This window comes from Mandrillus leucophaeus, unplaced genomic scaffold, assembly GCF_000951045.1.
Source record: "Mandrillus leucophaeus isolate KB7577 unplaced genomic scaffold, Mleu.le_1.0 Scaffold381, whole genome shotgun sequence".
NCBI lineage: Eukaryota > Metazoa > Chordata > Mammalia > Primates > Cercopithecidae > Mandrillus > Mandrillus leucophaeus.
Genome location: NW_012104043.1, coordinates 994,589 through 1,058,917, shown reverse-complemented (window position 1 = coordinate 1,058,917; position 64,329 = coordinate 994,589). Strand labels below are relative to the sequence as shown.

The window sequence follows — 64,329 nt, the reverse complement described above, 5'->3', positions numbered from 1 at the left end:
TTGTTCATTTCTTTTTACTCTTTTTTCTCTAAATTTCTCTTCTCACTTCATTTCATTCATTTGATCTTCAATCACTGATATCCTTTCTTCCCCTTTATCAAATCGGCTACTGAAGCTTATGCATGCATCACGTAGTTCTCGTGCCATGGTTTTCAGCTCCATCAGGTCATTTAAGGACTTCTCTACACTGTTTATTCTAGTTAGCCATTTGTCTAATCTTTTTTAAGATTTTTAGCTTCTTTGTGATGGGTTTGAGAATCCACCTTTAGCTCGGAGAAGTTTGTTATTACCAATCGTCTGAAGCCTTCTTCTCTCAACTCGTCAAAGTCATTCTCCGTCCAGCTTTGTTCCATTGCTGATGAGGAGCTGCATTCCTTTGGAGGAGAAGAGGCACTCTGATTTTTAGAATTTTCAGCCTTTCTGCTCTGGTTTCTCCCCATCTTTGTGGTTTTACCTGCCTTTGGTCTTTGATGATGGTGATGCACAGATGGGGTTTTTGTGTGGATGTCTTTTCTGTTTATTAGTTTTCCTTCTAAGAGTCAGGACCCTCAGCTGCAGGTCTGTTGGAGTTTGCTGGAAGTCCATTCCAGACCCTGTTTGCCTGGGTATCAGCAGCAGAGCCTGCAGAACAGCAAATATTGCAGAACAACAGATGTTGCTGCCTGATCCTTCCTCTGGAAGCTTCTGCTCAGAGGGGCACCCAGCCGTATGAGGTGTCAGTCGGCCCCTACTGGGAGGTGTCTCCCGTTAGGCTACTCCAGGGTCAGGGACCCACTTAAGGAGGCAGTCTGTCCATTCTCAGATCTCAAACTCCATGCTGGGAGAACAACTACTCTCTTCAAAGCTGTCAGACAGGGACCTTTAAATCTGCAGAAGTTTCTGCTGCTTTTTGTTCAGCTATGCCCTGCCCACAGAGGTGGAGTCTACAAAGGCAGGCAGGCCTCCTTGAGCTGCGGTGGGTTCCACTCAGTTGGAGCTTCCCGGCCACTTTGTTTACCTACTCAAGCCTCAGCAATGGCGGACGCCCCTCCCCCAATCTCACTGCTGCCTTGCAGTTGGATCTCAGACTGCTGTGCTAGTAGTGAGTGAGGCTCCATGGGCACGGGACACTCTGAGCCAGGCGCAGGATATGATCTCCTGGTGTGCCATTTGCTAAGGCTATTGGAAAAGTGCAGTATTAGGGTGGGAGTGTCCCAATTTTCCAGGTACCATCTGTCACAGCTTCCCTTTGCTAGGAAAGGGAATTCCCCAACCCCTTGTGCTTCCCAGGTGAGAGGATCCCTGCCCTACTCCGTGGGCTGCACCCACTGTCTGACAAGCCCCAGTGAGATGAACCTGGTACCTCAGTTGGAAATACAGAGATCACCTGTCTTCTGCATTGCTCACACTGGGAGCTGCAGACTGGAGCTCTTGCTATTCAGCCATCTTTGAATCTCATTGATCTTTTGTATTTCAGTGGGGTCAGTTATAATACATCCTGTTTCATTTCTTGGTGAGGTTATTTGGATTTTCTCTCGTCTTTTCTTGGTTAATCTTGCTAATGGTCTATCAATTTTATTTATCTTTTCGAAGAACCAGCTTTTTGTTTCATTTATCTTTTGTATTTTTTGTTTTTTTGTTTCAACTTTGTCTAGTTCTGCTCTGATCTTAGTTATTTTCTTTCTTCTGCTGGGCTTGGGTTAGGTTTGTTCTTGTTTTTCTAGTTCCTTGAGGTGTGACCTCGGATTGTCCATTTGTGCTCTTTCAGACTTTTTGATGTAGACATATAGGGCTATGAACTTTCCTGTTAGCACTGCCTTTGCTGTGTCCCAAAGGTTTTGATAGGTTGTGTCATTATTGTTGTTCAGTTCAAATAATTTTTTAATTTCCATCTTGATTTCATTTTTGACCCAATGCTTTTTCAGGATCAGGTTATTTAATTTCCATGTATTTGCATGGTTTTGGGGGTTCCTTTTGGAGTTGCTTTCCAGTTTTATTCCACTGTGGTCTGAGAGAGTGCTTGATGTAATTTCAATTTTCTTAAATTTATTGAGGCATGTTTTATGGCCTATCATATGGTCTATCTTGGAGACATTTCCATGCACTGTTGAATAGAATGTGTATTCTGTGGTTGTTGGATGAAATGTTCTGTATGTATCTGTTAAGTTCATTTGTTCCATGGTATAGTTTAAATCCATTGTTTCTTTGTTGACTTTCTGCCTTAATGACCTGTCTAGTGCTATCAGTGGAGTATTGAAGTCCCCCACTATTATTGTTTTGTTGTCTATCTTATTTCTTAGGTCTATTAGTAATTATTTTATAAATTTGGGAGCTCCAGTGTTAAGTTCATATATGTTTAGGGTTGTGATATTTTCCTGTTAGACAAATCCTTTCACCATTATATAATGTCTCCCTTTGTCTCTTTTAACCACTGTCACTTTAAATTTGGTTTGTCTGATATAAGAATAGCTACCCCTGCTCACTTTTGGTGTTCATTTGCATGAAATGTCTTTTTCCACTCCTTTACTTTAAGTTTATGTGAGTCCTTGTGTGCTAGATGAGTCTCCTGAAGGTAGCAGATAGTTGGTTGGTGAGTTCTTATCCATTCCGCAGTTCTGTGTCTTTTAAGTGGAGCATTTAGGCCAGTTACATTCAATGTTAATATTGAAATGTGAGGTACCATTCCATTCATCATGCTCTTTGTTGCCTGTGTACTGATTGTTGTTTTATTTTGTTTTTTGCTTTTGCTTTTTAACTTGTTTTTGTCTTATAGATTCTGTGTGATTTATGCTTTAAAGAGGTTCTGTTTTGATGTGTTTCCAGGATTTGTTTCAAGATTTAGAGCTGAGCTCCTTTTAGCAGTTCTTGTAGTGGGGGCTTGGTAATGGCGAATTCTGCCAGCATTTGTTTGTCTGAAAACAACTGTATCTTTCCTTAATATACGATGCTTAGTTTTGCTGTATACAAAATTCTTGGCTCATAATTGTTTTCTTTGAGGAGGCTGAAGATAGGGCTCCAATCCCTTCTAGGCTGTAAGGTTTCTGCTGATAATTCTGCTGTTAATCTGATAGGTTTTCCTTTATAGGTTACCTGGTCCTTCTGACTCACAACTCTTAACATTCTTTCCTTCATCTTAACTTTGGATAACCTGATGACAATGGGCCTAGGTGAAGATTTTTTTGCAATGAATTTCCCAGGTATTCTTTGTGCTTCTTGTATTTGCAGTCTAGGTAACTAGCAAGACTGGGAAAGTTTTCCTGAATTATTCCCCCAGTTATGTTTTCCAAGCTTTTAGAATTCTCTTCTTCCTCAGGAACACCAATTATTCTTAGGTTGGGTCATTTAACATAATCCCAGACTTCTTGGAGTCTTTGTTTGTATTTTCTTATTCTTTTTTCTTTGTCTTTGTTGGACTGGGTTAATTCAAAGACCTTGTATTTGAGCTCTGAATTTCTTTCTTCTACTTGTTCAATTCTACTGCTGAGACTTTCCAGAGCACTTCACATTTCTAGAAATGTATTCAAAGTTTCCTGAATTTTTTATTGTTTTTTCTTTAAACTATCTATTTCCTTGAATATTTATCCCTTCACTTCTTCTATCATTTTTTGGATTTCCTTGCATTAGGTTTCACCTTTCTCTGGTCCTCCTAGCCCCCCTGCCCCCCACCCCCAACACACACACACACACACAATTAGCTTAACTAACCTCCTGAATTCGTTTTCAGGTAAATCAGGTATTTCTTCTCGGTTTGGATCCATTGCTGATGAACTAGTATGATTTTTGATGGTGCGGGGGCGGGGAGTGTTGAAGAGCCTTGTCTTGTCATATTACCAGGGTTGGTTTCCTGATTCCTTCTCATTTGGGTAGGCTCTGTCAGAGGGAAAGTCTAGGGTTGAAGACTGTTGTTCAGATTCTTTTGTCCCACAAAGTATTCCCTTGATGTAGTACCCTCTCCCTTTTCCTATGGATATGGTTTCCTGTGAGCCGAACTGCAGTGATTGTTGTCTCTCTTCCGGGTCTAGCTGTCTACTCGGCTCCGAACTGGTACTGTGGGGTGTCTGCACTGAGTCCTGTGATGTGAATCATCTATGGGTCTCAGCCATGGGTACCAGTGCCCGTTCCAGTGGAGGTGGCAGACAGTGCAATGACTCTGTGGGGGTCCTTAGCTTTGGTGGTTTAATGCTCTATTTTTGTGCTGGTTGGCCTCTGGCCAGCAGGTGGAACTTTCCAGAAAGCATCAGCTGTAGTAGTGTGGAGAGGGACTGGTGGTGGGCAGGGCCCTAGAACTCCCAAGATTATATGCCCTTTGTCTTCCACTACCTCGGTGGATAGGGAAGGACCATCAGGTGGGGGTGGTGCTAGGCATGTCTGAGCTCAGATTCTTCTTGGGCTGGTCTTGTTCCGGCTGCTGTGAGGGATGATGGATATGGCTGCCTGCAACGGTGCTCCATACAAAGAGAAGCAGGGGCAACCAGATTTCATAGTCCTGTAAGGATGGCCCAAGAAGAGAAATAAAAGACCTCTGAGCACCATAAAGCTGCAGAGGAGCCCTCATTCACACAGACGGCAGCTGGGCACCATAATCCCAGCGTGCACACCTCGTATATGCAGCACAAGACCACTTACTAAAGCAACCACAATTGGTCAACACAGCCCTTACCCGATGCCTAACCAACTAGCCCACACAGTGCTTGTCAAACCAACACCCAGCACTGTCTTTCTCCAATGTGGGACAAAGACTGTGAGTCTTGGCTTTAAAAAAATGTCTCACCCAACTTTCCCGCCAAGTCTTACCTCCCAAAGTCTATCCTCTCTTGGTTGAAATGGATTTCCTTTTTAGCAGTAAAACTTCCACTCATCACTCAGCACTTAGTCTCAGAGTCTTTTGGTTGGTGTATTATTTCACATTCTTAAGCTACTGGGAAGCCCAATCACCTGACTCATCATGCTTTCCAGGATAACCCATCTGGTTTTGAGTACCTTGGATAACTGGGGTGGGTTTTGTAATCTCCACTTCTACCCAAGTGCAGACTCCCAAGACTTTCCCACTCACAACCTGTCAAGCAATTAAGTGGTCCCCGAGCAGCAGTGTGGTTGGTAATAGGGCTACGAAGCTCCTGAATGCAACTGCTAGGTTCACACACCACACTTCCATAGATTCAGCCAGTAGGGAGACCATGAAGTCAAATACAGTCAGACAGTTTATTACTTACACAAAATGCATAAGAACCACCTGCATGGTGTCAGCTCCCTGCATCCCTAATTCCATAGAATGACACTGAACAAAAAGGCCAGATGACAGATGGCACAGGTGATCATTCTGCTACAGAGGAGTCAGCTCTAACCCTTAGCCAAATAGATAAACTCACAAAGAATTCTGCAGTTGAACCCTGAGGGAGCAAGGTCAAAAGTCCTGTGATCAACTGAAACTAAAGAGACGAATGAGAAATGTCCTTGTGGTCATCTCCCACAAGATAGGGGGGTGGGTGGGAACTGCTCATGGCATCTCTTTACCAGCTTGCTTATCCTTTCTTGCTCCAGGAGGAATCACAGGGTACTTTGCCAAGACTCAGGTTGTGCGGCAGTCAATTCTGGTCCCATATGTAATCCGTAAAGACATGGTCAGTATGGAGTTGTGCAAGGTTGTCAGGAAGTTGCAGCAGAGCAGCTCCCCTAAATACTTCTTTCAGATCTCAAAGTTTGGGAAGCATTGAGTATCCTGGATGGTTCAGAAGGAGGCTGGCCACACAGGAGTGTGGATTGGCTAAAAAAACGTTTTAATGCATCAAAGAGGGTGACTCCTACAAGATGATTCATGGCACACATGTGGGCTCTCGCCAGTCAGTGGTGTGCTCAATGGCTGCTCACCCACTGTGTGGGTGGATGGTCTGTAGGTATCAGTGTCGCCACAGTGTAACTGTTTCTCAAAGATGACTCTGCCCTTTTCCCAGGATCACCCCATATCTTGATCTCTCATTTCAAGTCCTTCTTACCTCCTTCAACACAATGACTCAATCAATATCCTCTGCAGCTGGTAGCAGACAGGATAGCAGAGGGGACCCATCTTTAATCTGTGAAGGTAACTAAATATCCCTCTCCTTTTTAGTTTATTATTGTGACATAAATTCTATACCCTGCATCCTTCATAGTTGGCCATGTTAATTTTCTACCGTGCTTTCTTTAACCAAAAAGGTAAAACAAACAATAGTTTCTCAAAACTAAAGCTTTAACTTTCAACATGATTATTTCTGATGTGGGTTTCAAGAGTCTATTTCAGCAGTAAGAAAACAAATGTTGACTTTCTTTTCATTTGGATCCTTTCTGTCAAAAACTCCAATCCTTCTCCAGGCAAAGTAAATCTCTTTGAATGATGAGGAGAACAAATAGTGGAAGTGTAAGAAAGGCAGAAAAGCATACACACTTTTCTCCTTTTCTTTTGAAAAGGAAAATCTAAAGTAAAGAAACATGAATCTCAGTTTAAAAAAAGAATCAACATCAATTGAAAGTAAACCATGACGCAATGACTTGGACATTTTGTTTATCCATGTACAGTGGAGCAAACATTTTCTGCCCTAGGTCTTTAAAATATTTAGTGGGTTAGAAACTCATTAACTTGATTTGTTGGTTGAAGAATAAAGGTTCTCATGCAAATTACACTCTGTTATATCCTGGTCTTTCTCAGGAGGTTTTTCCCTTGTATTTCTTGGCTCCCAGGGCCCAGGAAGATCAGACCACCATTAATATGTACAGAATTCATCTTATCTCTTTATAAAATACAAATTCTACCCTCGATATTTTAGTAAGGGGTCAGCAAACTTTCACTAAAAAGCAAAAGTCAGCAAGCTTCTTTTTTGAAAGACCAGGTAGAAAGTATTCTTGACTTTGTAGGCCATACAGTTTTTGTCACAATTACTCAACTCTAACACTGTAGTGAAAGTAGCCATAGACAATTTGTAAACAAATGAACATGATTGTGTTCCAATAAAACTTTATCTGCCAAAACAGGTGATGAGTCAGATTTGGCCCACAGGCCATAGTTCACTGATCCCTTTTTAGATGATTGTATAAACTATGATCATTTTTAAAATGTTGTTGTCATTAATCACTTAAGAGATAAACTATATCTTTTTCTCTTTTCTTTGTGTGTGTGTGTGTTGTTTTGTTTTGTTTTTTTTTTCAATTTGAAGCTTTGTCCTTTGCTTCAAACTCTGTTCTAAAACTCAGGAAAATTTCTGATGTTTGATACTGCAACCTGTGGATTTTCTCCTTTCTGCAGCTACATATTTATTTTTTATTTTTATTTTTTGAGAGAGGGTCTTGCTCTGTCACCCAGGCTGGAGTGCAGTGTTGCAATCACAGCTCACTGCAGGCTCGATCTCCCAGGCTGAGGTGATCCTCCTGCCTCAGCGGCCCCAAGAGCTGGGACTACAGGTGTGCGCCACCACGCCAGGGTAATTTTTGTATTTTTTAGTAGACGAGGTTTTGCCATGCTGCCCAGGCTAGTCTCCATCTCTGGCTCAAGCAATCCACCTTCTGCAGCTATTTGATAAGATGTTTCTGACAGTTCCTGGACCTAGGCACAGCAAGAAGTATTATCTTTGATAAATAATATTTAAAGGTAACTTTTTCACTAGACTGTCTTTTAAAATTCTGTAACAAGAATGATCAGGTATGTCTCACCACTTAGCCAGCTGAGGGGAAGCTTGATCTTGGTTGTAACTGTAGGTTAGTTCTGTAAAATCAACAACACAACCATTACTCCTGCTACATAAAATGGGCTATGATCAAATCCAATACACCAAACATTATGAGAATAACTGTCAGTGAATGCCCAATACCTGAATTGCACCCAGGGCATGTCTTAGGCACACTGTATTATCCAGAAACGACTGAAACATTATCTCTCATTCCTCAAGCTATTCTGCAATGTGAGGTTGCCACTTCTCCATCAAAGTGTGAGGGCTATTTCTGCACCCGCTTCAATCTGACAGCTTTAACTAACAAGTAGAGAGTAACTGTGCAGCAGTCCCAGGCTTAGCCCACAAAACTAACCTGTCAATCTCTGCTTTCAATTTGCGTGGAAACTTTTATTCGTAGACCAACGAATCCAGTTAATGAATTTTTACCTGACTTTTTTTTTTTTTCTTCAACTTTTAAGTTCCATGGTACATGTACAGGATGTGCGGGTTTGTTAACGTAGGTAAATGTGTGTCATGGTGGTTTACTGTACATATTACCCCATCGCCTAGGAATCAAATCCAGCATACATTAGCTGTTATTCCTGATACTTTCCCTCCCCTAGCCCCCACTTCCAACAGGCCCCAGTGTGTGTTGTTCCCCTCCCTGTGTCCATGTGTTCTCATTAATATTCAGCTCTCACTTATAAGTGAGAACATGCAGTATTTGGTTTTCTGTTCCTGCATTGGTTTGCTGGGGATAATGGCTTCCGGCTCCATCCATGTCCCTGCAAAGGATATGATCTTGTTCTTTTTTATGGCTGCATAGTATTCCATGGTCTATATGCACCACAGTTTCTTTATCCAGTATATCACTGATGGTCATTTAGGTAGATTTCATGTCTTTGCTGTTGTGAATAGTGCTGTAATAAATATACATGTGCATGTGTGCATGTTTCTTTATAATAGAATGCTTTGTATTCATTTTTTCCTTTTCTTTTTTAAACAGAGTCTTGCTCTGTCACTAAGGCTGGAGTGCAGTGCCACAATCTCCACTCACTACAACCTCCACCTCCCAGGTTCAAGTGATTCTCCTGCCTTAGTTTCCCAAGTAGCTGGGACTACTTAGGAGTCCCACCACATGCAGCTAATTTTTATTTTTTCTTGCTAGAGACAGGGTTTCACCATGTTGGCCAGGATGGTCTCAATCTCTTGACCTTGTGATCTGCTATATTCCATTGGGTATATACCCAGTAATCGGATTGCTGGGTCAAGTGGTATTTCTGCCTCTAGATCTTTGAGGAATTGCCACACTGTCTTCCACAATAGTTACTAATTTATACTCCCACCAACAGTGTAAAAGCATTCTTTTTATCTCCAGCCTCATCAACATATGTTTTTGTTTTTCTTTTTTGACTTGTTAATATTAGCCGTTGTGACATGTGAGATGGTATCTCATTGTGGTTTTGATTTGCATTTCTGTAATGATCAGTGGGGATTTTGAGCTTTTTCTCATATGTTGCTGGCCACATGCATGTCTTCTTTTCTGAAGTGTCTAATCATGTCCTTTCCCCACTTTTTAATGAGGCTGTTTGTTTTTGGGGTTTTTGTGTGTGTGTGTGTAAATTTATTTAAGTTTCTTGTAGACTCTGGATATTAGACCTTTGTCAGATGGATAGATTGCAAAACTTTTCTCCCATTCTGTAGGTCGTCTTCTCACTCGGATGATAGATTCTTTTGCTGTGCAGAAGCTCTTTAGTTTGATTAGATCCCATTTCTGATGGAGTATTTTAAATCCTGAGCTACCGTATGAGAAGTCCAGCCTATTCTGCAGGAGCGAGAGGTCCTATGGAGAAGCACTGTGGCATATCGGACGTGCAGCTCAGTCAAGTTTTGGGATGACCCTTGCACCCCATCTCTGACTATGCCATTTGAGAAATCCCAAGTGAGAATCATGCAGCTGAGCCAAGTTAACACACAGAAACTTGAGAGAAAACAGGGAATTTGTATTTCAAACTACTAAAAGTTTTAAGGTGATATGTTAATAGCAGCAGATAATTGGAACAGGAACTGACAAGCATAGAGAAAATCTGCATTGGTGAGAATTAAGGAATTCATGAAAAAGGAGAGAAAATAAAAATGATAACACAATGCAGATAAGCATGAAGTTAAAAATAAACTGAGAAGACTATATACACCCTCATTTGGTAAGAAAATATTAATACAAGTTCAATACAATGAATAGCTAGCTGGTAAAAGTCCTCATGTTCTGTATCCTGAGGAGAAGATTCTTGGTCTTGAAAAACAAAACAGCAACCTCTGAAAAAGCCTATTATGAGAGTAAGAGATATTTTCCTCTTGAGGTCACACAACAAAGTTTTGCAGCCACTTCCAGCAATGTCACCATGTCCTGAAGGAAAGGGCTGGCATCATTATAATTATATTTTAACTACATCCTCTGAGTTACATTTTAAGGTGGAGTAAGACATCTTTCTAATATAAAAATAAAAGCAAATTATATTGACATGTCTTCTCTTTGTTTGTAATAGAGGAATGGGTAAACAAAAAGCCTAGAGGAATGAACACAGCTAGCTTCATGCTCTGCTATGACCCTCCATGATTCTGCATCTGGCTGAAATTTTTATGGCTTCTGTTGAAATTCCCAAATGCTGAGAGAAAAAATAATAACTAAAAATCAAATTAATTTGAGGGTAAAGGAGAAAGTTGGTTGTAAGTGATGCTTTAGAAAAGGTGACCTTTTTGAGCTTAGGATGATTGTTGATACTCATGAATGAATGTGTTTAAAATGAAAACATCCCCTCTGCTAAAAACAGGGCAAGACTCCCAGCACACTCATTTTGGACTCTATTTTGGAGATCAGTGGGAAGTAAATACTTCTATGAAATGCCTAAAGCCTTGACCATTCTAAGCATCTGTATGGTAAAGAGGAGATTTCTCAACATGGACCCCTCTGTTCTATTCACAACACTTCAAAGACTTGCCCACTGATGCAGGATGGGGAAATACTGTTTATTTGAAATGTATATAAATTAGAAGATAAAGAGTTATTTTGGCAAGTTAGAACATATGGAAAAGTATATTGTATATGTAAAACAGAGAGTTATTTTAGTTAAAACATATGGAAAAGTATATTGTGTAAGTCCGTCTAAAATGATGACAGAGAAATGTGTTACCTTAATAGAGTCAAGAATAAATTGAGGACTATGATACCAGGGAAAAAAGGACTTCCTACAAAACTAAGTTTGAAAAAATGTATATCAAAGCAATTAATCCCAGAGCACAAGTACAGAGAAGATGGGTCCTAGAAATAGATGAGAAAATGAAACAAAACAAAACAAAAAGCCTTATTCCTGGGTGAGAGTCCAATAGCTGGAACTGATAGTATAGGTTTCTAGTTAGCTAACATTTTATGAGATTGTTCACACTCAAGTGAGGGGTAAGAAATGAAAAACGTACAGCAGGATGAAACATGTTTCATGGAGTACTTCCATCCAGATTCTCTTTGAGAAGCAACTCTGTGTGTCAGTCTGAGCCAGCAAAGTCAGGCTAGGTGCATCACTGGTGGAGGTGTCCATTTTTGAACCAGGCACCAGGAACCAGAATAAAGTTCAAGTGTCCATTTCTTTCCCTTCTCAGTTGTTTCCTGTTTTTGTTTGTTTGTTTGTTTGTTTGATTTTGTTTTGTTTTCCAGTTAAATAGAGATGGTGTGAAGATACATATTTTTTTTTTACAGACTCCTGGTTTTAACTTTAGTTATTGGTTCCTTAGAAATGTCACGGCAAAACTCTTTATTATACAATAACCTTTAGAAAACTTATATTGAGTTTTTGAAGTTCAATTTCAACACAGAGGGCAAGTTTTAAGAGGGTAGAAGTAAAATCTCAACTCCACAGAACTTAGGCAAAGGATCATTCTACTAACTTTTTTTCCCCCAGAATTTCTTCTCTGCAACCTTCTAGCCAGAATAGGCTCTCTCTCTCTTTTTTTTTTTTTTTTTTTTTTGCTTTTGTCAATTGTAGGTTCTAAATTTAAAACTCAAGTTGAATTTTTTTAATTTAGCTTTGAATTCATTTTAGCTTTGAGAGCAGTATATTTAGCTACTGCCAGTTCACCCTTTGGTAGGACTAGTGGCTAAGCCAATTTTTTTCTCTTAAAACTGTATACATTTTCTTATCCTAGAACACAGGTTTCTCTAGATCAGAATTAATTTTTCATCACTCAAACGAAAGGGAAATCTTTTTAATGCACACTGAAATTCATTTGAAACTAAGAAAGACACATTTGAGGAATATCTGAAATTATTTATAAAATAATAGCAATAAAAAACTGAACATTTCCTAAGGCACATATCAAGTGCTTGCTCTTTAACTGGATCATTCAAAATATAAAGTTAATGTTATGAAACAGTGTAACAGCTTAAAAAACTGCATTATATACACATTATTATAGAAATTCCTGAATTATTTATTGCTTTAATAGCATATCCAAAGTTGAAAATGAGCATTTTTGTGGATTTCACTTGTCTTCCATTTAGAAAGCTCTGTATTTCCATTCTGTCTCATAACTGGCTGAACACTCTTTGTTGCCTACTTTCCTTGACTTCCATTTCCTTGTTAGCTCCTCTCTATATCACCTAAATCCTCTTTTTTTTTTTTTTGGACTTTGCTGAAATTCTGGTCATGGATTCTGTGTGCTCCTCATTTTCAGTTGGAGAAACTGAGGCACAGAAAAGTTCAAATTAGTTGTTTAATCAAGTTGCCACAGTAAACAAGCGGTAGAGTCAGGATTTGAACTCAAGTGTATTTGCTTCCAAAGCTACTAGAGTTCAATGTTTCCACTGTCAATGACAATATTCAAATATTCTAAGATCTATGCTTGAACTGTGTGAAATAAATTTGTTTTTTTGTAAATTACCCAGTCTGTGGTATTGTGTAGTAGCAGCATGAACAGACTCAGATAAACCTGCAGCTATATGACTGTCTATGGGAAGACCATTCCAGGAAGAAGAAATAGGAAAAATAGTGCCCCAGAAATAAAAGCCCTGTGGCTTGTTCCAGGAGCAGAGAAGAGGCCACTTTGGTTAGAGGGACTGAGCAAGGGGAATAGCAGCAAATGAGGTCAGAAGGTATTAGATGACAGATGGTATAGGACCTGCAGGTCATTGCAATGCTTTTGACATTGCTATGAGTAAGAAGAAAAGTCCTTTGATGTTTTAAACACCGGCATGATTGAGGAGTGACTGAAGTAGGAAAAAGGCAGAGAGAATGGTTAGGAAGCTCTTGCAATAATCCCAGCCAGAGATGATGGAGGCTTGAACCTGAATACGGCAGAAGGGATAATGAGATCTGGTCATATTCTGAAGAAGTTTGGGAAAAAAAGGTAATAGGATTTGCTGAGGTACCAGATGTGGCCTGTGAGAAAATAATCAAGAATCAGGATGACACCAAGGTTTTTGTCCTGAGCAGCTGGAAGAATAAAGTTGATTTTTTCTTCATGTTAGAAAAAATGCAGAAGAAAATGGTTTTGAGGAAAATATTGTGAGTTTGGATTTAGACATGAATTTTATAAGATGGACAATTTAGGACACTCAATTTCTTAATGAAACAAGTAACACACCTATATTAGAATGAATCTTTCCAGTGCGATTGCCTGCTCTCTTGTTTTGCCCAAACTGGCTACCAAAATCATTGTTGTAATAGTTTGAGAGGTTCCACTTAATCTAAAAATATTATAATACCTGTAAAGGTCATTGACATTACAACTATATATTAAAGCATCAATAAAAATGTAAGAGTTATTCAACCTATACTTTGTGATAAGAACTACCTTCTCCTACAGTGAAATATGCTTTTAACAGTTGTATATTAAATACACAAATGATATATAATAAGGTTTAAGTGTAAACTCTCAATTTCTCTCAACTCTCCAAATAGACAAAAACCAAAACATAAAACACAAACAAAACAGTCTTTCATCAGTTCTACCTGAGAAAATTGTTCCTCTTCTAGGTCAGGCTAACTCTCTCTCTCTCTCTTTTTTTAATCATATCTGAACTCTGCAGTTCCTCTTTTGAGTGTCCAGAGCTGCTTTTCCTCCTGTCCCTCACCTCATGGCCACATCTGGTACCTCAGCAAATCCTATTACCTTTTTTTCCCAAACTTCTTCAGAATATGACCAGATCTCATTATCCCTTCTGCCGTATTCAGGTTCAAGCCTCTATCATCTCTGGCTGGGATTATTGCAAGAGCTTCCTAACCATTCTCCCTGCCTTTTTCCTACTTCAGTCACTCCTCAATCATGCCGGTGTTTAAAACATCAAAGGACTTTTCTTCTTACTCATAGCAATGTCAAAAGCATTGCAATGACCTACAGGTCCTATACCATCTGTCATCTAATACCTTCTGACCTCATTTGCTGCTATTCCCCTTGCTCAGTCCCTCTAACCAAAGTGGCCTCTTCTCTGCTCCTGGAACAAACCACAGGGCTTTTATTTCTGGGGCACTATTTTTCCTATTTCTTCTTCCTGGAATGGTCTTCCCATAGACAGTCATATAGCTGCAGGTTTATCTGAGTCTGTTCATGCTGCTACTACAGAATACCACAGACTGGGTAATTTACAAAAAACAGAAATTTATTTCACACAGTTCTGGAGGCTGGGAAATCCATGATCAAGAGGCCAGTATGTTCATTGTCTGGCGAGGGCTGTCTATCTCTTCCTCCAAGATGGCACGTTGCTACTGCATTTCCAGAGGGGACAAATGCTGTGTCCTCACATTGCAGACAAGCAGAAGGGCAAAAAGGGACTAGCTAGTTTCTTCTTGCCCTTTTATAAGGTCACTAATCCCATTCATAAGGGGTCTGTCCTCATGACTTAATTACCTTCTAAAGAGCCCATCTCTCAATACCATCACCTTGGGGTTTAAGTTCTAATACATGAATTTTGGAGGGACACGTACATTCAAACCACAGCAAGGTCTTTACTCAAAAGTTACCTTCTCATTGAGGCCGTCCCAGGACTTCCTATCTAAAATTTCAACCCGGTGTCCCCACCCCCATTGCTTGTTCCTCCCCACAATATCTTTTCTCCATAGACTTCATCTATGTCAGTATCTAATCTATTTAACTCTTTTATCTTGTTTATTATCTGTCTCCCTTTTTGGATTCTAAGCTCCAGGAAGACAGGGATTTTTTTTTTCTGTCTTGTTTTGTTCACTGTAGTTTCGCCAATGCCTGTCACATAGTAGGCACCTAAAACATTTTTGTTAAATGTTGCTGAATTTCATTTAGATAAAATTGACATCATAAACTTTCTACATAAAATGATAGCAAAAATGTTTTCCATTTCTAAACTTGTTAGGTATTCAGTCGGTCCTAATTAGCAGTTCTGAAATCAATTTTGATTATCTGACAACATGATGTCCAAACTGAGGTATTTATATTTTCTGTTTATCCCACTTTCTGGAACATTTGATAGTAGCTCTCTACCACAAACACATTTTTAGATTAAAATTACTTCGCCCCCCTATGGTTATCTGTGGGCACTTGTAACAAATTGTTTGCTAGTGCTGAGTGAGCCAGTGCTGATTGGCCATTGGGAACTCGAACAAACTTTAAATTTCAGCAAAATGCTCAGAGACTGCTAATCCTGCGACAAGAAGCCAGGTATTCTGAAGGTAAAAGATACCAGGTAATTTGGCTTTCATGTTCTTGATAGCAAATAGCTTTATATCATAGTTGTTTACGTTTTTAAGATGCTTGCCACCCAAGTAGGTTTTTATTACCTTTGAAAATCTTCTCTGCTGAGCACAACTATGTATTATTTGGTGCTTTGCTTTATAAACTAGGAAATGTGTTGCCATGCTCTAGAAATCATCAACTAAAATTGATGATCTGATAACAACTTTCTCCTTTTTTGTTATTAGCATTATCAAGATCCAGAGTAACTCAGACTTTAATTTTCCTCTATCCCTTCACTTAACAAACTGTAATCAGGAATATCTGATCTTATTCATACTTTGAAACCTCGTCTGTGTTGATATTTCTACTGATCAGCATTAAATCATTTCATAAATTACTTACGTTGTCCTGATCTATAAAATGCTTGGAAGGGTTAACTATAGTTAGAATTTAGATCCGTTAATTTAGAAAAACATAGCCTAGGATTTTAGAATATATTTAATAGCTATATTTATTTCTCCAAATACCAGCTTTTCCTTGAGATGTTTAAAGATTGCAAGAATATTTAGATTATTTTTTCCCATAAAAATATTTTTTCTTCATGAAATCTCAGAGTGGTATAAATTTACTGTTTTCATAATATAATAATAAGATCAATAGTCCAAAGACATGTTGACTTTTTTCCAGTCTAATGGCTACCTAAGTGAGCTCACTAGTTCCTGTTGGTATATTTACCAAAACATAAACAAATACCTTTGTTTGTAACTAAATGTTAGTATTTTGAACATCATTTTGTTGAGCCCAATATAAGCCTTTAAGTCAACTGCACATGGATTTTTCTGTAATGAGATAAAAGAATAGAAAGTTATTTAAGGTGGCAGACAGTCTTGATTAAGAAAACTGGGTCTATAGCCACATTGCCTGGATACTAATCCCAGTTCTGCCCCTTAGTATTTGTGAGTTATAAGGCAAGTTATTTGATCTTTTTGTGTCTATTTCCTAATCTATACAACAGGCATAGTAACGCCACCTAACTTGTAGGGTTGTTGTGAGGCTCAAATAATTGAATGCATGCAAAATTCTTAGACCCAGTGCTTAGCTCATTTTAGTATTCAATAAATGTTAGCTATTAATGTCAGTGTTGCAAAAATTAGTTCACTCTCCAGCCCATGAATGGCTACTAATTCAGACACATTGCTAATGAACATGAGACACAGATTAGGGTACCAGCCTGGAGGGAGATAAGCTTTCCCCACAGTGCAATCTGCTGCCCTGACAGACTTAGAGTGTGTTACGGGCTGCTGCATCAACTTAATGTCATTTTGAATTATGCAAATAATTAAACAATCTCTTTCTAAAGACAAGAGGAAGAAGAGCTGATGATACAGCAAATAAATGTGTCTATAAAATATATTTCTATCAACTGACTTTACTGTTTTAATGATATTGAATAATTTTCATTTTCACATTGGAATAACTAGACATATGAAAGCTCCTAGATTAAAATGTCCACACTCGGGTATAAGTAAATTATACATGGTCTATACACACACATACACAAAAAGAAATGAACTGCCAAGGGGAAGGGTGTTTATATATTCCTATGTGTTTTATCTCTTCTTACGGCCGCAGTTTATAACTGGCAATGCTTTGTGGTAAGATATTGTTGTCTTTTCACAGAGATTCTCAAAGATGCGAGTTTTCTGCGTGGGACTACTCTTTTTGAGTGTGACCTGGGCAGCACCAGTAAGCATTTACAAATTCAATTATGTTTCAGATCATCTCTTGCTCTCTTCGTTTGTTTTTCTTTCAAGCAATGTTTATTTAAATTAGTAGCATCTACCTAATTCACTTATTTTAAAAAGTACCAAGCAAACAGAAAGCATCCAGCACTTAACGCACTTAACCAAGGAGGTTCTCAATAAACGTGTGCTGAACTGTGAGATCTCACAACGTTGCCTTTTAAGGAACACCAAAACCAGATTTTTTGAGAAAACCAGGAGGCAGCCACAGCATTTCAAATCCGCTGATACTAATGAGTGATACTCAAAGACTCAAACTATAACATGGCAAAATAACCTTTTAATATTTTCCTGAAAACTTAAAGAATTTGACATGAATGTTTTAAAGCTAACCAACTAGATTTAGCAGATAGATAAAAATACAAAGAGACAAGAACTCTTCTGTATTTCTTGCAACACCCCAATACTGTGGGATCCTAGTCGTGATTTTTCTCTTCATCAGTGAGGCTACAGATGGGATGTAGTACCCCCAAGCTTAGCCCAAATCAAGCTCCTACTTCCCTGTGTGTCTTTTCTTCCCTCTGACTCACCCAGTTGAATATTCAGGATGTGACCAAATTATCTTGTGAAAATGCTGAGTGTTAGTTATTTTCTGCAATGCAGACACAGTGCTAATTAGATAATGTCTGAGCAGCATCCTAACTTATCAGAACAACCTTTTTGGTTGGAGAACCATGGAAACAAATTGTCATCCCATTGCCAGTCATACTTATATATAGGTCCTGAGTGAGTGGGTGACTAGTAGGGTAACCAGGCTGATGAGGATGACCAGGCAGCTGAGGGCCACATGGAAGGCAGTGAAAGTTGGGGAAATGTGTTCCCTTCTCCACACACTCTGTGCAATAAGGGTGTGCAGTACAGTCCTGTGGGGCCTGTACTGCTCACAACACGCATTTGCGAGGCCCCATGCACAGACCTCACTCAATCAAGGCCTAGAGGCTCAGGTGTTTCTCCCACCTTTCACGGGGGAAGAATGAGTCTTGCTGTCCCAGCTCAAGTCAGCCAGCTGAAGACTTTATTTTGAGCAACGTATTCCAAGAAACAGCTGGAGTGGGGCTTTCTCATCATTTTCCAGTAAATGTGCTATGTCAACATCCATTCAGTGACCACTGATCAGAAGAGGATGCCAGCTTTCCTCCCCAGAGGCAGACAGTGCCACCTCCGTTACAGGGCCACATTCAAGCCCAAGACATCTGCCTGAGGGTATAGTGAGGAGAAGGGAGGGATGCATATTTCAAATGAAAGCAGCTCAGCAAGGATGCAGAGGCAATATTTGTAACTGTGAATCATTAAATATGATGGTTTTTTCCAGGTATAAAGATGCCATTTTAGTAATTACCTAAATTTTTAAATGATAGATTGGTGGCTTAAGAAACTAGTATATACTCAGTCACTTGCATACGTCTTGGAATTACAAGCCAAATTCTAGAAGATTTTTAAAAGGAAGAAAATGAATGTTTATTAGGCTATGCAATTCAGTTAATATTCATCAACATGCAGTTAGACTAGAAAGACTTTGTTGTAAGTCACAACAAATCAAAACTGTACCTAGGTACTCTATATTGTCAAGTATGCTTCTAACCCATATGTGTGTGCGTGTTCTGTAAGAAGATCCCTGATACCCCATACTATGATTTCTTTCTTTTGCTTAGTATCTGCCCATCTCCTTTTTATGCTTTCTTCTTCCTATAGTCCAATTTCCAGAACTGTTTGCACTGTTTTTATATTTTTGAAGAGTGATATAATGGTCCAAATTTATATTCACACGATTATATAAGAATCAACATAAGAAATGCAATAAAGGATAAAACTATAAAATATGCCTTGAAGATAATTAATATAAAGTTTAGGAACATTTCCTCTTATTACTAAATGCTTTTTCGTATTTAGTCATTTAAAAATTTATTATTTTAACCCTGGGACTTTGAGGCAGAAGATTTAAATCAAAATATCTTCTCTACTTCTACTGCAACTACCAACTGTATGAGTGTAGACAATTCTGTTTCTTCCACTGCTTATCTTATAAGGGTTACTTTGGGACTCAAATGAGATTATGTGTACAAAAGCAATTTACAAACTATAAAGTATCCTATAAATAGAAGGTGTTATTGATAAACTATTGTTATTTTCTAGAATGAAATAGAATATTAGCCTGCTATGCCTTGGAGTCCAGCCATGGAGGTGCTTTCTAAACTTCTGAGTTTCATATTTTGAAGATGATTTTATCCGCCAGAGTCCAGTCCGGAAAACAAAATTCACTACAGAGAGCTCAGTAGAGGGACTGTCTAAGGGAAACTAGCTATAAAGTATAAGGAAGAACAGAAAGGCCAACCAGGGGTGGTGAGACCACCCAAGGATCAAAGTTACCACCACTCTTAGGGCTTGAGGGAAAAAAAAGGTGTTGCTCCCAGGCCCCTGGGTGGGGGGAACTAGGACCACAAAGGAGATGTACCTGGTTCTAGAGATGCAGCCCCAAAAAGAAAGAGCAAAGAAGGACATACCCTGGCTTCTCTCTCCTCCTACCCCTCAGTCTCATGCCAGGCCTCCTTCACCCAAACCCAGTCTAAACACAGAGGACAAATGAGTTTGGGAAATGAGGGAATCAGTTCAGATTGAGCTGGAGATGTAAAGGCGCTTAGAGCAAGCCTGGACATTCCCAATATCTTAGTGCAAGGAACGACCTGTCTGTATTAAACAAAATATAGAAACTTACAGCTTCTTCAGGAAGAACACTTTGCAGGTAAATATGACAGCTGGCCTAGGTGGCCCTCTTTCTGTTTATCTCTTTATTCAATCTTTCCCTTAAGGAGTTTTCTCTTTTATATGATTGATCCACCGTGATGCCTGCTTCCGCTGTAGCACACCCATTCAAACACGACCCAGTCCGCCCATTGGTTCCCGGTGCCACATCTGAGATAGGCTAGGAGTTTCTAAAAGAAAGAGGTAAATGAAAAATACTGAGAATTAAAGAATTGTTACATCTATTCCTTTCATAAAACACTTGCTCCCAGATTTATGGTTCCTGTTCTGCATGCTTTCCTGTGGTACACAAACTTTAGCCCAAAGGCCTGGGACAAACTGCCGGGGTCTATTCTTTCTTCACTTCTGCCCTTTCTGTGCTTCAATAGCTACCCTTCACCCTATGCTACCCTCAAGAAATTTTGACACTTTATGTCAAACCAAGAAAAAGAATTTGTCCTAATTTGCTGGCCACCTCCATTTTTCCTTCTCAGAATGAAACATCTGGCAGCAATAAGGTTTTATTCTTAGGTGTGATCCTACCCCTCATGTGAACAGCTATGGTTTGACTCTCCCTGGGCCATCAACAGCCTCATACCTTAATTCAATATTACAGTTACTCAACTTATATAATTAATGCACACATATAATTTAAATCGTCAAACTCTGATTTTAGTTCACTTATACTTAACAGCTCCCAGTTTGCCAGTGAAAACTTCTTTTTCAGTGGATTCCGATGGCAGCCAAGCTCCTTCATCTGGGGTGCCATCCCTCCCTTCTCCCCCAGCACACCCACTTAGCGGTTGTCTGAGCTTGAATCCAGTTCTGTAGTGGAGAAGGCATTGTCTCCCTCTGGGGGCAGAAAGTTGGCACTGTCTTTCGTAATACTGAAACAAATATTAACGCAATGAATGTGTCAATCTTCTTTTGGTTAGAATGATTTTCCACATTGAATAATACAACCCAGTGAGAGAAAAATAAATGAAACGTTTGTTTAATGAAGTTAATGAAATAGAATGTTCTAGTGGGTGAAGTTTTGTTTCTTGTTTCCTTTCAGACATTTCAACCACAGACAGAGAAAACTAAGCAAAGCTGTGTGGAAGAGCAGAGGGTAAACAGAATTCATCTCAAATAACTCTATTTCGGCTCTGTAAAGAAAAAGTCAGTGAGAGAAAAGTGTAACTGTCAAAATAGTCTTGGGCACTTTGAATGGAAGTGCAAAATTATACAACATAATATTGGCACTTTCTAGTCAATCAGGTATTGTAATTCACACATCATGTGTGACAGAAAAGAGGAAAACATTGTGAATAGAGATTTATTTCTCTCCAATATGATTTCTTCCTTCAAATGAAACAATGCTTTGCCAGGCAACCTTCTCGGGGCTAAGAGAGTAAGAATTTGGGAACATTGCTACTAGCAAACAATATTTTCCCACACATGCACCTGACAAACACTTGGCTCTCAGAATGATAAATAAGGGAGTAAAGGGGAAGGTAGCTCTCAGGTCTTAATGGGGAATTCTATGTCCATGGAGTTAGCTTTCCATATGCAAACAGTTAAACGAATCCTCCCCGCTTTGCATGCCACCAAATTGCAGCTTACTTCTGCCTATCACAGAAAATTATGTTCTAAGAACTAACAATCTTCTGTACTTTATCTCAGCTGAAAATTACAAAGGCCAACATTGCCGGCTTAAGAGCCTGAACGTTCATGCTGTGAGTTTTGCCAATTAGACATCAGACATGAATATTGTAAATCCTGCCTTTCTCCCGGTCCTCTCACCCCCTCCCACCTGAAAATATTTCCACATGCTCCAATTCCATAGAAATTTGGTAATAAAATCCATCCACCCTAGGACAGAAAACAGTTGACAGGCCCTTAGGGAAAACGGATTTAGAGTTATGTAGAAAAGAGAGAAGGAACAAGTTGCTGTCTTCGGGAGCTGGCTGACACACACCCTCCTGTGGTTATAAGAAGTACTACCATTTGTCAGAGGCAGAATTCAGCTTCACCCAAGTTTTAAAGTTTCTCATAGGATTAAAAAGAGAGTTCAAAAATTTCTTTGTAAGAGATAAATGTGCCTTAATATAATGTTGTGTTTTTGTAGATAACATACAAGGGTCACCATGAGAAACATGGACATTATGTTTTTAAGTGTGTTTACATGTCACCTGGGAAGAAAAATCAAACTGATGTAAAGGTAAGCTGAATCTCTGAATGACCATTCTTAGCATGACTAAACTCTGGACTAGCCCTAGAGGAAAATGTAGGGGAGGTGAAGTTTACTTTTGCTTGCTCTGGGGTTTCTGTCTTAAGGCTGACACTTTTTGTCCCTTCTCTCACTCCCCGGGCTCCTCAAGCCTCTCTACTACAAAACTCCGGGTCCCAGAATCTTCCTGATCCCCAACCCATGCCTTGGCCCACATCTCGCTCTGCTTCAGGACCTGCAGCTGCAGGTGTGATACTCATGGACCCCAGGTGCCCATGGGCTGCTGTGTTATTGCTTCTAAGTAACGTTTGGTGTTTTATAAGGAAGTTTCCTTGACATATTCTACCATACGCTCTGACGGTGGGGATCTCAGCAGAGAATGGCTAAGAGGAGAAACCATTTTGGCCTAATGAGTGACACATTTTACTGTCTCTTAAATTCATTCCATGGGTAACTCCATCTGTGTTGGGTTGCTCAGAAGTAAAAGAATGAGGCCCTTGTCACTGCAATGACAATAATTCTTTTCACTCAGTCGCTTCTTGTAGATTCATTGGCCAAAGGGCTGGAAATAGCTTGAAATACCATCAGAAAAAGGGCTATTGACTTTTTCCAAATCTGGTTTTATTCCCCATGGAAGCAATAGTTTGTTTCCCTTCAGCATGTTATTTTCTTCTGCCATCAATATCCTTTAGATGACATCTCTAAGACTACATCTAACTGTAAATAAGTTAAAACATATCCATTTGACAAATACATGTGGAGTTCTTAACTTGTGTGTAAGATACTATGTGAGATAAAACGACTGAGAAACAAATTCTTTCTCTCCAGGATCTTAGAGTTAGAAAAGAAACAAAAGGCGCTTACAGAAATTATTGTGAAACACCACAGAATGTGGGAGGTGCTATGTGAGTAGCATCCAGAAGAGAAAAAAGATCATGCTTTAGGGGCTTGGAGTAGAAAAAAATTAGTTCCTAGCCTGTAGTGTTCATAATGGAAACAATTGCGCTGGGCCATGGAGGATGAGTAGGATTTGAGCAAACAGAAGTGAGTGGGTGAGGCCATTCTCCATGAAAAACTCATAGGAATCAAAGCATGGAGACCGAAAAGCAGAGCATAGAGAAGCAGTCAGCCAACTGGTACACGGACCACCGAACAGTCAGAAATCATTTAACACAACCAAATGTAAGAAAAGTTTCTTTCTATTTTTGATATTTTCTTCAATGCAAAAATAGCCATCATAGACCACAGGTTAAAAGTTGTTTCATGTTTTCATTTGGTCTTCTAATATAGAAGACTATTCAGTCTTCTAATAAAATGCACACAATTCATTAGTGTATATGTTACTTTTCTTAAAAGCAGAAAAGCACCAAAAATAAAACATAACTTCCCACTTCAGACAAGAGGGAGAAAAAATTATGAAGAGATTACTATAACCTACTGATTTTAGATTTAGTGTTTAACTCAAAAGGTTATATTAGTGATGAGTAAACAACAATGAACTTGATTGCAAAGGAAAACATAAATGTCCAAGTAAAACTTTCTGAGACTCAATTACTCAAGTCAAATATTTAAAATACTTTTTGTTTAGTGATATATTACAAAGTTTATTTCTATTTTTTTCTCATGGCAAAATCTTATTTCAGAATATACCCACCAATATTAAAAAAATTAATGAACAATAATGCCATAACTTTTACAAATAAGTAATTTCAAATTATATTTTACAAATATTACACATTGGCACTTTTGCAGACCACATATTAGCCAGCTTCTTAAAAGTATAGGGCACTTCTAAAAGCCATTTTTATTTTGAGATTCAAATGTGAGCTGATTCAACAATTTCCCCACTACTTCCAACAGTTAATAAGATACATGTATAAAAGCAGACAGTCCTCCAAGCAGAACAGTACCTCTGTTTGGGAGCAAAAAGAGAGAGAGAGTCCAATCAAAATATATTTCAGATAACATCCCATCAACGGCTTCAAGCTTACAGAACACACAGCCTGAGGGTGACAATTGGCCAATACAGGAGCAGGGGGTCCAGAGTTTGTCCATCTTCATCTGCCTCTAAAACCAATATTAGAGAAGTCCAGAGACTGGGAGAACCTCTGTGCATCCAGTAATCACATGACTATCATTAATATTATCTAGGAAAGAAACTATCATTCATTAAAGGGCTATGCCCAGTTCTGTATGCTTTACATGCATTATTTAATAAAAATAATTTAATTCTTCCCAAAATATTGAAAGGTAGATATCATTTTTATTTTACAGCTAAAAAAGCTAAGGCTCAGAGAAGTGAAATGATGCTCCCAAGATCACACAGCCCATAAATGGCAGTGAGGCAACTCATTCTAATGCATGTGCTCTTTCCATAGCACAGCTACTTTCGTGAGCACTGGACTGAGGGATTAAGAAAGACAATTTGGCAATTCCTGCCTGCTATTTCACTCAACACATTCCCTATGATCCTGCGCGATCTCAGCTCACTGCAAGCTCCGCCTCCCGGGTTCACACCATTCTCCTGCCTCAGCCTCCTGCGTACCTGGGACTACTGGCACCCGCGTGCTTGGCTAATTTTTTTGTATTTTTTTAGTAGAGACGGGGTTTCACCGTGTTGGCCAGGATGGTCTCGATCTCCTGACCTCATGATCCACCCACCTCAGCCTCCCAAAGTGCTGAGATTACAGGCGTGAGCCACCACCCCAGCCTGCATTTGGTTTTTCTATCTTCTTTGCTACCTTCCCTACGCACTTGACCAAATACTGTGAGCTTCTGGCTGCATGCTCTTTTTCTCTCCATCAGGGAGCTCTCGTGTATTCTGACATCTTTAATGAACACATCTAAGATGTCCACATGCTTGACAAGAGCCAACAAATTGAAGTGGTGGTCAAAAAGACAGCACAAAATTAAGCTGTTATTAGTAAAAATAGGGCTGTGGTCAAGGCAAGGAAGCGGATGAATTCCCCATGCTTGGGGCTGATCAGGTCCCATCAGAGTCAAGGTCTGATTTGGGATCGCACAAACAAAAGGGAATTCATCATCAGGTGATGGGTCTGAATGGAGTCACCTAACACAAGAGGACTGTAGTGTCAACCTGGAGAAGAGAAAGCCGCCAGTGAGTTCGAAGGAAAACTAAACTTTTTCAAATGTTGGGAGGGTTTCATAGGAAAGAGAAAATAAACTTATTAGGTGTTGCATCAGGAAAAATGGATACTAGTTTCAAGTTAAAAATTTATTGAAAAAATTACAACTATATATAAGTGAAACAATAGAATCTGAAAAGTAATAAACAATTAGCCTGTAAGATGTTCAAGGAAAGAAGAGTTGACCATAGGCTATGAAAACTGGGAAGGACTTGTACTGGGATCCCCCAAGAACCTGTGATACCCAATTCTCTATCTCTAACTGTATATTGCTTTTAGAGCTCAGGTTCTATATTCCCTTAACATCAATATGTCTAACATTAAAGTCCTTGTCTTTTTCACCCTGTCTTCATTTTTACATGTTAACATTCCAGTCCATTTTAGTTATTAAGGCTTTTTCTGCTTGGGCACCAAAAGAAGGGTTTTTTTTCTTTGTAATGTTTTTCATTGGTATAATCCTAATCCAAGTGATTACATCTCATTACTGGATACTGCAAAAGCTTCCTACATGTTCTTTCGTACCACTGTTCCTCCTAAATCCTTAATTTGTATTTTGTTAATCTCCTATGAACTTCCACTAGCTCTTCACACTCTACAAAATAAAACCAAATTCTTCACCCTGGCATTCCATCTTCTACAAGTCTCCGGCACTCTGTTTGTCTGTGCAGACCCAATTGGTTACGATGTCTCTGCCTCACAGACCTGCCCCCACCCTCCATACCCCTCAGGATCACTGCCTTTGCCAATGAATATCACCAGATATTGCTTAGAACATGTAGCACCCAGCCTAATTTTTTCCATGTTCCACTCTCTCAATAAATATCTCTTATGTTGATTTCATATTACTCATCAGTTCAAAGGCCTATATAGGGATGTTATATATTCCAGCTCATCCTACAATTTGGAGGTGAAAAGAAAAAATGACATTTAGTCTGTCTATAATCGTTCTGTTGCTCAAGAGCTCCTCATGGAGGAGCAAGGGAATGTGCAGAAATTAAATTCAGTCTGTTTAAACTTAAGGTTATCTAATAATTAAAATAGTTTATTTAAATAAATCAGTCTCTTTAGTTAAAAATGCTCAGATCCTCACTCCCCCTCCTTCTCCCTCTAAGATGGCATCCAGGTGTGTGGCTTACACCATCCACTACATACCGTGCACCAAATGGACAACAAGGCTTACACCATAGTGAAGAGGAAGACTTGGAACCTTCAGATATGCATGGGATAATGTTGCCTAACCACTTGAATGTGTCTTGCCCTGCCTCATTCTAAAATGAAGTTGTTGGCTACCATAGCTTAGGATTCAATCAGTATAGCCTTGACTGGGACCCAGTGGTGACTCAGTCTCTCTTAGCTCCCATGGGCAATTTAGACTTCTCTCTGTTTGAGTATGACTCACATTTGTCCCTAGTATGTACTCCATCTACGCTGCTCCTTTTAGACCCATTTCACTTCCTCTATGGCAACACTCTCTGGAAATCTCCAGACCAGATGCTCAGACACTTCTATATTTAGCCTATGCTGCAGAGAAATAGCGAGTGGCATAGGGTACAGTCAATCTCAGCTCTTTCTTCCTGACCGCATTGTTCTGCCAAGCTTACTGAAAGTTGACTGCACCCAAGGGTGATAAAACCCAGGATATGGAGCAGCATCTTCACAGATCCTGCCCCTTCCCCCACCAAAAAAAAGAATGAATTGAAATATAGATATAAATACTTTATTCTCCTGCTCCGCTTTCTCTTTTTCATCCCATTATTCTCCCAGGGACTTTTCTTTTAAATGTTAGAAGATTCTTCTATTTGCAGATTTTCTGTTTAAAAAGAAGCAAGAAAGAAAGGAAAGAAAAAGAAAATACTCTTTCTTTTAGGCAGATGAATACCTCTGATGATCAGATTGAAGGAAAGAAAAGAGAGAGAGAGAGAACTAATTTTAATATATGAAATCCATTTTGCTTGCAATGACTCACTATTCCCACTCTGTAGGCTTAATCATATTATGTCTCAATTGTGTCCTGCTTCCAAACAATTGAATATGCCACTTATTCTTAAAATATTCTCACAATTTCCCTTCTGCATATTTGAATATTACCCGTTTTTCAAGCCTAGTTCATTCTTCTTTCTCCATGAAACCTGATTTGACCATTCTAGAATGACCTCTACCAGTAAACCTCTGTTGAGTTAATAGATCCTTTTTATTAAATATCTGGTGGATGGTTTTTATATTGCCTAAGAATTATTATATTTTTAAAATTTTACATGAAATAATCACTTCGTATTGAAAATTGTATTTTAGCAGGAAGAGAAAAACAAAGACAATATTGGTCTTCACCATTTGGGCAAGAGAAGAAATCAAGAGCTATCATCTAAAGAAAATATTGTACAGGAAAGAAAGAAAGATTTGTCCCTTTCTGAAGCCAGTGAGAATAACGGAAGTAGTAAATCTCAAAATTATTTCACAAATAGACAGAGACTGAATAAAGAATATAGTATCAGTAACAAAGAGAATATTCACAATGGCCTGAGGATGTCAATTTATCCTAAGTCAACTGGGAATAAACAGCTTGCGGATGGAGATGATGCTATCAGCAAACTACATGACCAAGAAGAATATGGCGCAGCTCTCATCAGAAATAACATGCAACATATAATGGGGCCAGTGACTGCAATTAAACTCCTGGAGGAAGAAAACAAACAGAACAAACCTAAGAATGTTCTAAACAAAATTCCAGCAAGTATGAACTATGCTAAAGCACACTCGAAGGATAAAAAGAAGCCTCAAAGAGATTCCCAAGTCCAGAAAGTTCCAATAAAAAGCAAAAGCACCCATCGTACTCAACACAACATTGACTACCCAAAACATTTCTCAAAAGTCAAAAAAATCCCCAGTGATTTTGAAGGCAGCGGTTACACAGATCTCCAAGAGAGAGGGGACAATGATATGTCTCCTTTCAGTGGGGACGGCCAACCTTTTAAGGACATTCCTGGTAAAGGAGAAGCTACTGGTCCTGACCTAGAAGGCAAAGATATTCAAACAGGGTTTGTAGGCCCAAGTGAAACTCAGAGTACTAATCTTGACACAAAAGAGCCAGGTTATAATGAGATCCCCGAAAGAGAAGAAAATGGCGGAAACACCATTGGAACTGGGGATGAAACTGCGAAAGAGGCAGATGCTGTTGATGTCAGTCTTGTAGAGGGCAACAACGATATCATGGGTAGTACCAATTTTAAGGAACTCCCTGGAAGAGAAGGAAACAGAGTGGATGTTGGCGGCCAAAATGCTCACCAAGGGAAGGTTGAGTTTCATTACCCTCCTGCACCCTCAAAAGAGAAAAGAAAAGAAGGCAGTAGTGATGCAACTGAAAGTACCAATTATAATGAAATTCCTAAAAACGGCAAAGGCAGTGCCAGAAAGGGTGTAGATGACTCTAATAGGAACCAAGCAACCTTACATGAAAAACAAAGGTTTCCTAGTAAGGGCAAAAGTCAGGGCCTGCCCATTCCTTCTCGTGGTCTTGATAATGAAATCAAAACCGAAATGGATTCCCTTAATGGCCCCAGTAATGAGAATATAACACACAGCAGAAAATATCATTATGTACCCCATAGACAAAATAATCCTACACGGAATAAGGGTGTGCCACATGGGAAAGGTTCCTGGGGTAGACAACCGTATTCCAACAGGAGGTTTAGTTCCCGTAGAAGGGACGACAGTAGTGAGTCATCTGACAGTGGCAGTTCAAGTGAGAGCGATGGTGACTAGTCCACCAGGAGTTCTAGCAGAGTGACGGTCTGAAGACCTCATCACCTGTGAGTTGACGTACAGGAGAGCCACCTGACAGCTGACCAGGTGAAGAGAGGACAGAGTGAAGAAATGAGTGAGCCAAGAATCCTGGTCTCCTTGGGGGAATTTTTGCTATCTTAACAGTCACAGTATAAAATTCTATTAAAGCTATAATGTTTTTAAGAAAAAAAAAATCATTACAGATTTATGAAATAGGTAACATTTGAGTAGGTGTCATTTAAAAATAGCTTGTGAATGTCACAAATGCCTTCTATGTTGTTTGCTCTGTAGACATGAAAATAAACATATCTCTCGATGATAATTTGTATTAAGTGATCTATAAGAAACTCTGTTGTCTGTGGTGCTTCATTTCAGAGGCAACAAGCTTAGCTCTGCCTCCAGCACAAGGAGTGCCTATGAAATTGATCCGCTGGGGAAATCTCAACTGTGCTCCTCCACACTCTCTGCTTGAGCCAGCCTTTCCTTTCCCCTCTGACCTCCATTTGTGCTGATACAGAGATCCTACTTCATATCTTCTTCCACTCTTTCCTCTGTTGCACATGTTGCACATATTCTGCAGCAAATATTAGCTCCTGAAACAAATCTCCATGTTTTCATTTTTCTCAGTTCTACCTCCTTCCAGACAAAGAGGACTATAGGGTAGAGGGAGGGCAAGAGGGAGAATTTGAGGAGAAACACAAATGCAAAGCCAAAACAAAAACTTAGTTTGAGAAATATCATTCACTGGCTGATCCCAAATCATTTCCAGGCTATTTCTTTCTCTTGTCTTTCAGTGTAGAGGTTTTTCCAGCTATTAATGGCTTTGTGACACTGTTCTGGAAACTAGATGTAAGTCTCCTCAGTTAGGGAACGGGGAAGAGCTCTGGAAAGCTCTTGTGCCTCCTGATAAGAAGAATTTATATAGCTGGTATACCATCCTTTCTCCTTTCTTGCCCTTTTCTTGGCTTGACATGAACCTGATGCCTGGAGGAACAGTCATGTTGTGGCCATGAAGGAAAGGACAAAATAATCCTAGAGGAGCTACTGAACCAGCTCCATCATCAGCTTCCTGCCTCCAGAATCTTTGTCCTGTGAGAAAAAGAATGCTCTTTTTAAGTGACTGTTTGGAATTTTGTTGCCGCTGTTATTGGTAGCTGAATTGAATTTGTAATTGATATACCTCTCCATTTTTTACATTCCTCCAAATGAGCAAGGTCAAGAGAAGAAAAGAAAGAGGTAGAGAATAGAGAAAGAAAAGTGCACACGTTTTCCCTTTAACATGTAAATTCCCAAACAACAGAAATCATAACTGAGACATTCTGTACAGCACCCAAATTATTAAGTTGAATAATGTATGTAGCAAAAGTCAAGTCAATGTCAATATATTATGGCACCTTCAAAAAATCTAAACTCCCACATTGGGTAGATAGAGGGTGCTTCATTTACTAAATGAAAGTGGCCATATAAGCTATTGAATAAATCAGACTCTCAACATACACAAATAATAATGACTAACACGATTTGCATAGATACCATGAGCCATGCTCTGTGAAGTCCTTTCATCCATACAAATACTCTATAATATGGTTACCATTATTACCCCCATTCTATAAATGAAGAAAAAGACACAGATCTGTAAGTATTTGCTAGGATTTATACCCAAGGAGTCTGGTTTCAGAGTGTTTACTCTTAAACAATCACTAACATGACATTTATTGCAAAGATAAATGTACATAATATACACATACATATATGACTGTATGTATATATAGACATGTATGTATACACATGTGTACATAGATTGTGTGTATATTCATCCACGTAATATGAATATGTGTGAGTATATGTGTGTTTTCGTGAGTGCACACACACACACACACACTTGAAACTTGAAAGAATGCAAAGTAGAACCTAAAAACAAGGAATATCTCCCCCCGGCCCCTCATTTGTTCCCTATCTTCTGGAACCAACAGATCAGAATCAAGGGAAAGACTTAACATATCACCCAATGTTACCATCAGAATTCCGGAGTAAACTATTCCTAGTAATTTGCTTTTTAAAAAGTAAAAGACAATTTGGGGGAAAAAAAAAAAACTGGAGGCAATTAATGAAGTAAAAAAAAAACTCTATCAGAATTTAAATTGCAGATTAATAAATTGAAATCAACCTGCTACTTATATTTCAGGTTTATATCAGAGTTTTACATGTAAATGGTCTGATCACATAAAAACACTTGGCATGGTAAAAGAAAAATATGAACTGATGGAGAAAAATGGATGCTTTCTTTGGGTAAATGCAGATGGACCCTTCCAAAAGTCATCTGTCAAAGTCTGCTATCTAGTGGAGAAACTGCCTATTTCAATTCTCTGGTCCGATTTTGTTTCCTTTCTCCAAGCTTCAGTTTTCATGGATATTTCTTCAAAACACTGACAATGTTCATATTTTTTTTCACCCAGTTAACTGAAACTAGAAGTGTGTTGGAATCCACGATGCATTGCTATTTGATGCAGACGTGGACGAATTAGTCCAAACACAAAAGGCCAGAGATCCACAAGGACAGTCAGTAGTCAAGAGTGAGGCCCATGTCTTATCCAAAGCCATCTTTTAGCAATCAAGCTGCACTAACCTCAGTTAAAAAAAAAAAGATATCTGTTTCTGAAATTGGGCAAAAAATTTCAGCCTCACGTAGCTGCCTTATAAGGGACGATGGAAATTGACCTAGCCTGCCACCTTGTGATCAAAAAGAAAAGGTCGCTGTACCAGTCCTGCGAGCAGGGTCCAGTTCCGTCATTTATGTGCAGCCCTGGTACTCCATCCAACCTCACCTTCCTGGCCTTCTCTGCTTGTAAATATTTACTTTGATTTTATAATACTAACTAATCTGCTCTTGGCAAGTCTACCACTCAGGGCAACATATCTGACCTTGTCTGAAATAACATTTAGCTCAGTTGAAAAATATTTATTGAACAACCATCTTTTACAAAAGTCTTTGGAGATCAAAAGAAGAGATGCTCTTGGTCTTTATCAAAACTCTAAGTAAGTAGGGAGAAAGTCATATGAAAGATACAAGGCAGAATGTGTTAAATAATAGAAATATAAGTAAAGTGAGACAGGAGTTCTGAGAAGAAGATGAAAGTCTAGCTGAAGGGAAGAGCCAGGAGATAGTAAAATCTATTTTACTTAACGTATTACACATAGAGAGGCTGCAGACAATAAGTCTCACTGGTAAATAAGAGCTTCACAGTGGCATCCTTAAGTGATCCCAGGTGTAGTTTAGAGCTTAAGAGAGGTCTCCCCAACCAGTGGATGGGGAAGGAGTGGTGAGCGAGGAAGGGGTCAGGGGAGGTGGAAGGAAGAAGACCAGCCAGGAGGAAGTCACTCAACAGGCTTTCGCTGTGGTCTAGAATAAACATCATGTTGTCTCCTCACTCTGTCTTTAGGGCCTCCCTGTAACTAAGTAGGAGCTCGAGACAGCATAATTTTCAAAGACATTATGATGCTTTTACAGAAGTCCACCTTTCAAAAACAACTTCGATATGAGAAGGTAAACTCTGCTAGTCAAGAGAATGATACTTACAGTCATAGGTGTTAAAATATGGTATTAGACGTCCCAAAGGAAAAGGAGAAGAAATAGATGAGTCTGGATGAATGTCAGGAAGAGGGGAATTGGGGGGCTGAAAGAGAAGGGGGTAGATAAATGGTTAGAAAAAACTTAATGAGGAAGTCTGGAAAGAAAAGAGAACAAAACTCCAATACAATCCTAAGTCCAGAAATCCAAATGAGAATAACGTCAAAAACAATGAGTGGACCCACACAAAAGCTGCAAGAAAATCTACCTGAAGCTGGGGTTTACACTTTCGAGAATAAGAACAAGAGGAGCTGTTTCATTAAATGAATAATACTTTATCAATTTGTGGGCATATGGTTTAGTGTAACTAACCATAGACACTCCCTGTTTAGAAGTGACTTGCTGGATTTGAATTTTAAGTAGATTTTTACAATTGTTAGGTTAACAGAGTAATAATAGAAGTCAAACAATCTTAAATAATTTTTACTTGAAACAGCATTAGGAAGATAGAAGTATTAGGTTAGTGCGAAAGTAATTGCCATTACTTTTAATGGCAAAAACAGTAATTACTTTTGCTCCAACATAATATCATGTGAAGAAAGAAAGTTGTCTATTTAGCAGAGAGGTAATTCTGAGCAGGCCGGCTGGGGCAGATCTTAGACACATTGCATAAATAAGCGAATGGAGTAATATTTGTGATATAAGGCCATGAATGGGATCCAGGGATTTCCATTTTTAACAGGTCCCTCAAATGATTTTAAGGCAAGCCAAAGTTTGAAATCACTAATATGAATGTCTTTCCCAGTGACCTTCAAATCAGGCACCTGGGCCTCCCACAAATCTATGGCTAGTCCAGACCTTCCCCTGTATTGACCTGCCATTGCAGGAATATTTCAGTTTATGATGAAAAATAACTTGTCCTTATGGATTATCTTATATCAACAAATAATAAAAATATCATTTAAAGTGAGCGTACAAGGCTGGGAGTGGTGGCACAAGCCTGTAATCCCAGCACTTTAGGAGGCCAAGGTGGGGCAGATCACCTGAGGTCAGAATTTCGAGACCAGCCTGGGCAATATGGTGAAACCCCATCCCTATGAAAAACACAAAAATTAGTTGGGCCTAGTGACACAGGACTATAATGCCAGCTACTTAGGAGGCTGAGGCACAAGAATTGCTTGAACCTGGGAGGTGGAGGCTGCAGTGAGCCCAGATCGCGCCACTGCACTCCAGCCTGGGCGACAGAGCGAGACTTTGTCTCAAATAAATAAATATTAATTAATTAACTAATTAAGTGAATGTACAAGATAGCATTTATAAATGGACCTTTACACACGCTCTTGCAAAACAGAAACTATTCACGGTGCGTATATGTGACTTCCCCAACTCGCTACTCTGTGGAAAATAATCTGGTGATTGTAGAGCCGTAGTGTGCCATCGGTCATGTACAAACCGGTCATCCTGACAGGATATGATCACAACCGTTCAAAGTTTACGTGTCTCTGTAAAAGACAGAACAGGAAGTGTGACAAGGAAACAAAATAGGAACAGAAGGAGCAAAAGTTGAAAGTACAAGAGCACAAAAGTCACAATATGCTGATTTGAGACTGAGCTTACTGCCTCATGTTGCGCAAAGTGTGAGTTCTGGAGGAGCATTCCCTATTAATAGAATCTTTAGTTAGCAGAATTTTACAGCAATGATCCATAAATCTGTAGTGTTCTTCTACAAAATCTGCCTCTGTCCTGGTTCAGTGTTGGTGCTCTCCCTTCCACAGAGATCCGGGTTGATGAAAGGCCCTTCCAGGGAAGAGCCCCTCAGTTGCACCATCATGTTATTCATCAGGACCAGATGAATAAAGAAGGGACGTACAAGCGTGAAAGCCCCCCAACATCTGAGCCTACTGGTAGCCAACAGAAACAAGTCTCCAACCCCATCTTTCGGCTTCCACATTTCAGCTTACTCTGGTCTGTTCATCTAACACTTACTAAAAGCATGTGACAGTAAGCTTTCAATCAATTCACATATATTTCTCTCTCAAAATAATGTTCATAGTTTTCTGATTATGAGAGAAATGAAAAACCCATTATATAAAATTACCAAAAAAAATCAAGAAAAAAATTACACTTTCATCACATTTTTTCCTGCCAGTTCTTTTTCTAACTGTATACTGACATATATTCTAAGAAAACATTATATTCTTAGTGTCCTTTTCTGCTATCTTAATTTGTTCTTTTATCACATTACCACATATTTTTAAATCATTTTTAAATTTTATTATATACATTTACCACAATTTGTTCAGTCTACTATTGAAGGATACTTAGCATTTTCCCAGTTTTTTTCTATTATAAACTCGTGTTTTTCAACTTTACTGAGGTATGATTGACAAATAAAAATTGTATATGATGCTTAACCATTCTTTTTAAATGGCTGCATAAAATTTACTACTCGGATTTACTGTCCTTTTTTTAGCCACATCTCTATTGATAGGCATTTAAATGATTTTTAGCTAATCACTATTCAAACAGTGTTACAAGAAACAGCACTGGTCATATATCTTTGTGTACAACGGTAGGGTAAATTTTTAGCATTACTAAGTCTATTTTAAATATGAGATACAAAGATGCAACACTAAGTTTCATATACCTGAAACCAGGTTCTTAGAGTAAGTAGGTGAATATTGCACTTTACATAAATTTGCCTCTGTGACACTTCCACCTGCAAACAATATGCCCCAGGGCAGTTAATTCCAAACACTGGTGACAGACTAGGTCCCGTGGAGTCATCTGAAGATCTTTATCATAAAGCACAACCCCTGGAGCTCCTTCTCCAAAGATTCAGATTCTTTGGTGGGTCCTAGTATTCTGCATTTTAGGAAACTTCCAGATGACACTAATACACAGCCAGGTTTGAGCAATACTGCCATAAGAACCCTTGTTAAGGAGCTTTTAAAATGGAAAACCAGAAAATAGTCACTAGGTGGCAACCTCGCTCACTTTTTGAAAAGCATTTTGAAACAAAGCAAAGAGAGTTTTTAACTTTCATTCACAATTAAATTTGGAAATGTCTCCCTAAAGGAAGTTTAAAAAAAAAATGCAATCAGGTGCCTCTCTTTTATAATGCCTGTATCCTATTAATTTTAAACTCCATAATTAAAAAGAAGGGCTCTTTTGTTTGAATAATAACGGCCCCCTCTGGAAACTTAATCTAGTTTTTGTTTGCACACATCTCTCCTACAAAACTCTGAATTTCCTGTTTCCTTAGATAATAAAGTGGAATTTGTCTTAACTAAAAAGTCTCTTTTCTTTCTTACTAATGTCCGAATCTCATTAAAGCCAAGGCCAGCTGTGCTTAGTTTTGTGAGGCTAAACCCCCTGATATTAACACGTTGCCATTCTTTTTCTAACCAGCTCTATACGGGTGCAGAGATTCTTGGAAGAAACCTTAGAGATCATCTGGTCCAGTGCTCACCTAAAGCAGGTTCATTGTGTTTCATCCCTAACAGCTGGTCGTTCTGCCACTGTTTACATACTTACACTAACAGGGAGTTCATTACCTTACCTTACACTTTTGGTGCTAGGCAGAATGATTCATTCATTTTCCACATGGCATGTTTCCTGTTTTCTACGCTTCTGCTCATCAAACTAAACATTTTTCAATGACCTTTCGTGTGCTCTTTCACCACACTTACCTCCAGTTGGTTGGGCACAATATTCCACATATTGTTTGAACATCTCAGCAGACCATGTAATAGTCCACCCTTTATTCTGGCCACTCAATCCTGTTAACATAGTCTAGGATTGTGTTAGACTCCTTAAGATCTACAAAATGCCTATGCCAGCACTTGGTCCAAAATACAGGCTGAGTTCATATCAGTTTCCCTTTCTCCTTATTTAATTTCTAATTATACAAGTATTAACTTCCTTCCAGTTTTTGTTTGCTCATGTGCTTACTCCATAAAAAACAAAATTAGACCAACTCTTCTCTTTATACCATATTATAGCATTTATTTTCTGATCCAGCATGCATCATGCTCTATTTCATAATGCTATTTTATTGAAGTTTCTTCAATCTCGATTTTGTGATCCTAAATATTAACTATCACTCCCAGTTTTTGAGATGCAAATACTTCCTGGGTGTTCATTCAGCAGTTTGAAGAAATTCTGAACAAGGCAGAGGGCAGGCTAGGACAGTGCCTGCAGCATATTGATGTTGGCCCCCTTGTAGCCTAATGCTGATCTATTAATCAATACTTTTTGGGTGCAGCTGTTCAGTTAATAATGACTATGGCTCTATTATTAACTAGCCTAGATATGCTCACAAAAGAATTTTGTCAAATGCTTTGCTAATATCAATATGCTGAGCTCTACAGCATTTTCTAAATCTACAAGACCAGCAATAAGATCAAAAATGCAATCAGGCCAGGCACAGTGACACACACTATAATCCCAGCACTTTGAGAGGCCGAGTTGGGCAGATCATTTGAGTCCAGAAGTTTGAGACCATCCTGGGCAACATGGTGAAACCCATTGTCTACAAAAAAATACAAAAATTAGCTGGGTGTGGTGGCATGCTCCCGTGGTCCCAGCTACTCAAGAGGCTGAGGCAAGAGAATCACTTGAAACCAGGAGGCAGAGGTTGCAGTGAGCCGAGATCATGTCACTGCTCTCCAGGCTGGATGACAGAGCAAGGCTCTGTCTCAAGAAAAAGAAAAAGAAAAAATGAAATCAGAATACTGACAATATAGAAAACTGTGATAATGTAGACTTTAAAAAAAACTAAAAGTGACTTTCACTCTTGGAAAGGTGAAATAGATTACAACCAAATTACAACTACAATCCCTGGACACATGTAAAACAGACCCAAGAAAACTCTGAAAGGTGGAGAGAATTCAAAAGATGGGCCAGGGAGCTTAAGACTCAAGGAATGACAAGGCATTACATTTCCCAGGCTTTTTTTGGTCTCATATATCCCAGACTTGGAGCTCAAGATGCTGGCAACCCAGAAACACCAAGTACAGACAAAAAAAGCCTACACACTCTAGTCAGAGGAACAGGAAAGGGGCAGCCCAGCAACGCTGAACACTTTTAGACAATAATCACTCTACTTCAGCCAAACACCACAGAGAAAACTGTGGTCCCAACCCCACCCACACAAGCCAAGGCTGAGTGGGGAGCCCAGACTTCCAACCTGGAGACGCCGCCATGAGGTACCTCAGCCCCATCACCACTACCACCACCACCTCCGGAGTGGTATCACAGAAGGCTGAGGAGAGAGCTGGTACTCTCATTCCAGCCAGCCTATTACAAGCAGTTCCTGTGGTATCGATGGAGACCATGAGGACAGCCTGGACTCCATTCCCACCCGGCACCTTCCTGCTGAGGTGGGGGCACAGGAGGTCTAGTGGAAAGTCAAGATTTTTACCACTGCTCAGTGGTAACAATGCCACCTACCTACGGTGCCAGTGGAGACCCTGTGGGGAGCCAGAACTTCCACCCTTTCCTGTAGTAATGAGGAGCCCCCAACACACATGCACGCACACATACAGGGATGTCAAGGGAGGCCAAGTGGGAAAGCTGGGCTTCTATCTCCACCCTTCTAAAATGGTGTCATAGGAAGCAAAAATAGAAGTTAAATAATACCCAGAGTCTTATAATGTGAAAGTACCCAGGATCCAAATGAAAATCACTCATCATTCAAAGAAACAGGAAGATCTCAAACTGAATGAACAAAGGCAATCAATAGATGCCAACACTGAGTCAGCAGAGATGTTAGAATTTCCTAACAAATTATTGTGAAGCTGCCATCACAGAAATGCTTCAATGCAAAATTTATAAATGCACTTTCAACAAATGAAAAAGTAGAAAGTTTCAGCAAAGAAAGAGAGAACCAGATGGAATGTTAGACATGAAAAAGACAATAACGGAAATTTTGAAAAACTCAGTGGATGGGCTTATTAAAAGAATGGAGGGATCAGAGGAAAAAATCAGTGAACTAGAAGATAGAACAATTTTTCAACCTGAACACAGAGAAAAAATAGCCTGTAAAAACAAACAATAAAACAAAAACACAAGAGCAGAGTCTCAGGGACCTATGGATCTAACACTTATGTCATTGGAGTTCTAGAAGGAGAGGAAAAAAAGGGCAGGGCTGAAAAAGCACTCGGAGAAATAATGGCTGAAAGCTTTCCAAATTGGCAAAAGACAAAAACCTACAGATTTAAACAGGTGGGTGAACTGCAGACAGGATAAACCTACAGAAACCCACAGCAAGCTAGAAAGATCATGCAGGTTTCTCCTTTCTGAATGAATAGAGTGAGAGAATCTGATGCATCCATTAGCCGAATTCCTCTAGAGTAAGGTCATCTGATCTCTCAAATAATGAAGGATTCTATTTCCTGACCCAATCAGAAGGTCAGCTGAACCTGTCATCAGAATGTTATTACATTTGCCTAAGAGTGAACCTTTCCTACAGGGTGCTAGTTGGAAAGCCTGAGGTCAGAGTGGAGACTTTATTGTACCTGAAGGAACAGGCTCTTGGCTGTTTTTGTCTGTTTGCTAATAAATGCTTGACCATGTGGTAGCATTCTGCTTTCACTGTTTTCACTGTTAGATACCACCATGGGAGCAAAGTCATGGGAAAATAATTCCACAGTTCCTGGCCACTCCTAACTATTGGACGTGCCAGTGCTTATCAGAACAACCTGATAATTGTGAATAGTTTAATTGACTTAGGTCATTCACAACAATGTAGTACCAAGAATCTCTGTCAAAACAAGCATGCTAAAGAATTAAAACACATTTTATAGGTTACATATTTGGAATACACTAAGCCAGACTTCTTTATTTATGATAAGTTATTACTTTTAGGAAAGGTCGAATCATGTGATTTAGATGGGGAGAAATAATACATCAAATCCTACTGTTGTAGGACTTTATACTTAAATATTTGGGTAGAAATTAGGGTAGTGGACACTTACGTAGAGGCTCCTCTAAGGACTTACAATAAATACAATAAATGGGAGAAACTAAAAGGAAAATTGGAAAACATGAAAACCAAGTATGAACTATCTGGGAAATATATTCATAAATATCATTAAACCACCCTAAAACTTAGGGGCTTGAAACAAAAAACACTTTATTTAGCTTGTAGGTCTTTGGCTTGGCTACGAGGTTCTTCCAGACTGGACTGTTAGCTGATCTCACCTGGGCTCTCTCATGTATCTGTGCTCAGCTGGCTGGTCACGTATAGCCTCCCTCCCTCATTCACATGCTTGGTGTTCAGCAGGCTGTTGCCTCAGTTCTCCTGCTCATGGCCTTCATCCTCCAGCAGGCTAGCTCAGGCTCAGTCTCATGACAGTCTCATATATAAGCACTTTCCAATGCCTTGCTTGGCTCATGGTTGCTAATGAACCACTGGCAACAACAAATCACAAAGATAAGCCCTGAGATATACAACTGCTTAAGCAACAACGACCTAACCAACTAAGGCTGTGGTGAGAGGAGGGGAAACATTGCAGCCATTTTTTTCTCGCCCTTAAAAGAGTGTGCCAGCCATGCAAATTATACCAATTTATGTCTATCTTTGTCTACACTCCTACTGAATAATTTTCTTGCAATGGATAAATGAGCCTTCCATTAAACTTTAGTCTGATCCTGCATATAAATATAATTTGCTTTATGATTCAGATTTGAATGAGTTCAAAAAAAGTATAACAGTATGAGTTTCATTCATTTACTCAACAAATGTTTATTGAGAGTCAACACAGTACTAGGCATTGAGGACAGTGCAATGAACAAAATAAACTAAAATTCCTACCTTTAAGAGTTTACATTTATGGTGAATACCAGCAATAAACAAGTTATATTAAAAAAAAATACTATACAATATAGCCACAGAAGCCAAGGAAAATACTAAGTTGGAGAAAAAGTCTAAGAGCTTGTGGACAGGGCTAATATTTTGTGTAGAGTGGCAAGAAAAACTCAAAATGAACATGTGACTTATGAATACAACCTCAAAGAGAGTAGGGAAAACAGCCAAGATGATATCAGATGAAAAAATGTTCCAAGCAGAGGGAACAGCACATGCAAAGGCCCTGAGGCAGGCATGTGCCTAGCATGTTGAGGAACACCAAGTATGACGTGAGTGGCTGCTACAAAAAGGGTGGTCAGGGTAGTAAGAGATGGGGTTAGAGATACAATGGAGGTGGGGTCAGGGAGAGTGTCAAAATATAAGATTTAATAGGTCATAGAAAATAGTTTGACTTTTACGATGAGTGGAATGGGAAGCCATCAGATTGTTTCGAACAAGGCAGTGCCATCATCTGACCTCCATTTTAACAGGATCACCCAGCTGCTGGGTGAAGACTGGGGCAGAGGCAGAAGCCGCAAGGCAGGTTAGGAAGCTATGGTGACAATCTAGGAAAGAGGAGAGGATAGCTGGGAGTAACAGTAGGTTTGGAGGGAAGTATTTGGATTCAGGATGTGTTTTGAAGGTAAAGTGAATAGAATTTGCTGGTGGATTGGCTCTGGGGTGTGAGAGCTAGGAAACACTCAACAATGACTCCCAAGTTTTCAGCCTGAACAGCTTTTGAGGTTGGGAATCCTGTGAGAGGAGCAGGATTGCAATTAATGAATATTAGAAGACTAAATTAAACTTCAAGTTCTTGATGCAAGAGAGGTTGATTCCCCCATCTGTCCTCTCGTCCACTGCAATGCACACCCAATCAACTCCTAATGCCAGAACTTCACATCCTTGCCGGAAGACTCTTTTGCCAGTGGAGGCTACTTTACCACCAACATCCCTGGAAGTGCTGGGGAATTAATGCCCTCCAGGAGCAGCCATCAGCCAGTAACTGGCAGGATTTGGTGTATAAATACCCCAAGTTCCCTCACCTTTTGGCTAGGAGAACTAGGAGGCTGTGTTTTATATTAGCCCACAGAATTCTGGAAAGTAGGAATATACTCAAATTGCCCACAGTGGTAGCTGGCTTGATAATAAGTTCTTTGTTGGATTTCTTTGTCTCACTTCCCCATTTCCTTACCTTCATATCTCTCTCCATCAAAATAAAACAAACAACAACAACAGGAGCTAGTACTCGAATCCTTTCTTAGAGTCTGTTTCTTGAACAACTGAAACTACGATAATACCTATTAGACATCCAAAAGGCAATGCTATGGAAGAAGATGGATACTTAACCTTTGTGATTTAGGCAACAATCAGGCTAGAGACCTGAATTTCAGAGTCAGCATCATATGGATAGGTTAAGAGTCATAGGAATAGCTGAAATTATCAAAGGAGTGAGTGAAGACCGAAAAGTTCAAACCCTTGATCACATTAAAGCTTGGAGGTCAGAGAACTGAGGAGGAACCAGCAAAAAAAAAAAAAAAAAAAGTCAAAGAGGAGCAGCCAGAGAAGTCAGAGGAAACTCAAGGAAATGAAAACACTATTTTTAGTAATTAAATGTATTAATACCGGGTCTCACTGCAGATTGAAAGAACCAGGATCTCTGCTCTTCCAGGTTCACACTAGAAGTCTACATATTTTAAAAGGCTTTTCAAATATTCCTTAAGCACAATAAGATTTAACAGACATTGACCCTTAGAAACTCCTGTCTTCCCCTTTTCTGGGGGAGACTGGTGGTGTAGGTAGCGTAGCACAAATGGGCTTTTATTCTGTCCTAGTAAGTTCATGACAGAAAAAATTGCTCAATGACAATTGACTTCCAGTAGCTCATCCTGCCACCTAAGCAAATTGTGCCCTCATAATTAGAGGTAATTTTATACATATATATACAATGTGGTATGTGTGTCTGTGTGTGTGTGTGTGTGTGTGTGTGTGTATTTTTAATTAGCTGGATACAGATCTTTTTTTCTGGAGCTAAGGTTAACCTGAATTGATAATGTTAGTTGCTAGAGGTTTCACACTCTTGAACTGCATCATTAACCCAAAGCAGGTCTGTAGGAACTTCCATTCTTTTTAAGATGTAAAATCAGATCAGATAGCAAGACTTCAGCTTTACTTCAATTCTACATATATTCCTTTTACATTAATGACTATATACTACTGAGGTTAATTTTTTTTTTTTTTTTTTTTTTTTTTTGACATGGAGGCTCACTGTGTTGCCCAGGCTGGAGTTCGGCAGCCAATCTGAGCTCACTACAACCTCCGCCTCCCGGGTTCAAGCGATTCTCCTCTGTCAGCCTCCCAAGTAGCTGGGATTACAGGTGCCCACCACCGCTCCTGGCTAATTTTTATATTTTTAGTAGAGATGGGGTTTCACCATGTTGTCCAAGCTGGTTTCAAACTCCTGACCTCAAGTGATCTGCCCACCTCTGCCTCCCAAAGTGCTGGGATTACAGGTATGAGTCACTGCACGTGGCCTGATTTTTAACTTACCAATACTTATGTATCCAAATGAAATCTCTTTGAAATCATCATCTTGGGAAGTTATATGCTACATTTCTGAAATCTTTTAGAAACGCCTTCAGAATCCACAGCAACTGTATTTGACTGTCACACCTTTGTTCTCTTAGGTGGTCTTGATTTTAGAATTTCCAGTGCCATTAGTACTAATAGTTAACACTATTTCATAAGTCTCATAAACTTATGTCTCATGACACCTACAGAGTAGTCCCAAGAATATTTATAGAAAAACATTATAATACAAGCTTAACAGATTAACGTGACCACTTCATAGGCAAAAATAATAAAAACGTGTTGTGATAGTTAATTTTATGTGTCGACTTAACAGGGCTAAGGGATGCCCAGATAGCTTGTAAGCATTATTTTGAGTATGTCTTTAAGGGTATTTCTGAAAGAGATCCGCGTTGAATCAATCAGTACAGAATATCACCCTCATCAACGCAGGTGGGCACCAACCGATTCATTGAGGGCCTCTATAGAGCAAAAAGGTAGAGGAGCGTTAATTTTCTCTGTGTGCTTGATCTGGGCCATCCGTCTTCCCCTGCCTTGGGACATGGGTGGTCCTGGTTTTTGGACCTTTGGACTCCAGAACTGATACCAGTAGCCCCCCAGGTTCTCAAGCCTTGAGTCTTGGACTGAATGTCACCACCAGCTTTCCTGGTTCTCCAGCTGGCTTCGGCATATAGTGGGGCTTCTTGACCTCCATCATCACATGAGCCAATTCCCATAACAAGTCTCTTCTTGTTTATCTGTATATATTCTATTGGTTCTGTGTCTCTGGAGAACCGTAATACAAGTATGCTGTTATTAGTTGTTAGTGGAATAAAAAACAGTGGAGATCCACAGAGAGATCGGACATAATTCATGAAGCCCATGTACCAATGAAAATGCATAATTCATGAAGCCCAGTACCAATGAAAATGCAGCATCTCTTGTTCAAAAAGCAGGGGGAAGTGCTATTAAGTACTAAACTACAAAGCCCCTTGCTTGCTTCCCATATTTCATCGGCTCAAGCCCATGCTCCAGCGTCCCATCAGACTTCAGTTATAAACTGTAAGTTTAAAGATAATCAGTAAGAATCTCAAGATGGTAAGAGGAGAGAAAGAAATCCAGTGTGGGTCCCTTCTGTGTGGGGGGTTCTAGGTGACAGCCAGCCATACAGAGATGACTTCTATTCAGAAAACACCAACTTCCACTGATGTATGGGAAAGTTACAGACTCTGTCTTTACTCCTCCTTTTCGCAATAACATATCTTATGTTTTCAGTATGTCCTTCCGTTTAGGTAAAAGAGAAAATTCAGGAGGCCAGGAAGAGTGTATGCATTAGGGCAGCACAAGCAGTACCTCTGCAGTGGGGTCAGAGGGAGAGAAGTGCCTGGGGATAACCCCTTGCTGGCTGGCTCACTGAGCAGGCCAGGAAGTCCAGGAGCTGGTAGCTTATTTTACCTCAAGTTCAAGCAAACATTTCCCCTGCAGATGGGTTTCAGCAAACACCATAAACGCCACTTTATACAAAACTTCATGGAAACACAGTGGGACAAAACGAGCCTCGTCCCCACCCACTCTCTGCCCCACCTCACTTCCTTTGCTTCCTGTGGCTACCATGTCTAATTCAAGGGACAGTCACAAAAATACTGGCTATTAAACATCTTGAGGTTCATTGATATTCTCAGTGTGTTGTAGGTGTCTGCTAAAATACATCGGTGATTTAAAGGAGTCTACCAGCTCTGAAACCAAGTTTCTTAATTCCCTGAAGCAGTTCCATCGGAGTGTTGTATTACCTTTTCCGTGGTAATTTTCTCCCTGGCAGGAAACCACTTAGTTCTTTTGTATCTCAGTAAGTCTGGGACTATGATAATCATGTTGCGGAACTTTTCCTTAATTCAGCTAAAGACACGGTCCTTGTCACAAGGCCACAGAAGTAGCCACACTTCTTTGCACACTTGAATTTGAAGGGTAAGAATAATGGGATTTATTGGGCAAAAAGGAGAAAAAAAAACAGAGTGAGAGTCCTCCTAGTATAGGCTTCCCGCCTCACAGATTGAATCCCAAATTCCACCCAGGAAGAGGAGGGGCCAGGCTCCTCCCCACTGCAAATGACACAGACTTCCGTGGTTCCGCCCCAGTGCACACTCCCCCCAGCGGGAAGTCTGGTTGGAGATTCTCTGGGGACCCCTTCCCAGCTGGCTGTCTCAATTATATGCTGAATAAAACTCAACTATGTATCATAATATGAGAAAACAATGTGTAGAGACGATCTGTAAATGTTACCTATTCCTCCCACCCCCCTAAAAACTTGCAGTCAATGTTAAATGTAACTTTTAACATTGACACACTTTCCTAACAACCTCCTATATATGCCAATAATGAGAGGTTTTGAGCAAAGTTACTTTATTTCGAATCATTAATTTCTAGTTACAGCATATCACAGATTTTCTTAAATCACTTTGAGGTACTTCTGGAAGTTCTCGAAAGAGCTTCAAAATAAAATAAACTTTATTTTTTTAATTGATATTAACTACTCAACAGTATTCGGAGAAAGTGGGGATATTATGAAATCAAGTTTTAAGATACCAAGTATCCTTTTTACTTCCATAAAATTCTTACATCACTACTCCAGTCATGTTGATACCATCTGAATTCAGGTTGTACCAACCATATTTTGCTTTAGTCACTGCTGTTTCCCTCCCAATAAATATCATTCTCTATTGATTAAACCTAAGTATATCAAATGAAATTGATATAATACGATGAAGTTTCAGAATGACCCTGAGGAAGAAACCCTTAGACAAATGAGTTGAACTTTCCAAGAAGTTCCTCAGACAAGGGAGAAAAAAGACGGCAAACTGGTAAAGGAAGAAATTAGAACCATAAGGACAAAATTTTCCCCAAAGTGAGCTTGAGGTAAAAGGTTTTCCAGTCACAATGAAAACAGAATTTGCCAACAAGGTCATGATCACATTAGACAACTTACAATGGGGAAAAAGAAATTTACAGAAAGCCTTGTTTATTTTTAACAACAAAATTTGGACTATTTCCAAAGTACCTCTGGGAAGTGCCTGTCTGCCCTTGACCATGATGTTGCTCCTTTTTCTCTTCTCTCTCCCTCAAACCTTCCCAGCACTCAGATGCCAACTTAAGGGTAGCAGGGAAGCACTCAATTTGCTTCCCTGCATTTGAAAGTTCTAACCATGTTTTCTTCCTTTGACTTACATAATTGATTCAGGTGATTTGGGCATTTATCATTGGTAAGGCATTACTTATTAAATTAATGGGAAAACTTGTGCTCCTAATTTAATGCAAAAGTTCTATGCCTTTCTGACCTATGTGGTCTGCATTATTTTTGAAAAGTATAACTTAGTTATTTGTATTGTAATCCATTTAACAAACAACCTCACTGTAGTTGGCACAGTGTAATAAACTTTCTCCGGCAGCCACAAGACTTCATGCACAATAAAATGAGTGATTTTTGAGTACATCCTTAACAGTGGGAAATGGACTATATTGTTGTTCATTTCAGGGAGAATCCTGTGAAAGAAAAATAAAAATCTGAGGACCCCAAACTCACTATGCCAAAAGGAAAAGTCAGCCTTGGGAACTGAACCACACAGAACTGCCTCCCATTCTATTCCTAAATAGCAACAAAGATAGAAGGCCACCTACCTCCCCAGGGGGCCTCCCTCACAATTTGCTCATGAGGGAATTTCCTGTGGGCCTCAAGATCTTTACCCTAAAACAGTTCTGTTGAATTTCACCCTGACAATGTGTAAACTAACAAGTTATCGTCACAGGTACGGATCGAAGGGCAGGACTGCAAGTCATCCCTCCCCTGGCTTGAGACAAATAATATTCGACTTCTTCCTCTGTGTTTACTTTACCTCATGTAAAAATGCAGAGTCACTGAGCAATGCATAATTGACTATTTCTCTATCCCCTCCTTTCACATGTAAAATGTAGATTCAGTAAATGATGATCAAAGCCTCAAAAGAATGCAACAGCTTGCTCCTTTTATCTATTCCCACCCACACCTTAACCCCTGTGCCTTTTTCTTTTCTCTTTTTCCTGCTGCTCTTTCTTTCCCCTTTAAATATTGAAGTCCCAAACCTCCTTGGAAAAAGCACAGATGTTCCTGTGGTTTTGTATTCCTTTTTCTTGTCCTCAACCTTGGCAAAATAAACCTCTAAAATGGCTGAGACGCACCTCCGCCATTTTCTCTGATTTATATTCCTGCTATTTCAAGCTGGTGAATGGAACAAGGTAGACCTCACCTATTTCCCAAGAATGACATCAATTTGCAGCATGATCTCTGAAAAATCATTTCTCTACTCTCCATCATTAGAAGACATAGCTCTTTTGGAAGGCCAGGGAAACACATAGGATGCCTGGTTCCTTTGTAGGTATTCTGACACAAGTCTTTGGACTTCTCTAGACTGGTGGCATTCATGTAGATGGGTGTTCAAAGATGCACAAAGGACAATATTAATATATTTTGAGGCAACTCTTAAGAACTGAAACACTCCCTACAGACCAGTCAACTTAGATGTCTTCTAGGGTAATTAAATAAACTCCATAACTCAAATAAATTCCAGGGTTCTCGGTGCTGCTTTCCAAGGTGCCCTTGGTGCCCAGTGTCTAGGTGCTGCTGTCCAAGGAACACAATCATCTGTAGTGGCTTCTAAATAATATGGGCTTAGGGAGTCCATACGTTATTGGAGGGCTACTAAAGAGCCTATAATAGCAGCATTTTTCATTGCATTTTCCATAAGACTAAGAAAACACTGATTATTCTTCCCAAAGAATTGACTTTTTTGATGTCACCACTGAAGTTTAGGAGTCAAAACTAGTCATGTGTAGTCCTAATCCTTTCTTGCTTCCTTTGACCAGTGTCAATGGGAATTCTATAAACAATCCACAGTAATATATGTTTTGAAATTTTCTTTCCCCTTCCTCTTGCACTCAATTTCTCTCCCCGTGACTCCCTGAGATCTCTCTTGTCACCAACCTTAAATGTTTTCCCTGAAGCCTACTGATTTACTACCCCCTTTCTGTCTCTCCTGATTTTTTTTCCATACATAGTAAATCTGGCCTTTTATTTATGACTTCTACCCAACCATATCTTCTTCTCAGGATTTTCTTCCCAGTTAATCTGGTCTACGTTGATGTTTCTCAACCTTCTTTTCATTATTGCTTTTCCTAAGAAGACTTTGTAACTCCCTCCCACGGATACACCATATATTTGCTTATGTGCTATATGTATATCTGGGTTTTATACATAAAAAGAGTATAATTTTTCACCCCTCAAGAGCCAGTCCTTCTTGTTGGGAGCAGTATCATCCCAGCTGAGAATGCATGGTCTCCAACACAGGCAGGATAAGCAGAGAGGAGCCGGAACTGACAGATGAGTGACACCAGCAAACTGCAAGTATATTTTATGAGAATTCTAATTCTATTCCATTTCGATGTATATATATAGGCATTTGGGTGTACCACTGTAGCCAGTGTTAGTCTTAAGCAATATGGCATAATGTAGCTCCCCTTCTTACCTTCTGTCTTCTCTTCTTGTTATCCCTGGATAATTAGTACCCCTCACCACTTTATTTAAAACTCATTCTTACTCACGCACCCAGTAAACTCCTAAGCATTCAGCATCTCACCCCCATCTGTGAAATAAAACCAGCGAATCTGGCATAATTCTTACATGTGAAGGACTAATCCCATACAACTAATGTATTACTCCTCTGGGAATCGTTTCCATTTTAAAAGAACATCTTTACGAAAAAAAAAAGAAGAAGAAGGAAAATATCTCCCCCATGAGAAGTAAGTCTTACTGGTAGTTCACATAAAGCAGGCAGGGAGATGACCTGGAATAAAGGCATTCTCTATCCCAAAAATCATAAGAAGAGGTAATTCAAGCACCCCTACTCTGCCTCTTCATAATGCCTAGCCTACCACTCATACCCAACATCTCTTCCCACTAACATTACCTGTTCTTGGACACAGGAACCTCGGAGGACAAAGAGTATCTTTAATATCTTTGTATTCACTGTATAGCATCTAGTACAATACCTTGTATATAGTTGCCACTCAGTAAAGCCAAACTGAACTCCCAGTTCCATATTTTCCTCATTTTAATATGTAGTCCTACCTTACTTCTTCATCCATTAATTAGAAATCCTCAGTCTTCATCCATTAATTAGAAAAATCAACCCCTATTTCTATCTTCTCTGTGGGCTTGATTATCAAGGTTTCTATTTGGGGCAGCATAGTACAACTGTAGTTTTCAAACTGTTTTGCTTCCAACCCACAGTAAATATTACATTTCACATCATGGCTAAGTCCACTTACACACACACACACACACACACACACACTCACTCACACGGCAATATTATGTGGATACTCTGCTAATTTTATTTTATTTCATTTCTGAAAATTATAGTTGTGACACACTAAATAATTCTCATCATCTAGTACTGAGCTGTGACCTACAGTTTGCAGAACAAAAGACAGGCTGAGAACATCTATGAGCTTTGAGACAGAGTCGGATGTGGGTCCAAATTCAGCCACTGTGCCCTAAAAGTTTGTGATGTTGGCCAAGTGATTTAGCCTCACTAGGCACTGGTGTGCTCTCCTTTAATTCCCTACATAATTTTTCTAGGTGGCTAGATAATATTCTAGTTGAATTGACCATAAACTCAATATGAACCAAAGGTGAGAAATGACATTACAAGGCTAGAAATTATCATAGGCCATTAAAGATGTACTCTGGTCAGACTCTGCTTGCACCTCAATGGGCTGGAAAGCTAACAGCATGAGGAAGAATGAGGGCAATGAGGCTGCTTTCCTTGTAAGAGAGGCCATAGGAACAGTGGCAGTGACTTCAAAAATCCGAAGAGCTGATATGTATTAGGAATGGACATTGTCTATGTATCTAGAGGGCAGCCCTTGTTAAGTAGAAATTTTATATTACATGCCTCATTAAATGTTGTGGACCACAACAGAAAACTGTTAACTTGAGTGAAGTTGCTGAAACTCACAGAAATGGGGATAATTTAATATGGGATTATGAGAGAGTTGAAGTCTTGTAGGAAGTTGACTGAGAACAGTTACTATGCCAGTTTTTAGCTTTGCAATTTTTTTTTGAGATGGAGTCTTGCTCTGTTGCTTAGGCTGGAGTGCAGTGGTGTAATCTCGGCTCACTGCGACCTCTGCCTCCAGGGTTCAAGTGATTCTCCTGCCTCAGCCTCCTGAGTAGCTGGGACTACAGGCACATGCCACCATGCCCGGCTAATTTTTGTATTTTTAGTGGAGACAGGGTTTCACCATGTTGGCCAGGATGGTCTCGATCTCCTGACCTCATGATCCACCCGCCTTGGCCTCCCAAAGTGCTGGGATTACAGGCATGAGCCACCACACCCAATCTAGCTTTGCAATGTTTTTAATCAGAAAGAAAGCACTGAATAGTCTAGCTACCTAGAAAGCACTTGAATATTCTAGCCACCTAGAAAAATTATTGCAGGGGATTAAATAAATAATGCATTCAAAGCCCTTTTTGTGGCACATGGCACATAGTTTACATAATCATTAGCTCTTATGCATCCTTTGAATTCCTCCAAGAAAGTTAGAGAAAGAAGTTATGTAAACATAAAATATGACTTGTATTTTACTCATTAGATTCTAAACTATGTTCTATAATTTAATGTTCTTATTTCATTTTGGGGGGCTCAGAAAACAATATCCCAAAATACACTGTTTTGAACTTCAAACTAACAGGACCTGGGAGTAGCAAACATAGGGAAGGCTTTCTCTAATCTTTCCTTACCTGACTATGGGAAGTTCCTTTACAAGGAACACAATCATCAGCCAGGGGAGGTTAACTCACAGGAAAAGAGACTAAAGGTCTAACACGTTGCTCAGAGAGACTTATACCACAGGCTACAATCTATTTTTCAGAGGGCTGCTACTTGAGAGACTTGATCTACATAATAAGACAGCCTTTGGTTTCAGTGCATTTCTTCCCCTCACTCTCTCATAGCTTGTCACTCTCACCTTCCAGGAGCTTCAGCCCCTATTCCTTTCTGTATGGTATAAAAACTTCAATCATCACATTCTTCTTTGAGTCATATTTTATGAGACTCCCATGCATATGCACATAATAAACCTGTATGCCTTTTCCCCTAATAATCTGTCTACTCCAGAGACTCAAATTTTACTCCAGAGACTCAAATTATTGAAACTTCATGGAGAAGCAGGAAAGTCTTAACTAATAACTTCTTTTGCAATTTTTTTTTTTTTTTTGGGGATGGAGCCTCACTCTTCTTGCCCAGGCTGGAGTGCAGTGACGCGATCTCGGCTCACTGCAACCTCCACCTCCCAGGTTTAAGCTATTCTTCTGCTTCAGCCTCCCGAATAGGTGGGATTGCAGGTGTGCACCCCTATGCCTGGCTAATTTTTATATTTTTAGTAGAGACAAGGTTTCACCATGTTGGCCAGGCTGGTCTCAAACTCCTGACCTCAAGTGATTCACCCAACTCAGCCTCCCAAAGTGCTAGGATTACAAGCATGAGCCACTGTGCCTGGCCTGACAATTATTTTTTTATAACATGTAAAAGGAAAGGACAATGTAAAATAGGTTGAGGCATAGAAAAAGGGGAAATTATTTGTGACTGAATTAATAACACTAGTCAAAATTTATCTTAGAAAAGGACTTGATTTTATGACTACAATATGGATTTTCCCCAAAGAGTAACTTAAAATAAATATGAGAACCCAAAATCATAGGATCATGGTGTTTTTGAAAGTGCCACTTAGAGTGAAAATGTCTTATGAAAACAAGCACTCTTGACTTGCTCTGCCCTTGTAAATCAGGAATCAGTATTCCAAACTGATGTAGGAAAACAGCAAAAAAGTTTCTTTAGATCACAAACCTTATATTGTTCTACTTAGAGGTATAACAAGATTACTCCCGAAAGGAAGAATATAATCATGTATTATAAGAAAAATGCATTTTATGAAAGCGCTTTAAACAAATGATCATAATAGAGCTGATGGCAAAATAAACTGGGTCTAAATAATACCAGAAAGAGTAAAATCAATGACTATCCATTGAATATCTAAAAACTGTGGGAGACTAACTGAGTGAAGTTGCTCAGGAAGTTAACATCTTGGGGAACCAAAAAAAAATGCAGGCACACTTCTTCATCACAGTGAGTTAAGTGATATCTTGAGACAGCATGAGAGGTAACGCAGAGTAGTATATGGCTAACTGGCCAATGCAGGGCTAACTGTTCAAGGAAAGCAGATATTGCTGAGAGTGAAGATGACCAGGGAGAGTTTTCTAGAATGAGATCTGAGACTTGATACCACTTGCTCTTCACAGTCGCCTGTATGAAAAAGCACTAGCACAAGCTGGTCTAAGCCAAGATAAGGCCCTGCTGGAAAGAGTGAGTTAGGGGTTACTGAGTATGTTGAGTTTTTCATGAATGCAGCTTTTGACTGGACCTGGGACATTAAAGGGCAATGAAGCACTTGAAAATTCTGATGACTTCTGTTGTTTATACATTGGAGAAGAATTATGTACTGCATAGTCTGTGGATGCCACTCTGGCATTCCCTTAGGATCCACAAAATTCCCTCCCTTTTTAAATATAGTAGTTGCGAATTTAGGATTTGGGCTTAGACACATGTGAAAATATGACACAAATCCTTCCTGATGAATAGTTCAAAACACCCAGTTATAATTATGTAAACACTGAAAAAACGTCACAAAGGAAGTAAGAGGTTTACATATTAAAATGAACACTAGCATTACCAATGGTACGCAAATATAATTTAAGTCTATTATAAGAAGGTTCAAGATTTATTCCAATTTTTTCTGCCAAATTTTGCTGTCACTTTGTGCTAGGGTATGTAAAGAAAAGAAATGTCTTAAAGAAAGATTTATGTTGTATATTATCCAGGAAGATAATTTTCTATTAATAATTGTCCCCTGGTGACATCCAGAGGTTTGGCAAGAGTAATAGGGAGAATGGGGGTAGTGATTAAGAATTATTTGATTTTTCGATTTATCCTCCTTTGATCAAGTTTTCAGGGAACTTCTGAAGTTGACAACTACAGCAGCCCACCAAGGAGGAAAAGATTTAGAAAAATAAGAGCTCCAGTGTTAGGGAGGATGGCTTGTAGTTAAATATAGTATACGTGTGTTTCTGAAATTATTCTGAAAGATTCTTAAAAGTATTAATACCTAGACAAACTAGGTATGGGTTGGAAAGCCAATAGTGTTGGCTAGTGAACTAAGAAATTAATTGGCCTTGGGGTAAATGTAGAGCCTTTCCGTTCTTCTTCTTCTTTTTTTTTTTTTTTTTTTTGAGACAGAGTCTTGCTCTGTCGCCCAAGCTGGAGTGCAGTGGCACAATCTTGGCTCACTGCAAACTCCGCCTCCCGAGTTCAAGTGATTCTCCTGCCTCAGCCTCCCAAGTAGCTGGGACTACAGGCACACACCACCATGCCCAGCTCATTTTTATATTTTTAGTAGAGATAGGGTTTCACCATATTGGTCAGGCTGGTCTCAAACTCCTGACCTCATGATCCGCCCACGTTGGCCTCTCAAAGTGCTGGGATTACAGGCATGAGCCACCACGCCTGACTGAGCCCTTCCATTCTTTTCTTTTTAAATTTATTTACTTTGGAGACTCAGAGTAAAATCACAAATACAAAAGAAAGATAACTTCTTTGAAGGTTTAAGCAAATGTTATTCTGTGCATGCCTAATGTGAAAGAAGAATTGACGGGTCAACAGCTCTCATATTCACAAAACAGATTCCCTAGAAGGTCATCAGAACAATGTTCTCCTAATTAAACAGGAAGATACACTACAATGGCGCCCTTTAATTTCAAGTCTAGGAAGTTGAGTTGACCATAAACTCAATATGAACCAAAGGTGAGAAATGACATTACAAGGCTACAAATTATCATAGGCCATTAAAGACATACTCTGGTTAGATCGTACCTGCATCTCAATGGGCTGGAAAGCTAAGAGTGTGAGGAAGAATGAAGGCAGTGAGGCTGCTTTCCTTGTAAGAGAGAAGACCAGAGGAACAGTGGCAGTGACTTCAAAAATCTGAAGAGCTGATATGCATTAGGACTAGACACTGTCTACTTATGTAGAGGGCAACCCGTGTAAGTGGAAATATTATATTATATGCCTCATTAAGTGTTGTGGACCACGGTTGAAAACTATTAACTTGGGTGAAGTTTCTGGAATTCACAGAAGTGGAGATAATTCAATATGGGATTATGACAAAGTTGAAGTCTTGTGGGAAGTTGACTGAGAATAGTTATAATGCCAGTTTGTAGCTGTGCAATGTTTTTAATCAGAAAGGAAGCACTGAATAAGAGTATGATATGCTTACCTCTGGTCTATTTCAAAAGGTACATTATTTTGTCATTCCTTTGAAATCTAAAAATACCCTGCTTCTTGTATGAATAAAATATTTTATTTAGACATAATAGTGAAGGAACCTGTAGGCTTTACTTTGATTAAAAAAAAAAAAACAAAATACTGTTTTTGTCAGTTACAAAATCTGGAAAATTATAAGCAATACTGTTGGTTGAACTAATCATAAGACTCAGTGCTTCTATTTTTCCCCTTCTCTGCTCACTGCTTCGACTTGTTGCTCTTTCCTTTGCTAAATATAACTAGCTTCCTGCTATTTTCACAGCTGACTGAAGAATTTCATTAGGAAGGAGGAAAGCTAACACCATGACTCTGATGAATAAAATGGTCAGCTGATATCTCTCCTTGCTCCAGTGGAAAAAATTACAGCTAGAGGTGCTGGGTGACAAAGTTGAGTTCATTAAAATAACCAATTAGTGTAATAAGCAAAAGGCAAAGCCTTCTCACTGTTTTCCTGAGGCAGGCAGCTATTAAAATCTACAGTTAAAAGTATAAGAAGGGATGATTTCTCTTCTTGATTTCAAGCCCATAGTCTTTTAAAATATTACAAATTAGCCTTCCCTGACCCTATGCAGTTCAGTATGTCTCTCCTTTACTGATCAGTCCTGCACATTTTTAGTGACTTCGCATTGCCTGCAAATCCATATCCCCAGACCAGCCTTCAAGGTCCAGATGTAACTTTCTATCCTTACCTGCCTTTCTGCCCTACATAAACCCTTCACCCCAACCAAAATAGTCTTTACACCTTTACCCAAGCATACCTTTACATCCCTGTCATCTTTGTCTGGACTGCCAGTCTCCCCTCTCCCACCTATCCCAATGTATCAAAGTCCATTCACATCTTTCCAACTCTGCCACTGCCAGGTAGATTCAAATCATTCCCTAGCTAGAACTAATTGGTTCCTATATCCCTTACATAGTATCATATCTAGCGTTTTCAGCTCCTTTCCATTGACATGGATCATTGATCCAAGAAGCTAAAGTTCCTAATTGCTGCCCGTTGACAGTGGTTAATTGCCTTCAGCATTAAGAGTGAGACTATCCCTCATGATTTAACAATTGCTAGTGATAAGATCCTGCATGTGAATTAAATGTCGTTACAGAAACATTGAAGTCAAATAAAATTTTTCCCATCTTACCTAAAGTTATAGATTTTTATTATATTTTACTTTTTGTCTAAAAAGTAATATAGTTACTTTTTATAAAAATTGTAGAATTATATACAATTCATAGTAATAGAATTTCATTTCCTACCTGTCCACAAAAGCTGAGTTCATAGACTGTGACCTCCCTATATGAGTACATAAACATTTACTTAATACTTTGTGAAAATTGTATAGTAGGTCATCATACAAATATAAAATCATTTATTTAGTTGTTGTTCTGCTACAGTAAATTGAGGAGTTACTTTTCCCTATTTTAAAAATTATAAATAGTATTATAATAAATGGTTTGTTTATGCATTCTTGGACATTTATAAAAATATGTCTATGGAGTAAATTTCTTAGAAGTGGAATTTCTAGCTCATATAGATTTCTGCATTTTTTATATTGAGATTGCCAAATCAATATTTTTAAGAAATTCCAACTCTCTCTCTAACCAATATCCTTTACATTGTTTTTCTGCTCACAATAATAGTTGAATTAAAATATTAATGCATCACATTATTAAAAAGAAATACATTACTTTGGTTCTTATATTCCATAACATTAATTCTAAACCCATGTAGAAGTGTCAAGAAACTTCTTGGCAAAAATCTATGAACTTGAATTCAAAGTTGTATTTGAAGATTTGTGAAAATTTGAGAATTCCTTGGGGACTAGGTAAATATCAATAGGGCCCTGATTCTTGTTAGGACAAGGAAGAACAGAATGTAAGCCATTCTATTGCCAAAGGGAGATGAAAGTCAATGAACTAAATATAATATGACCATTCTGCAACCCTAATGAATTAATAGATCTAGACAGCTGTCATCAATGCCTGTTAAACTCACAAAAGGGTGACAGCCAGACATGTACCTCTTGATGAATCTATACAAAACCACCTATAAAATAGTCATGCACAAAATGTCTTATCTAAATTTGATGTTTTGACAATATTACTAAGATGCAATCAGAAAATCTGACAAATGACCCATTTCTTTAACAAACTGCAAAACCAGAGAGAAGAGAGAGAGAACCTATAGATTAAAAGAGATTTACAGAAGAATTCTCTTAGCCCAGTTAACTCTTGAACAACATGGGGATTAATTGTGGCAACTCCCAGTGCAGCCAGATACCCACGCATAACTTTTAATTGCCCCAAAATGTAACTACTAATAGCCTATTATTGACTGGAAACCTTGTCAATTGATTAACACATATTTTATATGTCATATGTATTATATACTGTACTCTTATAATAAAGTAAGCTAGAGAAAATAAAATGTTATTAAGAAAATCATAAGGAAGATAAAATATATTTCCTGTTCATTAAGTTGAAGTGGATCATCATAAAAAAGTGGATCATCATCTTCATGTTGAGTAGGTTGAGGAGGAGGAAAAGGAAGGGTTGGCCTTGCTGTCTCCAGAGTGGTAGAGGTGGAAGGAAATCCACGTATCAGTGGACCCACACAGTTCAAGCTGTGTTGTTGAAGGATCAACCGTCTTTGGATCTTGAGTCAAACAAACAGTAAAAATAAAATACAAGATAGTTGAGGAAATTTAACATTGATTGGTTAATTCAGGAAATTATTATTTTCAGGTGTGATAATGGTATTGTATTTATTTAAAAAGCCCTTACCTTTTAGAAATACATAATGAACTATTTACAAATGAAATGCTACAATGTTTAGGTTATGCTTCAAAATAACCCGGGTGGGAGTTCAGGTAGGTCCAGAAATGAAAGCAACAAGATTGTACTAAAGCTGATCATTGTTGAAGCTGCTTGCAAGGTATATGGAAGTCCATTGTACTATGCTCTAAATTTTCTATATGTTTGAAATTTTTCATAATCAAACATTTAAAAAACAGAAAAAAATTTGCATTAAGATGTCATAGAATATTTCTTACTAACTGCTAAGATCCACTTGAAGAGGATGGTTTTAGAAAATTTGAATGCTCCTACACAATGGCCACAAGTTCACTAAATTACTGGAGGCTCACTTCCAAGCCCTCTGCCTGTGATTTTAGGCAAATGTAAGAATGAGAGCCAGATGGTATGGAAAACATACTTACAAGTGGGTTCATAAGCCAAACAAAAGCTGTAATTTAGTGGAAGGAACTGACAGTTCTCTTTAGCTTTCAAAATGTTTTTGAACTCAGAAAGGGGCATGCATAGTACTCCAACACAAACGTGTAATCTTTGGCCCAGACAAATGGATGCTCTTGTGGACAATGTAGAATTTGTCATTTCCTTCACATGGAATTTGCTTTGGTTACGCCATCTTACCACATCCTTCCTTAGAGGGTCCTCTTTTCCTCTTCCACTTTGTGCGTCTTCTACCCTCCTCCAGCTTGTACCAGAGGAAAGAAAACATTATTTTCCTTGCCCAGCTATTCAAATATATTGCTACAAGAAACTGCGCTTTAAATACACAATACATTGGGTTACTTCTGGCCAGTCTTATTTATTAATTAACTCTTTACTGCAGCCAAAGCCAAGGCTGATTCATTTATCAGAAGCCTTAAAGTCGTGTCTCTCTAGAGGGTTAGCAGAGCAGTCACTGTTTCTTCTTGTTGTTTTTTAATTGAAAGCACAACATGAGTGACCTTCAAATGCACCTTTAATTTCCATTCAATCATCATATTACTCCCTCAACTTCTCTATTTTATTAAATATGTATAAAGTTCATTTAGAAGTCTTAGGGTTAGAGCCCAGAATGTGTGTTATAAATGTGTATATTCCAAAGGACAAGACCATGGAATGTAAACAGAAATGGTAAATTGTGGTGTAACAACAGAATTTTTATTTAGTTTTTTACTTTTTCATGCATTGGGTGGGGCAAAAACATTATTTCAATCTTGATGCCAAACATTTAAAAATTATAATTAATCTAGCTACCTCTGTACTCTGTAAACTACTGCCTGCCTGCCCCTCTAAATCCATTGTCGTATCCCCCTGGTCTAAAATCTATTACCTGGAACTGTTAGAACACATACTAACATATAAAAAGCACTCCAAAAATCTGCAGTAAACTGTTTAGTACAACATTTCCCAAACTTACCTGTCCTTTTATTTGCAGTATATTAACATCCTAAGAGCACATTTTGGACTTGGGAACCTTCTCTCAATCATATTAGAAATACTTTGGGTCGAGGGAAAACTAAGTAGAAAGGATAGGATGGAAGAGTAAACTGTATTTTTGAACACTTTCAAGGGGCGTTTATTTGAAAAATGAATGCATGGGCTATTCATTTCTGGGAAGATGGAATCAGTGCACTTTTTCCTACTCCTCCCAGTACCAACACCTAGGAACCTTGCACATTATCTATAAAGCAAACATAAGGAGACTGACAGGCAGAGATAATCAGGAAGACAGGCTAGGGAAATTGGGATATGAGACACAACATGGTGATGAGTTCCCTCAGTTTTCTTTTTGTCTTACATATACCAGACTTGTAGCTGTAAAAGCCAGCAACCCAGAAATGCGGACAAGAACAGACTCATAACCCCCAATGAAAGTCTGCTCTCTGAACTAAGGATGAGGAAAGGGGATATCTAGTAAGACAGAAAAAAAAATTTTTTTTTGGAGACAGAGTCTTGCTCTGTCACCTAGACTGGAGTGCAGTGGTATGATCATCGCTTACTGCAGCCTCGACCTTTCAGGTTCAAGTGACCCTCCCACCTCAGCCTCCTCAGTAGCTGGTACAATAGGTGCTCACCACGATGCCTTGCTAATTTTTAATTTTTTTTTTTTTGTAGAGATGAGGTCTCACTATGTTGCCCAGGTTGGTCTCAAACTCCTAGGCTCATGTGATTCTCTCCAGTTGGCCTCCCAAAGAGCTGGGATTACAGGTGTAAGCCACCACACCCGGCCAAGACAGAAAACTTTTGCTAATAACAGCTTACTCCAATTAAATACCAGGGAACAACTGTCACCCTCTTCCTATGAGTACCAACAGAGGCTCCGTGGAGAGCCAAGACTTGCACTCTGGAGAGAGGTGTCACCAGACACCACACTCCCTTCACCAGATGTGGTCAAAGAAGACTAACTAGGGATCCAGGACTTTCATTCATCAGCCTGTAAAGAGCCTGGCACACCCCTTCTCATGGTGTCAATGGAGGCTGTGTAAGGTGCCTGGACTTGGACTCCCCTCACCCAGCAGTAATGAGGCACTCCTCCCCTGCCCTGCAGGGGTGGCTTCAGAGGCCACCTGGTGGAGAGTTAAGACTTTCACTACTGCCCAGTGGTAATGATGCCACTGACCCGTGGTGTCAATGGAGACCACATGGGGACCCAGAACGGTCCAGCATTAAGGAGGAGCCCCAACACCTGTCAGTCTTCTTATGTTTACTTTATATACAATGTTCAATGGAGGCCACATGGGGAATCTGGACTTCCGCCTCCACCAGGCAGTAAGGAGCAGAGGTTTTCTCGGCTTAAATAAAACAAAACAAAACCAAAACAATTAAACTATCAAAAACGCCAATTAAAACAGAAAGTTTGAAAAAGTCTCAGAGTCTCATAAAATAATTTGAAAATATCCAGTTTTCAATAAAAAATCACTCATCAAACCAAGAAACAAGCTTTCAAGCTGAAAGTAAAAACACAATCAATAAATGCCAACAATGAGATGGTAGAGATGTTACAATGATCTCACAAAGATTTTAAAGCAGCCCTGATAAAAATGCTTCAATGAGCAATTACCAACACACTTGAAACACATTTTAAGAAGATAGAAAGCTGCAACAAGGAAATAAAGATATAAAGGAGACCCAAATGAAATTTTGGAACTGAAAAATACAATAACCCTTGGTTATTTGAGATAAGATTTTCAAAATAAAAACCTTGGTGAATGAGCCCAACAACAGGATAGAGGAGATAGAGAAAATAATTAGTGAACTAGAAAATATAACAATATAAATTACTCATTCTGAATCACGGAAAGAAAATAGAAAAAAAGGGTGGTGTGCCATGGGGAAGAGTGAGACTATTAAAAAACATCTAAATCTGTGTCGTTGAAATCTCAGAAGGAGAGGAGAGACAAATAATGGCTTTTAAAAAAAACCCAAATTTGGTATTTGTTGAAAATATATTGGCTTCCATCACTGTCATTCATTTTCTAAGAAGTCATACCATGTGGAGAATATACAAACTGTAACAGTCCAGAGCTGTGTGAATGCTCACAGGTAATACTGAAGAATTTTTCTCTTTGTGAATGCCTAGAAGATCTCCAAGCTTGCCTACCATCTTCAGTAGTACTATTATTCTATACTATGTATTCTTTAAAAACTAATGTCAATAGCCATACAAATTAGCCAACTAAAATCAAGCAACACAACAATATTGAGTATTCTGTTGAGTCTTTCACAAAAGTAATAGTTGTTTTTTTGTTTTTTTGTTTTTAAATGAGCACTTCATGTGTGCCTTTTGTATGTAGGGTTCATCTCTTTCTAGAAATTCAGAATTGAATCCAGATCTCCTGGGATTAACATGAGTTGTCTGTAATTGTCACACTAAATTTGTCCACTATGTACTCTGAAGTACAGACTGGTACTCTTGAAGTTGGCTGTTTTCATACCTGCCCAGTTTCTGGCACAACAAGAAGAAGCCCCGAGTATGTGTGTATTCTGTGTCACAAGAACTCTTGAATATCTTTCTAGTCTTGAGGTTTGCTGGATGCCTCTGCTTCCATGCAGACGCTGTAAATGCCCTGAGGACAGGGCCCATGTCTATCTTGTTCAGTTCTATTTCTTTGATATATGGTAGGTCCTAAGTAAATGTTTGTAGGATGGTTGGAAAGATAGAAGGATGAATGAGAGAAAGGAAAGAAGGCTGGAAAGATGAATGGAAGGTAGGTGGGTGGAAGGAAGGAAAAAAAGAATTTTCATTTTGGTATTCCTTCCTTGCATTATTAGTAGTTATAATTTTACCATTCTTAGGTGGATATATTTCTGAAGATCTGGGTATTTGGGTATCCCAAGGTTTGGGAAGATTTAGAAAACAAAATCACACAAATATAGACCAGTTGGAAGGGGTTGGGGAAAGATATCATGATTAATAGTAAAATCAGAATTATATAAAATATAATTTTTTAATACTTCCAATCATCATAATTATCATCACAAATTAATAGCTAAAAATGTGCTTCTAAGAAGATCTGTCTTCCTGAAACTAGTGTTAATAAACAGGTTTTAAGGTATTTATTTAAAGCAAAAACAAAAACAAAAAATCCACATTTGGCAAAAGACATAGAACTACAGAATCAAGAGGCTGATTAAATCCTATATGGGATAAACCCAAAGAATTTCACAAATACTGTATTGTGAGATATATCATATGTCATGTCTGCATGATATTTTGTACACATATACAAATATACACATCACACACATATACACTTAAATAATAATCTATTTCTATATTAATAAGTATGTATACATAAATTATAAATCTCAAGATCCATAAAGCAGTTTTATAAACATACTTTTATGTATATGGTGTGTTTATATATATATGTATATATATGTTTGTGTGTACACACACGTATATAGTTCTGGAAAAAGAACAAGGAATACTCCATGTCATACCTACACATATTTTAATAAACCAAATGATAAGGAGAAGAAAGCACAAAAAATATAAATATTTTCATTAGAGAAAAATCAAAATCAACATTTTTTAGAAGTTTCATTTCATTTAATACTTATAAACACCTTATGAGATAAACATTATCACATTTATTTCACCAATGAGGAAACTGAGACTTAGAAAAAGTAAGGGATTTACCTAACATCATGAAGTCAGCAGATATTGGAGATGAAATTAGATCTCAGGTCTTCTTCCCATCTCCAAGCCTCTGCTATTTTTATCACACTAAACCATGTTATCCAGGCAAATAGTAAAATTTTAAATGTGGAAAGGTATTTGAAATTTTCCAGTGGCTTCTGCGCATGTTCATTCTTCAAAGTGATCCTACACATTTGGAAGGGTAGACATTATTCATTCTACTTTACACTTAATGGAACTGAAACAGCAAAACATTAAGGACTTGCCCAAGGTCAACTGATACATCAGGGCCGAAAGCCAAATCTCCAATTTCCTGAGCTGGAGTTATTTTTCACATCACATTCCTCCCAGTGAAGCTATAAAACAACAGTGTCATAGCATCCCTAGGAGTTGTCAGAGGAAAATCTCACCAGCCTCGGGAAGTGGCACTGGGCAGGGAAGGGGTGGGGGTGACACGGCTGTGACACAGAACTAACTGGAGTCCTGGAGGGGAGGGAAACCCTTCCTTCAGGTGATGCAATAAGCCACATCCTCGACTATTTGTGTGAACATTTAGAAGAGTTCCCCTGGTACCTTCCACAAGAATTTTTCTCTGGCCTAAACTTGTCATTTTTGGTTACAGTAAAATATTTTTCTGCGAATTTTAATTAGATACCGTTTCCTTGACTTCTTGACCTGCCAGTGTTTCTCAGCCCCGCACACTTTCAGGTGCTTCCCTATATCCTAGAAGAGGCAATCTTTTCAGGATATTGTCACTATTCACAGTAGTAAAAGTCAAACAGTGATAATAACAACAGAAGGATAAAATGAACAGAGGCCTTACTCTATACCTTGCATTACATCAAGTTCTTTACATGTATTACCTCATTGAAGCATCAAAACACACTATGAGGCAGGTATCATTATCATCCCCATTTTGCAAAATTAAGAAACTGAGGCATACAGAAGTTAGGTGGTTTACAAAAGGCAAACAACTTGCAAGTAGCAAAACCAACAATTGACTCCAGAGACTCAAATCTTCACTCTGCTGTATGTGACATCATTGATTACCCGACAGTTGCATTCTTATTGACCCCTATTAGGTAAAATGACTACTAGTATTACTAACACTAAAAATCATAGTTAACATTGATTGAACATGCATTGTGTATCAAGCACTGGGCTAAGGCCTTACACTTACAATTCCATTGAATCTTTGTCAACAATTCTATGAGGCAGATATTATCAACATTACAGTCAGCACTGAAAGACTAGGTAGCTTATTCAAGGTCACACAGTAAACAATTTGTTTGAATTCAGAAAGTCTAACTATACCTATTATCATAATTTTTTTTTTTAATTTAAGTTTTAAAAGGAGAATCTGTGGCCTATTCATAGAATTAAGCTTACTCATTCAAATGTCATTTGAACAATTGTTCTAAGAGTGTAGTGATCTACAGTGAGAACACATGGACACATGGTGGGGAACAACACACACTGTTGGGGGGAGGGAGAGCATCAGGAAGAATAGCTAGTGAATGCTGGACTTAACACGTGGGTGATGGGATGATCTGTGCAGCAAACCATCACAGTAAAAGTTTACCTATGTAACAAACCTGTACATCCTGCACATGTACCCCAGAACTTAAAAGTTGAAGAAAAAAATAAAAATAGAGGTCCAGGAGATGGCTTACACCTATAATCCCCAGCATTTTGGGAGGCCAAGGCAGGAGGATTACTTGAGGCCAGGAGTTTGAGACCAGCCTGGGCAACAAAACAAGACTTGTCTCCACAAAAACAAGAGAAAGATGAGAGAAAGAGAGAAAGAGAAAAGAGAGAAAGAGAGAGAGAGAGAAAAAGAAAGAAAGAAAGAAAGAAAGAAAGAAAGAAAGAAAGAAAGAAAGAAAGAAAGAAAGAAAGAAAGAAAGAGAAAGAAAGAAA

The 64,329-nt window shown here is 38.9% G+C and overlaps 1 protein-coding gene across 2 annotated transcripts; it reads left to right on the top strand.

The window, feature by feature from the left end:
- Positions 1 to 15,323: 15,323 nt before the first annotated feature.
- Positions 15,324 to 29,379, top strand: MEPE (matrix extracellular phosphoglycoprotein). Of its 2 annotated transcripts, none has more exons than XM_011990738.1 (4): positions 15,324 to 15,363; positions 17,034 to 17,099; positions 20,952 to 21,005; positions 27,545 to 29,379. In XM_011990738.1, the coding sequence occupies exons 2-4, from the start codon at positions 17,046 to 17,048 to the stop codon at positions 29,009 to 29,011; spliced, it is 1,575 nt and encodes a 524-aa protein (XP_011846128.1). In that variant the 5' UTR covers positions 15,324 to 15,363; positions 17,034 to 17,045; the 3' UTR covers positions 29,012 to 29,379. The 2 variants fall into 2 exon arrangements, with proteins under 2 accessions (XP_011846128.1, XP_011846127.1); XM_011990737.1 differs by lacking the exon at positions 15,324 to 15,363 and adding an exon at positions 22,005 to 22,097 and having other exon boundaries at positions 17,040 to 17,099.
- Positions 29,380 to 64,329: the final 34,950 nt, after the last annotated feature.

What these genes read in the sequence shown, in the direction of transcription:
- MEPE (XM_011990737.1), top strand. Translation starts at nt 17,046, where the DNA reads ATGCGAGTTTTCTGCGTGGGACTACTCTTTTTGAGTGTGACCTGGGCA. An exon ending in GTGTGACCTGGGCAGCACCA is followed by an intron (nt 17,100 to 20,951) that starts GTAAGCATTTAC and finishes GTTTCCTTTCAG; the next exon opens with ACATTTCAACCACAGACAGA. An exon ending in AAAATCAAACTGATGTAAAG is followed by an intron (nt 22,098 to 27,544) that starts GTAAGCTGAATC and finishes ATTGTATTTTAG; the next exon opens with CAGGAAGAGAAAAACAAAGA.